The sequence below is a fragment of the Cibotium barometz genome, chromosome 52 (genome assembly GCF_041138505.1).
Source record: "Cibotium barometz isolate CiBa-2024 chromosome 52, ASM4113850v1, whole genome shotgun sequence".
Classification (NCBI taxonomy): Eukaryota; Viridiplantae; Streptophyta; class Polypodiopsida; order Cyatheales; family Cibotiaceae; genus Cibotium; species Cibotium barometz.
In genome coordinates this window covers 38,944,077-39,016,165 of record NC_141097.1, presented here as the reverse complement: position 1 = coordinate 39,016,165, position 72,089 = coordinate 38,944,077, and the positions used below count along the sequence as shown (strand labels likewise).

The window sequence follows — 72,089 nt, the reverse complement described above, 5'->3', positions numbered from 1 at the left end:
GCCAAAGAAAAACCTCTAAGGAATAGGATATTATGAGAGTATATAATCAAGTGGAAATTCTTCCCAATAATATAAGATTCTACCACATGGGAGAAGGAAAATGATTTAGCACAAGATTATCCTTAGTTTGCAATATGATAATATCTTAATTCTTTAAGTGGGGGAGAACGTAAGGTCCCTCCTTCCTTGTATTCTATTAATGCAAAAAATTATTAAACTATGTGTTATTGGGGAGAGAGAGAGAGAGAGAGAGAGAGAGAGAGAGAGAGAGAGAGTGGAAAAATTTATGTGTTTTACGATAATAGAGATGTGAATTCTTATCAAAGCTTTGCAAGTAAAATATTTAGCATATAAAAATTAATTGTAAGTCGGTGCACCAAGATTTGTAATCTCGAAAAATTTAAATGCGGCCTTGCGTGCAACCCAACAATATTAGGTAATAAATTAAAGATGAGGAAAATTTTAGAAATAGATCCCAAAAATGAGTGATACATATTACCCCATAACAAGTGTCCAGCTAATAATGATATGGATATCCCCCCTTAAAAAATAATTGCAATCACCTAGAGTAAGGTGTAGTGCACATAAATAAATTAAATAGGGCAAAGGTTAAATTGATTACGGTAAAACCATGGTATTAGTAAAGCCAAGGTAGAAAATGGGAAGTGGTAAATGCAAAACCTTGGGTTGGAAACAAGGGTGGTAAATAGTAAGTGGTTTATCCAAAGATGGGATGTCATGCATACATGCATTAGTTCACTTTAATGCATGGGGGACTCATGTAATTGTTAAGCTTTAGTCTAGCCCACCATAGCCCAAAATTATCTCATGAGTGAACTCCAACCATGAGGTTAGCCTACTTGAGTTAGCCACCATCAATTACTTAAGTGCATGGTAAGCCATGCCATCCAAGAGCATATCCATACATGTAAAGGGGGGTGACATTCTATAAAAGGACCCCATTAGTTCTCATTTTTCTCATGCCTCCTTCATGTGGGTGTAGATGCTAGTGAATTTCCATTAATACTTCTTATAGTGTGGTAATATAGTCTCTTACATTATCATAATACCCTCCTGTAGTAGCAGTAGAGTGGTGTCATATATGTCATAGGACTTCACCTTGGGTATATTTAGACACGTCTCCCAAGCTAAAAAAATTTGTGGACTTCAAGTGCAAGTGCGAGAGTCCATATCAATCCTATAATACCTCTATACATCAACATCAAGCCCCTACACATTAAACGGAGAAAAAGGACAAAGGGATGTATACCTTAGTCTAATTCTATTAATGTAGCTAGACCAATACCTTTCCATGTTATAATAAATTAAATTACAACAGCCTTAGGATTTTACGATACTGAAGAGCTCATCTATAGTGGTTATGGTTCTATAGCTGTGGTGGCTATGTTGCTAGAGATGATGTGATGAAGTTCATGTAATAGTCAAGATTATAACCAAATTTCATTGTGATTTAAGGGTGGACCTATTTTTGGCTATGATGCTAGAGATGATAATGAAGTTCATGTAATAGTCAGGATTATAGCCCATTCTAGAAAGAAATCTCATTGTGATTTAAGGGTGGACCAGGTTTGTTGGTGTATAACTGTTGTCATCAATAAAGAGGATCACCATTAAAGAAACTGAAATCCATGGTCACTTAAGAGGTTAATTTGGCTTGATTGATGTAGCTCATCTATTTGTGATCGGACTTAACAAGCTTCCAGGGTGACTCTGTTGATGTTTTGAACAAATTTGACTAGTTTTAAAGATTAATCAGGTGCTTTGGAAGCTTCCTTCACCACCTTAGTTAGTCTTCTTTAATTCTCCCAAGTTCTTATAAGAGGCATTGTACTTGGCCCGCAATGGTGTATTAGCTTGATATGGTCATCTTCTTAAGTGCATTAATGCCCCTAACTAGAGTTCCTATACCTCCCTTAATTCTCCCAAGTTCTTATAAGAGGCATTGTACTTGGCCCGCAATGGTGTATTAGCTTGATATGGTCATCTTCTTAAGCGCATTAATGCCCCTAACTAGAGTCCCTATACCTCCCTTAATTCTCCCAAGTTCTTATAAGAGGCATTGTACTTGGCCCGCAATGGTGTATTAGCTTGATATGGTCATCTTCTTAAGCGCATTAATGCCCCTAACTAGAGTCCCTATACCTCCCTTAACTTCTGAAACCCATAGAAGATGATATCTCTAGATGTGTAGATTTGGAATTCTCTTTCTTTGGTAAGATGAACTCTCTCTCTCTCTCTCTCTCTCTCTCTCTCTCTCTCTCTCTCTCTCTCTCTCTCTATATATATATATATATATATATATATATATATATATATATATATATGAAAGGAATCTCTTACTCATAAGAGGTGAATCTCTCTCTCTCAAAATAAACTTTTTTAAAAGTAAAATATTTAAAAAAAATCATGTTGTCTCTAGTCAATGATACTTAATAAAGCAAGATGTGTAAACTTTCGATGAAGATTTTCCAAAATTAGGTGATGTTGTTGAAGAGACTGCCAAGTTTTTGACAAACGTTTGAAGTTCAAATGTTGACGAGGATCTTTGAGGATTCAATGTTGAGCTTTGTGTGGAGGAGTCTCAACGAGGACTCTATTACGCCCATTCAAAATTTCATGTCTCTTCTATCTTAGGAGAGTATCTTGAGCAAGGGATTTACAAGCCGAAAGAGGATAGTTCTAATACATAAAATGAAATATAATGGACATGATAGGTAGATTGCCTATCACTCACAAGGACTTTATTACTCCCATTCAAAATGGTGTCATTACTCAAGTTTAAATAGAATTTGAAGATAAATAAGCAATTGAGAGTCTAGTTTAATCCCAGTTCTACTTTTCTTTCTTTCTCTTCCTTCAATGCTTCACTAGTCACTAGACTTACATAACCACTACTACTACCACGTTCTCATGCTAAATCACTAAATGAAAATCTAATCTACTCAATTAGATTGTGTGAATAAGAAAACTCAACTTCCCACCCCCATGGACACTATTAAGAATGCACACTCTCCAACCAAACTAATGACTTTCTATCAAACGTAACATCACCCCACATATTCGTTGAGCTAAAATAGCAAAACAGGCTTGGGATATTCTAGCTGGTTTGTATGCAGGTCGTAACGAGGCAAAAATCGCTTACCTGCGTAAAGAGCTAGAATTGAAGATTATGCAGGAAGATGATGACATGAATGTTTTTCTTGCTGAGATTAAAGATCTCAAAGAACAGTTGATTTCTGCAGGTGAGATTATTCCTGATCATTCTCTTGTGCAGACTGTTCTTGATGCTTTACTTGAGACATATCAGACTTTTGCTTCCACGTGGAGACTTCTTGCTAAGGACAGACCTGATGCTGTCAAGTATGATACTTTGGTCAACAAGCTCTTGCAAGAAGTGCAATCCATGCAAAACAGGGCTAGGCAGTGTGCAGTTGATCAAGCATTTATTGCTGCCCAACAGAGCAGAGAAGAAGTGGTAAGGCAGCCCCTTCCACTGTTTCTTCTCCTATTAGTAGGTCTGCAACTTCTTCTCCTTCCACAGGTAGCAACAATAAGTCTGAGAAGGCTCTTGATAAAGGCAAGAAAAAGACCAGGTGCAACTATTGTAAGGCAAATGATCATGTCATTAAGAATTGCCCTAAGCTAAAGGCTAAAGAGGCAAAGAAGAAAGAGTCAAATGCAGCCACAATAGCGGATGCTTCTACAAATGCAGATTCTGCAAATGTTGTGCAGGATACAGAATGAGCGTTTAGCGTGCATTTCCAGTATGACCCATCTGTACATGATGCATGTTTGGCAGTTTCTGTTGACTCTCATGTTTGGTATTTTGACAGTGGTGCTACAAAGCACATTACCTCGCATCGTGATATGTTCACTTCTCTTGAGGCTGTCCCTAATGGGAATACTGTCACATGTGCCAATAATGCTTCTTACCCAGTGAAGGGCATTGGTAAAATTATGCTTACTGCTGCAAATGGCAGCACTTTCACACTTTCACATGCTTTGTATGTGCCAGGGATAAAGAAGAATCTATTGTCTGTCTCTGCGCTTTCTAGACTTGGACTTGTAGTCAAATTTGTGGTTGGATGACAGATGTACTGTTCATGATTTTACTTCTGGTGATACGATTGTTGTATCTGGCACCTTGTTTCGTGGGCTGTATAGGCTTAATTCTTATGACAAGTGTGTGGAAGATTCAGCAAATGCAGTTTCTGATGAAAAGGCAGTTTCAGATGCAAAACTATGGCATGCTCGTTTTGGTCATCTGAACTTTGCTAGTTTGCTGCGTTTGCAGAAATTTGATATGGTTGCTTCATTGCCTCCTCTTGAGGCACCATTGAAACATGTTTGTGAAGGCTGTATTTTGGGCAAAATGCAGCGTTCTGCGTTTCCAAAGGATGGTTCTGTGCGGGCCAATCGCAAATTGCAACTTGTACATAGTGATTTATGTGGGCCTATGCAAACTCCGTCATTTGGTAAACACTTGTACTTCGTGACTTTCATTGATGATTACTCAAGGCATGCATGGGTATATCCACTGAAGGCAAAGTCCGAAGTGTTTTTGTGCTTCAAACAGTTTTTGCTTAGGTTGAAAATGTATCCAATTGTAATGTGGGCACCCTCCGTTCTGATCGAGGGGGGGAGTACATGTCTAAAGAGTTTGATGCATTTCTGGCTAGTCGTGGGATAAAAAACCAATGTACAGTGCCATATACCCCTCAGCAAAATGGTGTTGATGAGAGGAAAAACAGGTCACTTATGGAGATGGCACGATGTATGGTCAAGAGCCAAGCTTTGCCACATGTGTTTTGGCTTGAGGCTGTCATGTGTGCTGCATATGTACTCAACAGGTGTCCCACTAAGGCCTTGCAGTCTATTACTCCATATGAAGCTTGGCATGGCAGGAAGCCTTCTATTGGTCACTTGCGTGTCTTTGGTTGCTTGGCCTATGCTTTAGTGCCTATGCAACAACATAGAAAATTGGATGATAAGGCTATCAAATGCATTTTTTTTTGTTACAGTGCTGAGAGCAAGGGTTACAGATTGTATCATCCGCAGGCAAAGCGTATCTTGATTAGTCGAGATGTTGTTTTTGTGGAAGATGCTGTGCAGTCTTTGTTATCATGTACCAAAGAGACAGGTGCTCACGGGATGTATTTGATATGTTGTTGCCTCTATTTACAGGTGGGAATTTAAATGTAAGTCCTAATAAGGCAAATATTCAGCCTATGCAAATTTCAAACGATATCATAGATCAGCCTATTTCTGATGCAGATTTACAGGATATAATTCATGAGGATAGGGCTGAAAATGAGCAGGCTAGAGGTATGCCTAAATGGCTGGTGCAAACCTTGCGTGATAGTAAAATTGATGCACCTATATCTAGTCGTACTCGTTCAGGTTTTCAGCATGCCTCTTATGCATCAGATTGTTATGCTTTGGCTATGTCTAGTATGTGTGAAGAGGAAGAACCTCTTTCATTTGATGAGGCACAAAAATCAAAAAATTGGTTGGCTGCAATGCAAAGTGAATATGATGCTATAATGAAGAATGGTACATGGTCTTTGTGTGATTTGCCTATTGGTAAAAAGGCCATTGGATGTAAGTGGGGTTTTAAGTTGAAACGAAAGCCAGATGGCAGTGTTGATCGCTATAAGGCTAGACTTGTTGCAAAGGGTTATGCTCAAGAAAAGGGCATTGATTTTGATGAGACCTTTGCTCCCACTTGTCGTATGACTACCATTCGTAGCATTTGTGCATTGGCAGCTCATAATGGTTGGAATGTACATCAGTTGGACATAAAGACTGCGTTCTTGAATGGAGATTTGCATGAGGAGGTGTATGTATCGCAGCCTCGTGGTTTTGTTCAAAAAGGGCAGGAAAACAAAGTGTGCAGGTTGAAAAAGGCTTTATATGGTTTAAAGCAAGCTCCACGAGCTTGGTATGAAAAGATACATGCATATTTGACTGCACATGATTTTCAGAATAGTCCAACAGAAAGCACTTTATATGTTAAATGTGTGGATGATGTACATCTAATCATTGCTCTCTATGTCGATGACATGCTGCTCACAGGACCAAATAAGAGTCATATTGCTGATTTTAAGGCTGATTTGAATGCCTCTTTTGAAATGTCAGATTTGAGGCATTTGCATCATTATTTGGGGATACAATTTAAGCAGTGTGATGGAGGTATTGCTTTGTGTCAGACACAGTATATTGAGACATTGTTGCGGAGATTTGGCCTTGAAGACTGCAAGCCTATTGCTACTCCAATGGAGACAGGTTTGAAGTTGAGTCTTCATGATGCTGGAGATCACTTTGATGTCACACTTTATCAGACAGCTGTTGGTTGCCTCATTTATGTATGCATTACGAGGCCGGACATTCAGTTTGCAGTCTCACAGGTGAGTAGGTTTATGCATAGCCCAGGGTCTCAACATTGGAAGGCAGTTAAACGCATCTTTCGCTACTTGAGTGGCACCATACATCTTGGGTTGTTTTATCCCAAGGGGGGATCGTTGCCGCCAGATTTACATGCCTTTTCGGACTCAAATTGGGCTGGTTGCTATGACACAAGAGTGTCCACAAGTGGTTTTTGTTTCATGCTCGGTAGCTCATGCATATCTTGGTTGAGCAAGAAGCAACCTACTGTGGCCACTTCTAGTTGTGAAGCTGAGTACAGGGCAGCTTTCACAGCTACGGTTGAGTGTGTGTGGCTCAGACGGCTTATGGCTGATTTGGGTGTTGGACAGGAGTCTGCCACCTCTATCTACACTGACAGTCAGAGCGCATTGGCAGTTGCGAGAAACCCAGTTTTTCATGCTCGCACAAAGCACATTGAGGTGCATTATCACTATGTCAGGGAGAGACTCTCAGAGCAGGAGAGATCAGCTTGGCCTATGTGCCAACACAGGACAACCTCGCCGATCTTTTCACAAAGGCGCTTCCTCGTGAGAAGTTCGAAGCTTTCTGCAAAGCTTTGGGCTTGCTCCCCTTTGTGGATTGATCTACTTCGGGCATGGCACTCCCCTATACATGAGTGCCAGCTCTCGTTCACACCATCACTCCTAGGGGGGATTTGTTGCCATATACATAGGCAGTGATGTGTGTGAACACACTTAGGACCGCCGGGGCACTTTTTCCCTCTTTAGGAGGTTTTTTCCCCCGGCTTGTATAAACGCCCATCATTCTAGGGCTAACTTATCTTTTGTACATTGACACAATCTAATACACTTTGTGTTGTGTGCATTCTTGCTTCTTCTTCTCCAAGCTTTGTGTGCTTTCCTGCAACCCTAATTCCAACACATTCTTACTAGGTCAAAATTTACAGCGTAGTTTTGAATCAATATGGAGAAATTGCCCAAAAAAGCCACTTCATACCTAATATCACATCAATTCTACCTCAACCCATAATATGAAAACAAACTTTTGTACACAAAGCTTGGCTGCTCGCACAAATCTTTCCCAAATCTCCATATCGGTTCCCTTTGTTGCTAGAACCACTATCAAGTTGAGCTGACCCTTCTTGGCCAATGTCGAATACATCATTTAAACCAAAATTTCATACAAGAGAAGCTCACACACACAACGATAATCCAAAGAGATAGTGCTTATTTTATATTTATTGTAGTGGATCACTACAAACTTTGAGGAGGTGACTATCTTCATTGATTTATTCATTTGCATTTTAAACAATTTGCATACTTGCACATGCCCTAGTTCATGGCACCCAAAGCAAAAACCATCACTTGTTGAGGTTTTCCCAAGTGATGATCTCTTCCTTCTTCTTTACTATTTAAATGGTATGAGTTGTATTGCTTGTGGTAGTCAATAATGCCTTAGCTTGCTTGTGGCACAAATTTTTTGTGAGGCTAGGTGCACTTTTTTTGTTGGCGTAATGGAGTAGCAACTTTAATAGTTAGCTTAGGTTTATGGTCATAGGGCTCAAGTATAAAAGGGGCTCATGGACCCTCATTTGTATCTTTTGATCATATGACTTTTGAATGAACCTTGGAGCCTTGAGCTACCATACTTTGGCTTATGGAAGGCTATTTCCATCCTTTGGTGAAAGGTTACATCATTTAGGCATTATTTGTGATTCTTTTGCTACTTGCATGTTAATCAACATAATGATTTGTCTCGATCTCAGCTTATGGTTTCAATTGGTATCAAAGCCTTGATTTTGATTTTCAAGAGCTTTCTTACGCATTTGGGCAAGACATTTACAAGAAAATTTATTGATTTCAGCAAACTTTATTTTTTGTTTTTTCTTGACGTTGATGAGGGAGATGGTGGGACTGTAATTTTTAGCTTCATTTGACCATTTCTTTAAGGTTTTTGAGAAAATTTTGAGTATGGACATCAAATTTGGTCCAACTTTGAGTTGTGGACCAAATTTCAGACCAATTTTGGGGCAGTTTCGGGCAAAAATGTGCAGCTCACAAATCAGGCTTTTCCCTCTTCTCAGAGAAGCTTTCCATACTCATAGCTCACTCTATACACCTCATATGTTTGCCCAAGCTTAGGGTTTTGATCCCCAAGCTCCATGGCTTCAGGAAGAATAGCTATTTCCATGAAGAAATGGTGAAAACTATACTTACAACCTGCCTGGGCCTTCATGGCGACCTTCCATGGCTTTAGAGAGAGAAAGAAAGAGAGGGTTGTATATTAAGGCTAATGCAAACATGGAGCAAGTGTTTTCCTTCAACAAGGATGCCATTCAAGCTTCTAATGGTGAGATTTAGGCCTCTTTCTTGAGATTTCATCCATAGCAAAATGTTTGAAAATTTTTACAATTTCTTGAAGAATCATGCTCTTCTCACTTCCCTCTACCCATTCATACCTTCAATGCTTGTTCTAACCAAGATTTAGGGTTTCTTGGCCCTCTTGAATGATTCAGGGGTTCTTTTGAAAATTAGGGTTTTCACTTAAACGTTTTGGATCCAGTCATTCTCTTCATCAAGCCTTCCTCTATCCATTCATACCACTCTTGCATCATAATGAATACGGGATTACGGTTTCTTGAATGGATTAGGGTTTTGGGGCTTTCTTGCTCAAATTAGGGATTTCTATGGGCATTTTACAAAATTTTGAAGCTTAGTTGAACCCCGTATTCTCCTTTTTGATATGCATAATGATCCTTTCAACTTTAAATATCATTTGGAGGGATTTTTATTATCAATAATTTCATCAACACATGTATTCTTGGAGAAAGTTAACCTTGCTTGAGATTCCACCATGCATACTCTTGATAAGTATCGATCCTTGCATTGGCTTGTCAAGATTAGGAATAAACTTTATGGATCCTTTATCCTCTACAAGCCTCTGCACATGCTTCTTCAAGAAAAAGAGGTGTTGTGAAAATTGGAAGAGGATTAAAGTCACTCTTGAAGCAATTGATTGGAGAGCTAAAGCTTAACCATTTGAAGCCATGGAATCAACATTCCCTTATCTCTTTATCAACATGAATTCTTAAGTTGAGATACCTCTTCATCAAAATTAAACTCTTGTGTTGAGCTTGGATGAGAATTGTAATTGGTATGAGTCATGCATAGTGGTGAGTTCTCTATCTTTCTCTTTGATTCCCAAGCCAACTAGAATCTAGTTGAATATGTAAGAGGTACCTTGGCACTTTTGAGGAGAGGCTGAGGGGAGAGCTTACTTGAACCTTCCTTGCCATGAGTGCTATGGTAAAGTGGTAAGGAAGGAGATTAGGTACATGATGGTGTGAAGACATGGCCCCAACCCTTGCCATCAAAAATTAAACCTTCGTAAGGGGGTGGGAAGGCTTGGCCGGGAGATCAGCAAAATGTCTACACTGACTTCCCTCAATCCAATCAAGTGGCTGTGATTCCTCCTAAATACAAGTGGCAATGAGTTCAAGGGCACTTGGCAATCAATGGTTCACAATGTGGTTATGTAAGGATGCATAGTTGATCTTATTGGTTGTACTGGTTTGGGTTTGCATTTGGTTAAGATCCGCTTGCAAATGCAACAAAGTTATGAAAATATTTTGTCAAAAGTGAGTCAACATGCATTGAAAGGATGCTAATTGGATGCCACGTGATACTTTGGGTATGCCGGAATGCATTTATGCAAGGGTGTGCAACAGGGATGATTGCGGTTGACATTTGGGCATAGTCTACAGATTTTTCAAAAGTTCAATTTAGTCCGAGGGGTTTTGGGCTGACCCAAATTGGACACCTACACTTCATTCCCCATCCCAACACCTTCTAAAAACAAGCTAAATGGCATACCATTTGGAGCTATTACTGAGTGGTTACACCCGTTTTCATGGGATAGCCCTGTTTTGGTAGTTTGTATACCAAAATTGATTTTATGGATTGAACTTGATGGGTACATAATACTCCTCAAAAGGATTCTAACAAGCTAAATATTACCCGAATTGGACTCTTAAAAAGGGTGTGCGGCTCATTTTTGGTGAAGCCCGTTTTATAAAAGCCCAAAACAAAGAGTATTAGGGCCCGAATTGAGCTTAAACTAATCACATAGGCTTATTCCTCATCTCATTACCTTTACATAGAGCCTTAGTTTGTTTAAATCAGATAACCCTAGCTCCACTTATTGGTAATTTTCTCAAAATAGTCCATTATGGTGGCCGGCAAGCCGAAAGTCAGCCCCCCGGAAGCTATCATTGGTCACATAAGACATTAAAAGGGAGGAGTTAACGGAGCATGGTAACATGGATACAATGAAGGAGTTGGAAGAGCAATTGATTGTGACAAGCACTCACAAAAGCACTTCTCCATCAATTGGGAAAGCTTCAAGGGAAGTTGAAGACGAGCAAGTATGGGAAGTGGTCATAAGCACACGTCTCAAGGTGCACAAGCCATTTCAAACAATACCCTCTTACAATTGCTTGTGGAAAGACTCGATTTAGAGCCACTTATGGAGAGATTGGATGTGATCAACCATACCTTGAATACGAGGTTTGAATTCATGACTACCAAGATTGGGGCTATTGAAGACCAATTGGAGCAACACCATGAAGATGTTGTTGATGGTAGAATTGGTGGTATGCATGGGAGCAAGCAACCTTTGCATGAAGCTTCTCATGGCGATCATAAGGAAGGTAAGCAAACTATGCAAGAGGCTTCATTGAAAACCTCTTCATTTGGATTTATGAGTGATGCTAGGAGAACCCTCGTCAAGTACTTGAGCCCTCTTCATTTCAACCCGGTACCTCTCAATTGTATGCATTCAAGCCTATGGATACATATCATGGAGAGGCCAAGAAGGTACCATTATACCCAAAAGCAAATCAGCCCATGGAGGTGGAACAGGAGATGCATTGGGATGAGCAAGGGGTCAAGGATGATTGGGAGCACACATCTTTTGCACAAAGACAAGTGGTGGCTCATGATAGTTAAATGGAGTTAGCCTCTTTTATAAAAAAGGAGTACAAGTACTTCGCCCAATTTGCCAACTTTTATACACAATCAAGGACAAAGTGTCCCTCTCCAAGTTCAAGGGTGATGGTTCTGCTTTACAAATATATCAAGGACAAAGTGTCCCTCTCCAAGTTCAAGGGTGATGGTTCTGCTTTGCATGAGTTGGAGGAGTGGATCACCAAGCTAGACACTTATTTTTAGCTCTACCTCAAGAGTGAGCAAGGTAAAGTGTAATTTGCTTCCCTACACTTGGAAAATTATATAAGCTCACCAATGGTGGAGACACATGGTTAGACTTGGGAATATACCACACTCATGGAAGGATTTGAAAAGGGAGATGAACTTGACTTTCATCTCACCCTTGGTGCTTGGTAGATAACATCAGCAATGGTATGAGCTCACTCAAAAGGGCATGGCAATTCAGAAGTACATAAAGAGTTTCATGAAGTTATCCATGTATGTGGAAGGGCTAAGTGAGGAAATGAAGGTGAAGAAGTTTGTGCAATGGTTGGATTCTTCCATTAAGGCGGATGTGTTGGCTCAAAGACCACCTACCCTTAAAGAGGCTATGAGGTTGGTGGAGCTTTATGAGCCCAAGTATAGAAAATCACAGCCCACTTTACTCATGAGAATGACTCATCTAAGCCACCCATTATTTCTCCTAATATTGGTATGTGCTCTCTTCCTGTGCCGACCCCTTCCATTCCTAGATTTCCTACCATTTGTGGGGGTGGACAGCCCAAGAGTGAAGCTCATTTTTGATGCAAAGAAAGGGAATACTTTCACCAAGAAGTCTCCTCAAACCTTCAACAAGACTCAAAGGATGGATGACCCAAAGATTGATGAGTTAAGAAGCAAAGGTTTATGCTTCAAGTGCAAAGAGACATGGTCACCCGAGCATGTATGTAAAGCTAAGACGGTTGTAGCCACCATGATTCTCATGGATGGAGGAGAGGATGCCAAGGAGTCTCACGAAGTTGAAGAGTTTAAGGAGTGCCATGAAGGAACACAAGTTGAAGAGACACATGAGGATCACTCTTTCATAAAAGAGTGATGCATTTCCATTTGACCCGGATGGTTGGAATAATGGACACATTGTGGATGACACGACATTTCAAAAGGATACATTTCCATTTGACCCGGTGGTGGGATTCAGCTATGGGAGAGTTGTTCACGTTTTAGTGGATTTACCTATGGATATGGCAACCACTTTCTTATGTGCAACAACAAGGTCTATTATTCGAGGATGTAGTTTGACCATTTGGCATGCATTGTACGGGCTTTTATGACTCCTACAATGGAAGATGTGCATTTAAGAAATTTCTGGATAGATTTGATAGAGGCACTTTTGAGAGTTTTTTGGTAGAGGCACTTTTGGGAGTTTTTTGGTGATTTTAATGAGCTCTAATGGTTACTATGATGGTAGTTTATGATATGTAGATGCTTTGGCATCATGCACATGTCATTTGGGGCTCATTTTGAAGTGTTTTCATGAGAGATTTGCAAGTGGTTTCGACATCGACATGGCCTATCATAACATTCCACTATGCTTTAAGAGCACTTCTTTCACGATTGGAGGGTCTAGTTCTACATTGCTCATGTTATGGATTCATGGAATCTATTTAGGGTTCATACTACTTTGACATGGCTACTTTTGAAGACCCTACCATTGTCTTGTACATATGATGGGACCCTCTCTTCTCATTGATGTATATGGGAGATATGACAATGGTACACATGATAGATTTTGAGGACAAAATCTTTGGGGAAGGGATGGTTTGTAATGGAGTAGCAACTTTAACAATTAGCTTAGGTTTATGGTTATATAGCTTAGGGCTTAAGTATAAAACTCATGGACCCTCATTTGTATCTTTTGATCATATAACTCTTGAATGAACCTTGGAGCCTTGAGCTACCATACTTTAGCTTATGGAAGGCTATTTCCATCCTTTGGTGAAACGTTAAATCACTTAGGCATTATGTGTGATTCTTGCTAATTACATGTTAATCAACATAACGATTTGTCCTAAATCTCAGCTTATGGTTACTTCATTTCAGTTGGACCAATTGTGGAATCATAGCTCTTGGTATATTTGATTACGCCCTTTAGAGTTCTCATAACTTTTATGACCCTTGTTTTAACAATCCACACATAAACCAAGGATTTTAGAAGTACATTACAAGCAATTTCATGCAACATGCCAATTGACTTTTTTATAATTGGTCAAAGTAAGTGGGTGTAATCATCGAGTGGCCATATTTCTTCCATCTTGCACTCAAGGAATTGTTTGTAGTTCACATTTGCTTTAATGAAGTTTTTGTAAAGAGAACTTGGAACCTCATTCCAAGTAACCGTTTTGACACTTGACTTCTTTGCCATGTATGCGTGGTTGTGACAAATAAGTTAGCAAGTTCAATCTTGTGCAATACACTCATGTTTGTGTGAGAGAGAGGTAATCTTCCCACAAAGATCCAATCATCAAGTATGGTCACCATCAAATGTGAAGAATTTGAGTTGAAACTACTTGTTTTTTTTAGATACTATCCTTTGCTTGAAGCTTGAGCTTGTGATTGGCAATTTTATTATTTTGGTGTGGTCAATCTTTTTTTAAAGTAAAGTTTGGTAATGTTATGATGTGAGGATTGTGATTGTTTATCCCCTTGAGCCATTCTTGGACATATGTGAGAGAGAGAGAGAGGAGTTTGGGAGTTTGGCAAATTAAGAGAGGTAGATAACGGTGGAAGGTGGAGGTAGAGATTGTTATGAGGAGCTAATTAAAAAGGTTTTGTGCGAATAGTCAATATAGAAATTATTACAGTTAATTATAGAAGGAGGCTATGGAGGAGTGGACCCCCAAGGGCTTTACCACTGAGCTTGTGTTGGTAGCTAGTTTGTAGCTGGGATACCATATTAGATGGGATGAGTCATCTTTTATGTGGGAGGATGAGAGGCAGGACCAGATTTGTGGGCTGCTAAATAATGAAGAGCTCTACTAGTGCTGTGGGTTGGGGGGAATATGGATGAAGAGTATGGGAGGTTCCCCCTTTTTTTTGTTGAGAACTTAACTATTCCTTTAAAAGGATGACTCTCGTACACGTGGATAGATAGCATACTAATATAAATAAATAAATATATATTAAAAAAGAGAGAAATTATTGCAGTTAAAAAAGAGAGAGAGAAGAGAAAAGCTATCCACCTAAACAAGTATAGACAAATATAGATAGTGGCCAAAACTCCTTACCTTAGGAAAGAAATCTCTTAAAAATATGATAGTTGAGAGTACTCAAAAGCATAGTCTAATTCCAATGACCATTAATAATAATAATAATAATAAATAATAGTACTCAAATCTCTTTAACCTAGCTGGCTGGTGCGGCTTTTTCACCTTTGCCTTTCCTCCTTTTGCTCAGAGAGAGTAGAGTGGCTCCCACTATGCCCCATCACCACCCCCACCACCACCACCACCACCCCCACCACCCACGCCAGCTTTTTCTCACCTAACAAGTTTGCTGCGCCCTTCTCCCTCTTGCTGCTGTTCTCTCTCTCTCTCTCTCTCCCCCTGCCCCCTTTTCTCTCTCGCCTTACTGACCTGCCGTTGCGGGAGGGGGAGGAACCTGACCTGCCCTTGCGGCCATCGCCAGCCCGTCTTGTGCCGTTTTCAGCATCAGCCCAGCCTGGCGATCCCACACTCCCGGCGTAAGAATCTTTCTCCTCACCGAATTCGCAGAGAAGGTCAATCGGCAGTGGAAGAGCCCCTCCCTTCTGTAGGAGGCTCTGATCAAGGGACAGAAAGATCCTATAGTACATATTCTGGAGACTACTCTCAACGTAGTGGATCCTTTTTAACAAACAGCGACTTGGGCTCCGGAGAAAAGTTGAAATGCAAATGCAAGTGCGGATAGGACGAGGAGATACCTTATTCGGGGCAGATCTGAGCACGTGGCCGCTGCGCTGCGCTTTGCAGATTAGAGCTTGTGGCTCTGCATAAAGAAAGGTAGGGAGCACCAACATATTTTGCCTCTCTTGTTTTTCTTGTCTGTCTGCGCAAGGTTGTTCTTCTGATTTAGGCGTTGCGTTATTTCTGTGAAGGCATTTTGGCCTTCTCTTGAACGACGTCCCCGCCTCATTAATAGACGAGGCGGCGGGTCTCACAGCGTGTGTTCCTTACATTGTTATGGCAAGCAGTCCTTCCGGCGGGCGGACCCTGTACGCGAACAGAGACTATCCGGGCTGCATGGGGGGGCTTATGCATTTGTTCGACTTCAACCAGGCGTTGGCTGGGAGGAAATTGCTCACCGACAAGAAATTGGGAGCAGGTAAGGCTCTTTACTTCTTTTGGCTTGGAGCGTTTCATTTCAAAGACGCTGAAATGAGTGGAGACAAGAATTGGGTGAGGCGGGAGAGTTGAGGTAAATATTGCACTATCGTACCTAAAGGAGAGAGAGCTCGACCTGAGGCAACCTCACATTACCACTTAAGTACATGTGATACACCTCATTGAGTTAAACTTTGGGCACTGCTGGTGAGCTTTGGTTTAAAAGCAAAGGCAACAGCTACCTTCCTCTTTTTTCTGTGCACGGTGCCTGGGATATATGCCTGGCATTCACACTAGTCATTAAACTATGGTGTGAATAGACAACAAGAAAAGCAATCTGCCGGTCTTGTCTATGTTTGGTAGCTTCTTTCAATTCTCATACTTCTGCTACATACCGGCTGGGCCCATTCAAACTGCTCACACACATCAATTATTGTTACTACACTTTTTGAAGTTTGAATGCATAGATTGTGCTCTTGATTACCTACATAAGTTTGATTTACACATTTTCCTCCATTGGTGTATGTTAAGTGCAATTGCACATTTTTACTCATTATTTTGGTTTGAGTATTTTTCAGGACTTGAAGCCCCGAGAAACAGTCTTGATGTTGGAGGTAGCATCCCAGAAGTACCTAAATCAAATGCGGGAAGGAATGACGAAGTTCCGGTGGGTTCAGGCTCTTCGGAATTTCATGCTTCTGTTGAGCATGTGATAAAATGGATTTTGCTAACAAGGTTGCCTTGCCACTTGCGCAGTATGGATTTGAATTGCACAAGGCATTGGCTCCAAAAAAGTCAAATGGAATGCCCATCAAAGCTTTAATTGCCCAAGAGCTGTCAAAGGACTCCGATCCCAAGAATCGAGCTCCTAGTGTGGTAGCAAGGTTGATGGGACTAGATGCACTGCCTACAGATTCTAAGATTTTTCAGAAACCCCCAGCAGGAAGCATAGTAGGCAATGTAGATGAGAAGTGCACACACAAGTCCTTACTAGAAAGGCGGCGGCGTGAGGATAAATTGTCTCACAATGTCAGGCTGTACGCTAAAAAGGGTAAGGCATCTGTTGCTTCAGGTCCATCCACTTGCAAGAGCTTTCATCCTCAACGAAGGGATTGTGAAGACGACAAACCAGGCTTGCAATCTCTGCCCTTGCGAAATCATCCACAAGAGCAGCAGCTTCAAGATTTCAAAAAGGAGTTCGAGGCATGGCAAAGTCAAAAGTTACGGGGTCATCCAAAAAGATCAGCTGGACCTGATGATTTAGATTTACAACTGTCTGGTAAACAGACACTTTATTGTGACAAACTGCATGAAGAAAAGCTAGCTCTGTTTCAGGAAAAATGTTCCAGTTCAAAGATGAATGCTCCACAGGAAAGGCTTCACGAATCAAAAGAGTTTCTAGATGCTATGGACTTTTTGCAGTCCAATAAAGAATTCTTCATGAGATTCCTTCAAGAACCAAACTCTCTCTTTGCAAGACAGCTACATGACAATGAACTTGGCAGCTTTTTGCCACCACAGCTACCACAAGCTGTGAAACACAGTCGATCACATCAAGCACTGGATGCAAGTGAAGAGTACAGACCTCAATCTTGGACAAAGGAATCTTTTGTTCCAAGGCGAAACCATAAAAGTGATAATGCAAAGAACTCTGGAGCAGATGAAATGGTAGAAAGAAATGTTTTGAGCGCATCAAAATCACCATCCTCATCCTTTGGCAATGAAGAATCTTTTGGACTACAAGACCAGCACAGGCATGCATTTTCTCCTATGACATCCGAGAACAGGCTGCACAATGCTGACTGTCATATCCCCACTAGGATAGTGGTTTTGAAGCCAAGCCCTGGGAGAGTGCGAAAGTTGAAATCGTTATCCCCTATTTACTCTAGGTCTCCAAAAGATCGTGTTGTTGCAAAGGAGGTTATCAGGGAGGAAAGTACAGATGGTGCTCTTGAAAAGCTTCGGGAAAAGCTTAGGAAAGACAACAATGGAGAGTACAAACTTGATAGGAGAAATATGCGACCTAATGCCAGTGATTATTACAGAGATCCCTCAAAAGATCCCAGAGAGATTGCTCGAGAAATTGCAAGGCAGGTAAGGGAAAACGTCACTAGAGATCTGATGGTTGACCCTAACTGTTTCAGAAACGTGCACTCTACTGCCAGAGACATGAACTTAGGGAGAAGGACCAGGCAAGCAAGTGAATCAGGAGACACCGCCGGCAGCAGTGATGGAGAAGCTTGTGCACCCACCAGTGGGCTTTATTGGGACAGCTACCATGGATCAGGTTCTGTGTCCTTGCATCAAGACAAGAACTTTGACATGAAAGTCGTGCATGGAAGCAAGGAAGGAAAGAAAAAGGTTTCCGAGCACTTCAGAACAAAGAGTACAAGAGGGTCAGAGGACTTGCTGTCACAGGTGCATGATGTGGTAATGAGAAAGGGGGGTTACTTTGAAGACAACAGCCACCAAACTTCTCCAGGCCCCAAAACTTCAGAAAGTCCAAGAGGGTCTGGGAGGTACAGTGTGGATGGTTCTCAAAATTATCGGCGTTCTCTCTTTTACACACACACAGATAAGGTTGAGGACCATATGAGAACTGATCCTGATCTTGAGTTGGAGATTTCTCATGATAAGTGTGGAGAGGAAAGCAAAGCTAGATCCCCGAGAACATTACTTAGATCACGATCTGTTCCCATGGCTTCCACTTCTGTTGATCGAAGTCAGGACAAGCTTCAAATGTATGAAGGAGGAGCTCATCTGAGAGAACTTCCCGAATTATGTTTGAAAAAGGTTGCTCACACGACAGTTGTGGAGTTGATCAGGCCAATCGATGTGGTTATACATCCAATTGATTCAGCCACAAAATCTGGTTTCAGTATAAAAGATTTGAAAGGGAGTTTAGCTCTTGGCTGGAAACGAGCTGCCAGTGCAGAAGAAGTGAAGCAGACATTTTTTGCAAGTGAAGAGTCTACTGAACAGGAGGCAAGTAAAGGCATGCCTGTTGCAGGTCAAAAAGAACCGTGCCATATTGAAGACAATGGACCAGTTCCAGACAATGATTCTTCTGTGTCTTCCTTCGACACTTGTGTCTCTCTTGGAGCTGTTCTAACTGTGGAATGCCCTACAGATGCTGATGATCTAACAACCCATCAGCTTGGAACAGTATTACCGGCAGCTGATACTAGTTTGGAAGTTATATTGGAACCTGAAGGTCTAGAGACTGAATTCAATCGTGAGTCCAAATCCATTGAGGTTGTCAGTTCCCACAATGACTCCCATGTAAGTGTCGCGACTATGTGAATAGGATCTGTGATGCAATATTATTATCACACGTGTGATGAAATGGTGGCTTGGTGGTAGCTTTTTGCTTGTATTGCGCATGAAATAGAAAGAACCTGAAGCTCGTGTCTTTTGGGTTGATATTTAAATCCCAAAGTCACAAGCTTGTGTCTTTTGACATTTTTGTTATTGTCTTTTGAGCTTCAGGAACTTTGTCTTTTGTGCATCTATTTTAAGCTGCATGTTCTACCAGTTTAAAGAGCCAGCCAATAACGAAAATGTGACGTGCATCATTGTTTGTTGCAGATTTCCCCATGTAATATATCAGCAAGTTCTCAATCATTGTCATGCCCTGCAAACGATGTGTCTACAAGTGCCAACCCTGAGCCTGTCAAAGAACAGTCTGAACAACCCAGTCCTGTCTCTGTCTTGGACCTGCCCTTTCAAGAGGAGACATCAATTTCCATGGGATTCAAGGAGATTAACTCTGACCTACAAGGTGATATATGCTTTGACAATTCTATAAGGGGTTTTATAGTGCTTTACTATGTTGTTGATGTCAAGCTTGCAGCTAGGTGCTCTTAAACAGACTCTCTCACCTAACCTAAGGTAGCTGAAAATTAGCAAACCAACAAGTTGTGAACTGCTGCTACCCTGCAAGTGGCCCCTCCCTTCCTTGCTTCTGTGCACTAGCCCCCTTGGCCTCCTTCCCTTGCCAGCATCCCCCGGCTCCTGCACCTTTACTTCAACCCCCCCCTCCTGAAAGATATGAAAGTGTAAAAAACAAATTGATGGAATGTATTGAATGAAATAAGCACATGGATTGATTAGGTTGAGCAAGACTCACTAACAAAAGTGGACAAAATAGTACTATGAGCTGAGTACAACAAAATATGACTAGCCAACTAATCAGCCTACGTAATTTGCCTAGATATAATGCTAAGACAAGGCTTGGTACCAACCTATGAGGTGAGTTGGTACGAGAATATCTCCTACTTGATTACCTGCTAACTAAGGTGGTCACTAATCATGGAGTTGATTATAGTCCACACAACCACATTTATGTAGGAGACAAAGGTAGCAAGTAAGCAGAGATTCAGAGAAGCACAACACTCAAAATAGAATGAGTGAAGTACAAGTGAAGTGACATGATAAGGTCACTTGCACACTCACTCATAAGAGTGTACACAGGCTTAGGAAAAAAACCTCCTAAGGAGGAAAAAGGTGTCCTGGCATTTATTAGCCTACATCCACACATCACTTCCATATAAATGGCTACAAATCCCTCCTGTAGTGATGATGTGAATGTGTATAGGGATCATGTGGTTGATCAATCTCCGAATGGCAATAAGCCCAAAGCTCTGCAAAAAGCTTCTAACTTCTCTGGTGTGAGAGAGCTTTGTGAACATATCTGTCACATTATCGTGTGTAAAGACATAAGCCAAGCTAATATCTCCTGCAATGAGCCTCTCCTTGACATAATGATAATGCATCTCAATGTGCTTTGTACGCTTGGTTCCTTGCAATTGCCAATGCACTCTGGTTGTCAGTGAAGATGGAGGTGGGGAACCACTGTTCAACACCAAGATTTGCCAAAAAGCGTTTAAGCCATACGTACTCGACAGTTGCTGTGAAAGCTATATTGTACTCAACTTCATAGCTCGAAGTGGCCACTGTCGAACTGCTTTTGCTGAGCCATGATACACATGAAACACTTAGATGAAAGCAAAAGCCACTAGTGGACACTTGTGTGTCATATTATCCGGCCCAATTAGTCACTGAAAGCATGCAGCTGAATATCAGTCTCCTAAGCATAGAATAGCCTAAGGGACTGAGTGGCTTGTAAGTATCGGAATATTCGCTTGGCAATGTGTCAATGCTTAACCATAGATTTGGCATTTTCGTCTTCTGCCATTGGGATTGTTGTTTTAGGTGCAACTTGAGGTGTCTCCACTCTCGGGATTGTGCATAAACTTGCTTAACAGGGAGACCCCAAACTAAATGTTTGGCCTCGTATGGCATAGATAAGTGAGGCACCCAATAGCGTGCTAATAAAGTGATGCATCAAATGGTTCACTTGCATCCTGGAGAGTGAGCCTAGCACGTGTCTTTATTGGTGTAGCAACATGCTTATAGTCTTTAAGACTAACCGTGTAAGTAATCTTTGTATGTACTTTGATTGCATCATCACAATATCATCATCACACTGGACAAATTGCGTGCCCAAATAATAATGCAATGAGTCCAAGTCTGTGTTGTCGGCAGCAAGAGTAAAAAGAATGTTCCTCAGAAGCAAAAGAGCTCATGCAACTTTGAACCAAATTTCAAGCGTAAGCGAAAGTTTAGGTTTGTGGAGGCTTCCACGACTCAGAATTTACGGAGACTTTGGGTCAACCCAATTCCAAGAAGACTCAGAAGACCTAGCAGAGGCTAGAACCTCCAGATCATTTGGAAGGGTTGGTGCTTTAGTTGGGCCATTGGAAAGAGAGCTGTCCTCAAGCGTTGAAAAAGTAGAAGCCTAAGGGACCTCACTTGATCGAGATTACAGATAACCCTAAGATTTATACCATAGTTCTTGATCATAGTTCTTGCATGGATTGTAACTTTAGCATGGCAGTTTTCAGATCCAGTGATCTAATATGTATGGATCATTGTTGTGGAAAATTGTATGCATCCTAGTTGATCCAGGTAGCACTCACACTTTTATTAATGCCAAATTGGTGGAGAAATTGGGAGTGGAGACTCGGCCAAGTGATCATGGCTACTGTGTGAACCTGGCAGCGGGACATGGATGGATCTGGATAGATGTGTGACCCAGTTGCCTATATCTATCCAGAGTTATTCAGATAGTCTAGATTTTTGTTGTTGATGAATCTAGATGGGGTATACATTATTGTAGGTAAAGAATGGTTTCATAATCATGATGTTCGTGTAAACTTGAAGGATCATACATTGTTCTGTTATAGGGAGATGCTCCAGTTTGTCTCAAGGGTGATTTTGGAGTCCCACCCTCTACTCTTGTAAACTTTGCAAAACTTCATAATATAATATAGAGTTCGTGTTTAGATTATGAAGTGTTTCAATGTTTTCTTGATCCTCTTTCATCTGATGTTACTTGTGATTTTAAATCTAGTAAGTTAGATTTTTGGGAGACACATTAGTTAGAAAACATCAAGGTAGAGCTCGTTGATGTTTTCCTCGCAGAGTTACCTCATGGTTTATTGCCCAGTCGATCGGTTGACCATAGGTTTAATTTGATTCTAGGGTCTTAGCCTGTGAGTATTACACCTTACAGGATGAGCTAGCTCGAAGAGGATGAGATTACCCGACAATTGTCGGATATCTTAGGATGGAACAGATTTGAGAGAGTAAATCTCCTTGGGGAGTGGCAGTGCTTTTGAATCATAAAAAATACGAAACTTGGAGGGATGTGTGCCAACTATAAAAAGTTGAATAAAGCTACAATCAAGAATAGATATTCCCTTCCTAGAGTGGACGATCTGATAGATAGACTCCATTGCCAAGTATTTTATGAAGATTGATCTTTGTAATGGTTATCATCAGTTCAGGATAGATGAGGAAGATGTCTTTCAGACGAGTTTCTCATATTACCTTCTGGGCCCATGAATTGAAACACACCTAAGCAAGAATCCACTTACTTGTGTGCTTGCACATGATTGACACTCACTAATTAATATCCAAGAAGTTCGTCCATAACTCTGCAACACTGCATGCCATTATATTCACAAAATAACAAAGGGAATATGTAAGGGTTTGCTAGTACTTGCCATCCAACCATAGACTCCAAACCACATGTAGTGGTAAGCCACCCACCGAGCTAGATACCCACACAACCCTAGCAAGCACATGTCCACTAAGCATGCACGTCCCATACCACGCACCCCTAGCCATCACGGCTGTCATTGGCACTGCTCACCAATAGGCTAACCACTAGTTGGTACCCTTGGGATCCCCCTATCCCAAGGTTGAGCTTTACAACTGGAACTACCCACAAATGAGCCATGATTCCAACTATATAGCCACTTGATGAGTTTACTCTGCTATAAGAGCTGTTCGGTCGGTCTCTTAATACTAGCCACGTTATTTCCACACAACACGTATCATTCTCCCCCTTCTAACGAGAGAAAGACTGAGAGACAAAGTCTAGGTATCGATGCCGACGTGAAGCACCATTCTCCCAAGTGTTGTCTTCATCAGTAAGATCCCTCCATTTGGTTGATCCTTAAGCTATCTCTCTCTTTGCCTTGGAAAAAGGGTTTGGCCTTGTTGATCGACTCAACTTGAGTTTCAACTGCTCGGTGGTAGTGGCGGCTGCGATTAGTTGTTGTAAGGTGTGACCAAGATACATTTGTAGTCCCGCTTTGTACACGGTTTGTAATCTTGATTGAAACCTTCTCTTCCTTTCCGCCTCTGGAACATGCATAAATGGAGACACCTTCAAAAGCACTTTCCAAAACTTGTGCACATATGCATTCACCGTTTCCCCTTTATTTTGCTTCATTCAATCCCACTTCATTGTTATTTCATTTAATGCATTGGGAGGTAAGAACTCGGCATAAAACCTTTGCTTGAATTCATAGTTGTCAGGTACGATACCGTACGATTCATAGGATATGATACCGTACGGCGTACGGGAAAATACGGTATGATATAATTTTATTTCTTATCGTAAAATAAAATATGATGTTTAAAAAATTACTTATAAACTTAGATACTTTCAATTTCGAGATATGGAGTATTTTAAAAAGGAGGGAAGCATCATAGTACAGAGGAAGCTTAAACAGCCATAGACAAGCAAAAACAAGACCATTACTTCCAAAAAAAATTATATTTTCAAATTTTTTTTCCTCGAAAAAACTCGTATGAGTCTGTACGGTATCGTACCATACGATATTCCGTACGATATGACGTCGTAGATCGTACGGAAACAACTATGCTTGAACACTTTCCATGATCTAACAGGATTTCGAAAGCTCTCAGTTTGCCACCAACGACGAGCAGTACATATGCTTACATGCTGGATCATGGGTTTCTGAGTGAAATCCTCATTCCTAAAAGCAATATCAAACTGGGCAATAAAAGCAAGTGCCTTTGACGCATCATATTCCTCATGATATGTATCAAACTTCACAGATTTGTCTTCGGCTTTGAAGTCACGAGACTTTGATGCATTAGCTTGCATCTCAATATGTTTTACTGTATGCATGTCCATTGGGACAGTCCTTGTGAACTGGCATCATTTTTGGAACAAAAGGTGATGCATTGGGCATAGAAAGTGCCCTGCAAGCATGAGGCATGGCTGGCCCCTCAACATACATTGGTGCATTCTCATCCATAACTTCTCCCTCATATGAGCACACTCAAGGATACGTGTAGCGTGAGAGATACGCCGAATACTTGCACCAACATAAAATTGCAGCCCGTGTTGCATGTGTTGTGCATGCACATTTTCCGTCGGCAATGGCATTTGACATACATTTTGATCACTTTCATAAACATTTCATCCTTTATGGGTTACATAAGGTACACCTCCATGGCGTGAAGTCGTCGATAGTTCCTTTCGAATTGCATGAGGGTTCATCCTCTTAGACATGTGCTCTTGTTCAATCACCTATGGGGATACCAAGACATGTGGGATGGTTGCCTTTTCTCCATAGGCATCCTCGGAACGAGCCAAGTATGCATGTGCTGCATCCCTTGGTTGCATGTGCAACTCTTGAGCTATCACTGCCATGGCATGATCCATAAATAATTCAGCTTTCTTGGCCTTCAAATGATCATGTACCAATGGATCCTGGCGGTAGAGCTTCAATTCTTCTTCTTGTGCATAAAGAAGAGCCTGCATACAGTAAGTTTAGCTCTTAAGGCTATGGACTCTCTTTAGCGGTGCATTTTTCCTATCAACTACTTATTTGCGGTACTAATTCTTTCTATTTGCTACTTCGCTTAGTGCTAGGCTTTATTATTACTGAGTTTGCCTTGCATCTCCGGAGGTTTGTCAGAAACTCAGTACAAAGGGCTTTGTGTGAATATATGCTCTTATGTGTGTGTGTGTGTGTGTGGAGTGCGTGCGTGAGAGCATATGTTGATACAGAGTTCTACACCCACTATTGGGCAGTGATGACGTTAGTGGAGATGTCGTAGTATCTAGTCCATACTATGCATAATGGAGTTGATAGTTATATAGTCTTGTGGGTTGAATATCTTGAGTATATAACATGCACGTTCCTAAAAGGTGAATTTGGGCATGTTCTTGGATTCATCTAGGTATATATGTATGGACTCTCCTTCTTGAATTTTCTCTTTACCACGGGACGACTGCCCACATGTTCTTGTTCCTTGGTATGCACCACATGAGTTTGTTCTTCTTGTAAAGCTTAAGAAGCATGCATCATTGTCCCGGCCTCTTGTGCAGGCATCTTCGGTCTCACCATTTGGTCCCTTCACTAGTCTTGATTAGTGTTTTGGGGCAAGTCCATATAGCAGAGCCAAGGCGTGACGAGGAATTTTCCACAAAAGAAAGCTATAGCATTTACCGGCAAAATTTGGCCTGAAAGATGGCCACAGAGCATGAGCAACATGGGATTTTATTCATCAAAGTGACTTATAATGTTTATAAGTCAGTGTGTTCACGCATCATTAATGACGGGCTGGACATATTATTATTTTGGGCATGAACAGGTGGACAGGAGGCGCCTAGAGCAAACTTGGGCTACAAGGTGAGAAAGCATAAAAGCTGATATTTTGGGTTAACCCAGCTACTTTTGGCAGAAAGGAAAAAGCACAAGCCAGGCATCAATCCTCGGCTGCATGCCAATCCTTGGCATATGCAGCTGGCATGGGTGCCTGAAACCGGCCTTCAGAAATTTGACGGGTGGTGAAACAAACACTCGCACACAAAACACTTCATCACCCATGGGGACCTGGAAAAGGAAACAAATAGGGGGGAGGTAGAGTGCTCTTGCAAATAGTACAAGGATACCGATTGGCCCCAAAACGCAGTGGCGCCCCTTGCGGTATTTCTTTACTTGATCAAAATTTGAGTACAAAGTACAACTCGTAGAATCCTCTACCAATAGGATCCCTCGAAGCTTTCACCCAAGACTTCCAAATAAGAACTCTCGTTATCACAGCAAAGCATTCCATAGAGAAGGCACACCTGTACAACACCTCCCTGCTTGAAAAGGTCTTCTCCATCGCTACCATGGATCCCTCAAACCCTTTTCCAAACAGCAGTAGGGCTATACCAAACCATATGTCCTTCCCTATAGTCACAGCTTGCATGTAACCCCGAGAAAATTAGAACTTGTTCACATGAATCCAAAGACATGCTTTCCACATGAAACCAAAGACCTGTATCCGATAAACCATAGACCTGTATCCATAAACCATAGGCCTGTTTCCTCAATACCAAAGTCCTTTTTCCTCTCGAAAAAACCAATGTGCTGTTTTCCATGACAGATATACCATCAAATCACGGTTGCCAAATCCTAGAGAGAGAAAGATAGAGGATGTGTCAAGCAATCCTTGAATACACATAAGTTCAAGACGAAGAGTAACAACACATCTCTTCCAAGAACATCATCTGTGCATCTTAGCTTGATCCTGTGTATCCCAATCAGAGCCTGCAATTCATGATGAGAGAGAGAGAGAGAGAGAGAGAGAGAGAGAGAAAGCCTATCTCTATTCTCCTGTACCAAAAAGGTTTGGGGAATAAGGCCACCACCACTGCCGCCCCCCCCCCCCCCCCCCCCCCCCCCCCCCCCCCCCGGTTTGAAACAATAGCACTGTCGAACAGCACAACAGGAGCATCAATACTCCACACAGCCTCTCCACAACAGCTGTCGAGAGCAGCAGCGCCTCCTCCAACAGCCCACGCGAATGTGAAAAGGGGGAGCGAAGGTGATGATGACGATGCTGGCTTGTTCCACACTGCAGAAAAACTGCCCGCCTGGCTGCTTCCACACATGCAGCCGCCACCAACACGTGGCTTGCTCCATGCCGGCTAGCACCCGGCTGGTTTTCAGCTGTGCGCCCATCCCCTTCACCGCCTACACCAAACCTGTGGGCATCGCCCCGCCTGGCTGCTTCCACACATGTAGCCTGCCTGGTGCCCGCACGTGGCCTGCTCCATGTTGTAGAGAGTCTCCCGCTTGACTGCTTCCACACACGTAGCGCGCCTGGCTGTTGCGCTTCTTAACATGTAGTCCTGCAAGTCGCCTGAGAGGGAGATCGCCAAGATGATGCGCCACCGCACGACACCACCATGCTTCTGTAGCCAGCCCACGTGAGAGAGTACAGTCAAGCCGCGATCGCCAAGATGATGCACTACCACACGACACTACGCTTTAGAATCCTCCACCCTTTCCTTTATAAAGAGGCGCCTCCACTTGCTTTTCTCCAAAAAGGGTTTCCTTTTCATATCCAAACTGATGCCGATCACACTGTCCATCCCGTGCCTATAGGCTATGCCCATGCCCACTTGCTTGTTTATCCTGAGAAAAACACAGGGTCGTAACATATCCCCCTCTTGAAAAATAGCAAGCGTCCTCGATTGCACTCAATAATACAACAAGGCATCGAATGAGCAAAGACTCTCCATATGACAAAAGCAATGCCCCTCCAGTGTATCTAGGTGATGAAACAATCATCCTGGACAATAAGGCCACACCGTCACGTCAAAGCGACAAACAACTCTTGCTTGTTCCTTCGGATGCTGCAGCAAAAGTCTAAAACCAAGTGGAAACACGTAATCTGTGTCAGCCAAAAACAAAACCATGCATCATTCTACGTATGACAAACATATGCATGACACATATATGCATTCACAAACAATATGCTCCTCAAGATGCTCTACCTACTCCAAAATAATAGTCTAAGGGTTGCTCGCAAGCCTTACACCCATGAATATCCCGCAGGACCCACGATTGATGGTACATCATGAGCATATGAAAGCACTCAATGCATCTAACCTATACATCCACGAAGTACTTCCCACATATGTCGCATGGCTATCCCGCAGGAGTCACACTCAATGATGCATCCATGAACATAATAAAGTACTTGATGTATCATACCAATATACATGCATCACACGACACAATTGTATTACCCATGTATTCTCAAGGGTACCAGGATCCAATGGCACCATAATACAATAATACCGCAGAAAGTGTATGCATACATGCACAAATAGAGTTCGATCCATATATCCATGAACCAAACCAACTCTAGGACTGCTCGCAAGACTTATGCCCTTCATAGAGTCTCGAAGTGTTAGCTCAGGTTGCTGTAGACTTTGAGCTCAACCAAACCATGCGATTCCAAAGGAGACCAACTCCACAAATAGCATCATCTCAATTTCCAATTGACCAATTCTGTGGTCAAGAACAGCCAGAACCATATGACAAAGATCGATGTCCCAATCTTCCTCAGTCATACCTTAGTTCCAAAGGCAAAAACCATCCATAGTTGCAGTTATAGTTCAAGGTGCGGCCGATTGTGAACCATACCCAACTTTACCATCTCATGTGACTAGTACACAATATCATAGAAGTCCCATAAGAAGATGTACTGTCAGCCTCAGTACCTTCGGATGAATACAAAGATGTCACCAAGCGACTCCTAGATGAAAACTGAGCCTGTCTATAACAAGGGAGCGGAGGTGCTACCCCCCTCTTGAGCATCAGGCAATACTCCAGACCCATGCTCTGCTAAACTTGAATGAGCCATAACGAGAGTTTGCCCCAACTCAAAAGCATCAAGATAAAGCTGCAATACCTAAGGTGAATCTGCTAAGTCACCCTCATCCATCCACTTCGCATCCATCGGTGAACAGTTCTTAAACTTCACAAGATAGCGACGGGAAACTTTACCTTGTATCTTTCTTTCCTTATGTGCCAGTATATACTCGGGAATAAGAACCTCATCAAGTTCATCCGCTTCCGTCTGAGCTTCATCTGATACATCCTCAGGCACCCAAAACCTGCTGGCACTTCACCCAAGTGGTAACAAGTCCCTGATGAAGCATAGTAGACCACCACTACTAAACATAGAAAGAAGTTGCCTTCCGAACCCCATGAAGCCTCCGTGAAGATACCACTGGTGACAAAATGTCGAAAGCCATAGCCTTTAACCCATCTTTTGCACCATAACACTTCAATTGCTTTTTGTTCTTGGCCACTATTTCCTATCCTTGGTGTCTTTTCTCCTCAGCTTCATCTTTAGCTTTTTCTCTTCACCTCATATAGGCAAAGACATATAATCCTGCACTGTCTCTTGTAATTCCTTTTCACTTTCCACAAGTTGAAGCTTTTGATGTGACAAACACAGGCTTGCCTCCTTGAGAAAGTCGACGATATCCTGGCAATGGAACCATGAAACTGGCCTTCAGAAATCTGACGGGCGGTGAAACAAACACTCGCACACAAAACACTTCATCACCCATGGGGACCTGGAAAAGGAAACAAACAGGGGGGAGCTAGAGTGCTCTTGCAAATAGTACAAGGACACCGATTGGCCCCAAAACGCAATGGCGCTGTAATATGCGGAAGCTTCGGAGAAGAATCGGTAACTTCAATACTCAGAATTCAGCACTCTTTTTGCGACGGAAATTAACGCACAAACTGAAAGTATATGTGCAAAAAATAGAGAGAGAGAGGGAGAGATGGAGAGGACACAGTATTGGGTCCCAATTACCCTCTGTAGGGCCCCCACCACGGATGGTGTATTTGCTTTATTAGAATGATGAGAAATCTGAAAGAAAAATATAGCAATCTTGGACCTTTTCTTGGTTGGGAATACCCTGCCCTTGACCTGAATCCTTCACCCCTTTGCTTAGCACCCTCTTGGCTTTGTCTAGCCTCTTATGCTTGAGCTCTTGGTGGAGAATCAGATGAATGAATGGGATTGTGGGCTCTCCCTTATATAGTACTCCTACAGCAGCAGTCGGCCAGCACAAAGCCAAGCGGCCAGCATTTAATGTTCCACGATTGTGAATATTCAGCAATAAATGCTGAATAAAATCCCATAAAATGCTGCATTTTTCCCTATCAAGTTGAAAGGTGATGCGCCTGCTTCCAGAGGGCTGGGCACAGCTTTTGCCCACAATCCAAGGGCTGGGCAGCCTGTATGGGCTGCCCCATACTTGCCCTACAGCCATGTAAAGGCTGTAATCTCCTGGAATCTGCCTTATTCTTGCCCTAGGGCTGTCCTACAGTCCCTCCATGGCTGGTGGGTTCAGCTTGGGCCTTCTTGGCCCTCATGGGGGTGGTTCTACACCATTCCCATGCCCACACTAAGATCCGGGGTAGCCCTATGGGCTGGCCCCTTGTCCTAAACACTAAGTACTCAGTGATCTGGCATCCGGTACCATACCAGATACACAGAATCACTGACATCAATCTAGAGGGAGACTCACAGCGCGGACTGGCACTGTTTCATGTGCAGGACAGTGCACACTTGACCTTAGACTCATGTGCAGGACAATGCACACCTGACCTCGGACGACTGAGATGGATCCCTGGGGCTGACTCGTCCCGGACTGGGCTCACATGGGACCAGTTCACCATCCCAGGTCCTGTACCTTCTGTACATAAATGTCTACGTGGCATCCAAGTGCGGGATGCATGTGACATCCCCTTCTGCTTAACTTGACGGAAGCTGCATAGCCTCCAAATAATCCGTCAATAACGCCGGATGGTCTTCGAGAAACTCTTGTCGAGCCATACCGCTTCATGAGTTCCTTTGTCTTGAAACTTCGTGAGGAACTGTCGTAGTCTTCGGCCTGAGCCATGCTTGAAACGGTGCAGAAGGATCTGCTCTGGAACCATAACTTCTACTTTATCAACAATGTCTGGTTCCGCTTCATCTTTGACCTCTGAAGGGGTTGGACTTGCATATGGCTTTAACCAACTGACATGAAATACATCGTGCATAGTCCAACTCGGAGGTAGCTTTAACTGCATAGACACCTCATTAATCTTTTTCCGGATGTGGGAAAAGGTCCGAAGCTCCTGAAAGACAACTTTGGGCATCGCTTGTCCACCTGTTTCAGTCTTTGCTTCATAATCCGAAGATTAACCCAATCTCCTTTCGAAAACTTCAGATCCCTTTAGTCTTTATTGGCCTGTCGAGTGTAGGCCTCTTGCACATGGGACCAGTTCACCATCCTAGGTCCTGCACCTTCTGTACAGAAATGTCTACGTAGCATCCAAGTGCGGGATGCATGTGACATCCCCTTCTGCTTAACTTGACGGAAGTTGCATAGCCTCCAAATAATCCGTCAATAACGCCGGATAGTCTTCGAAAAACTCTTTGTCGAGCCATACCGCTTCATGAGTTCCCTGAAACTTCGTGAGGAACTGTCGTAGTCTTCAGCCTGAGCCATGCTTGAAACGGTGCAGAAGGATCTACTCTGGAACCATAACTTCTGCTTCATCAACAATGTCTAGTTCTGCTTCATCTTTGACCTCTGAAGGGGTTGGACCTGCATAGTTGTGGTATTCTTGGATGATATTTTGAAATATAGCCGTTCTTTCGAGGAGCACGCAAAGCACCTCCGATATGCGATTTATTTACAAAAGAATTTACACTTAGAGATTTTTGCATAGAGCTTGACCAAATCCAGAAGGTTTTAGATTGGCTGGTACCTTGGACTGTGAGCCAAGTTCGTTTGTTTTTAGGATTCACTGTCTTTCTTAAGAAGCCAGCAAGGAGTATTCTAATGCAACCGTTTTCCTTTCTAACCTTCTCAAAGGACGTGGACAAAAGTCCAACGCTCCTATTACCTAGAATGAGAGGCTTGATTAGGCTTTTTAATAGGGTCAAGTTTATGGTGAGAGGTGCACCAACTTTGGCCATATTGTATCTTGGCAAACCATTCATGGTTGAGACTGATGATGCGAGTGATTTTGTGATAGGGACTACCTTGTTCCAGGAGGGCCGACCTGTGGCTTTTGAAAGCAAGAGCTTGATGATACGCAGGTCAGATGGCATACTCAAGAGAAAAAAGAGTTATATGTGGTTATCCACGCATTGGAAATTTGGATACATTACTTATATGGATCCAAATTTGTTGTTTTGACCAACCATGAGTCGATTAAGTATTTTTGCAGAAAACCTGAGTAGAGGGGGAAGAAAGCGTGGTGGACAGAGTTGATGCAAGATCTTGACATGGAGATTTGGTATCGGAAGGGTTGCTTGAATAGGATTGCAGATGCATTGAGTTGGATTGGGGAGGTGAATCTTTTAAGTTTCATTGAGATTGAGGTTGGCTTTTATGATTCCCTAAGAGGGCTATGTGAGACTGATAGATATTTTGTTCCGTTTTGGCAACATATCTAGATAGGGAGCTCCGTTATTAACCAGAGCTCAGGGATCATTCCACCATCAAGGTGGTTGGAGGTCAATATCTTATTCAGAATGGATTGTTGCTCGGAAATGATAGGGTTTGCATGGGGTACAACAAACCTATGATTTGGTAAAATGTATGTTTTACTAGACCAAAATGAGGGCAAAAATCTAGGACTATGTGGTTAAGTGTCGTCAGTGTCAAGTGAATAACGCTGAGTGTCTTACCGTTGGAGGACTGTTACATCGTCTGGAGATCCCTTATATTAAATGGGAGAGTATTTCCATGGACTTTATCACCGGTTTATCATGCACTCGCAAAGGGCATGATGCCATTTGGGTGGTGGTAGACATGTTGACAAAGATGGCAAGATTTTTACCTACAAGGAAAACAGTAATGGCTCCTAAATTGGCACGACAATTTGTTGAGTAGCTTTTTAGGTTACATGGTTTACCTTGTGACATAGTGAGTGATGGGGACTTGAAGTTTGTTGGACACTTCTTGCTGCTAGTTTTCTAGAAATTGGAGACCAAGCTGAGTTTGAGTTGATCACCCTCAGTCCAACAATTAGATGGAGAGGGTGAATCAGGTTTTGGAGGATATTCTTCATGCATACGTTAGACCATCAAACTGGGGGAGGTACATTCTGATGGTTGAGTTTGCCCATAATAGTGCTAAGCATGTAGCCATTGGTTACATCTTGTTTATGCTGATGTATGGATACCAACCTAGATCTCAGTAGCTATGGGACTTATGGGTATCTGCTTTGACTTGGTGCCTAGTTGAGGCTTTTAAGTGGGTTCCCTAGGCACTTCCATAGGTGGGCATTGACATCTCTCTGGTTTACTTTTCGAAGATAAGGGTTTAGTCAAAGTTGGAGAAATACTCCTCCTGATTGTTGAATACAAGCACATAATCTTCATAGGCTGTTTTAGATTATATATTTTAGGATTCATGTTGTGATAAAACTGTTGGTTTTTAAAGCTTAGATGTGATAAATTTAGATCAAGGCTTATTGGAAGATGTAATGGAGGTAGTTTTCAATGCCCATTGGAGGCACACTAGTAGACAAATTTTCTCATTTCTAAACAGTGAAACAAGTCTACTATAAATGAAGGTTGAAGGTTTTTTAATGAACTTTAGTTAAGTGGGCACCTCCAACTTGTTGTAAATCCTGAGTCTTTCCTAATTTTGTGATTATTGATCTGGTTCTGTGCAGAGTTGCGAACACGTCTTCGCCTCCTTAAATTTGATGACCATGATCAAGAAGTAGACACACATCAAGAGGAAGCTTGCCTTGCTGGAGAGGAAATCAAGTGTGAAGATTATGACGTTCATCCACAGACTGATGACGACGATGATGCTTTGATTGGCTCCTTGAATGATCTTGAACATTTCGCTTGTGTAATGGAGGAAATGAGTTGTCCAAGTGGAAAGGAGTGGGAAATGTTTTATGTTAAGGATGTACTTGTTGCATCTGGGTTCATTGGGGACAGTGCTGCTATTTTGACTCAGTGGTATGCACCAAGTAAGCCTCTCAATCCTTGTCTGTTTCAGAAAATAGAAAGCAGCTACTTTGGCAAGGAAAGTGAGATCCAGGAGCACAGTCGAGTTGTCTTGGAAATCTGCAAACAGGGAGGAGGAATCTTAAATTCTTCACTAAGACACCTTCTTTTTGATACTGTCAATGAAGTTCTTTTTGATGTCTTTGGGCCTCATCTCAACCGCCGTCTATGGTTACGCTCATCTAAACTGACAGTTTTTCCCATGCCCTCTGGGAAGGACCTTGTAAAGCACATCTGGTCACAAGTTTGTTGCCTTTCACACTCCCAATCTGAAGCTCAGGATACCCTAGAGAATCTGGTCACAAAGGATCTGGCCAAAAGAGGCCGATGGCTTGATGTTGGCATTGAAATTGAAGCAGTTGGGCTTGATGTGGAAAGAGCCATCCTTGATGATTTGATTGAGGAGACATTGCTGGTCTTTTAGGCTGCAACCAGTTAGAGTTACTGTGAGTTTCTGCGTGCAGGCATTGTTATGATTTGTGAGATGTTTTGTTGGAATATGGCCTTCATTCAAAACATCTGAAGCTCATGCACATCTCTGAGCATCACCAACATATCTGGGGGCATTGAGTTCTTCATGTTTTGTATAATTTTGGTGATGTGTGGTGGGGATTGTAACATAGCTTGTTGCTCTTCTTGTAAAGGTGATACTAAGATTCTCCCGCTTCAACAGTTTTGTACTCTTTACAGGTAAAATTACAAAGAGAATGTTGTCAAGATAAACCACAACCTGCAACGAGTGAAATAACTGTACTTCCCTCATTTCAAGAAAATATGTTTCACGAAATAAAAAGAGCAATGTTTTGTTAAAACAGGGGTTCTTATTCTTATGACTGTACTTAGCGGTTGCCTTTCCAGGGTGGCTTTGTTGTACAGGTCTTGTATCTGCTCCCTAAAGGTATATATACCTTCAAAGTACTGTACCCTTTGGCTCGCACTTGTAAGTTGTTCTATGTGACAGGTGTGGGTGGACATGTCTTCGGATAAATTATGACTTGATGATAATCGATGCAGAAGGTTTTTCAGATGCATTCTCTTATTCCTTATCCATGCTCCTTATCCATGCAGTGATACTACTTGCAGAGACATCCTCTTGTTAAGAAAACGGCAGTGTCACCTTCTCCCATTAAACTGTAGTACTATCTGAGATGGGTCAGCCTTTAGCATACTTGGAGGTGTGGCAGAGCACTGCCAATGAATTCTCAACTCCCAACTTGGTGTTCAGAGAATTGGTGTAGAGATTGCTGTCAGCTTGAAAAAACTTAAAGCCTACTCATGCTTCTCCTCTAGGTGAACTTGACATCCAACTTCCCAAAGGGCACTACATGCCAAGTAGCAGTCCTTTGTTGACACAGCCACACTTATAGGGGTTATGGCAAACCTTGGATCTCTATACCTTTGGAGATTTTGTAGAATGACTATGTTAAATGCTTCATTTAATCCAGGAAAATGGAGAAAACATCAGTGTAGAAATTCAATGATCATGAACATTTGGAAGGTGTGCTTGGTGCTTCACAGACCCAAAGGCATAACGCTGTTTTCCCCTTTGGTGGTAAGGTAATTATTTCCCTTTGATCTTTAAAAATGGCTCTCATTGTCATTTGGTGATAAGGTAAATATTTCCCTTCAATCTTAAGAAATGGCTATAGCTCTCATTTTACCTTCATACCTATCCACGAAAGAGTATATACTTTTATGCTTTGGCTATTTCAATCTACATGGTGGCAATGAAAATGGGTCTTTGATTATTTATGTGTATAGCTTCTTGTATTTCACCCACAAACAAAGAAATTTGGATGATAATGAGTGCCTTTCTTGTTTAATACTAGTCAATTATTATAAGCAAGTTAATCATTAAAATTCTAGAAAATGTAATACTTAAAGAAGACATAGAAATACTCATGATAGGAAATACGTGAACTCCATAGCTATGACATAAGCATTCAATCAACATGAATATGATGGAAACAAGTGAAATGAGTCAAAGCCATACTCAAAGAAGCCATGTGATATTCCACACATGAAAGATCATGAGCTAGCTCCCATGAAAGAAAGCCCAAATGGTAGTGTACCAATGTACTCCAAGTAGTGACTGTAGTTCATTCAAAATACAAATGATCCAAAGGTTCTCTTAGGTGAGCTCCTAATTATCTATTATCTATTCAATAAACATGAATATGATGGAAACAAGTGAAATGAGTCAAAGCCATACTCAAAGAAGCCATGTGATATTCCACACATGAAAGATCACGAGCTAGCTCCCATGAAAGAAAGCCCAAATGGTAGTGTACCAATGTACTCCAAGTAGTGACCGTAGTTCAGTCAAAATACAAATGATCCAAAGGTTCTCTTAGGTGAGCTCCTAATTATCTATTAATTTAATTTTTACAACATTTGTGTTAAAATAACCCTTCATTTTAAACCATCTCTTTCCACAAAGATTTTGTCTCCAAAATCACCATATATGCTATCACTGAAGTACTATAATCATATTCCAAGTGCCATGATAGTTAGTAGAAGTTAACCACTTTACTTCAAAATTCATGATCATACCTTTCCAAGCTTCGTATGTAACCGTATGAACATATAGAACATCCCACCATGATAAGCATCCCAAATATGAGGGAGAGCCACTAAAAAGTGGAATTTCAAAAAATCCACACCTTAGTAAATGCCCAAAAATTATCCAATGTCATCAAGAATAAGCCCATACTCTTGTAAATAAGTTAAAGACTTTCATGTAGACTTGTCTTCTCTTTCCACTTAATGAGGAATTTCTCAATTGTGCGGTTCCTCAAAACCTTATGTCTGCTTCCCACTACTTTTTTTGTGTGTATTCGATCTCTCCCTCCTCATCAATGTGAAGCAACTTGGCCACCACTTCAAGATCTTGTTCCACATATCTTTTGAGATTACATATAAGAAACAGATTATGTATTCTTATCTGAGTGTTGGGCAATTACATCAATAGCTTTGGCAACATCGTTATCATTGACATTGATTTCTACATTCTTCCTAGTGACATTTCTACACTCTACACTGCCATTTCTCATACACTTTGCAAGTTTCCTTTGTCATCATCAATGATCTATTGGTAGCAGCCATCTCGGTTGCATTCAAAGAGGCATTGATAGAGCCTACAGGTAGTCGGGATATTTGCATTCTTTGCCAGAAATAAGTTATCTGCTAACTGAAATGGTAGGCAGTGATGTATTTGGGATGCTTTTCACTGAGGATAAGCTTAACGAGACCAAATGCACCATGTACTAGCTGCCAAAGGGCTTTGGAATGTTGTTATTGGCATTAAGGCACGCCCTATCTAGCCAGCTCAGCGGCATAATACATGTACTTTGGATGGTGATACGAGTTTTGATGTAACTGTGACATCTGCCTCCGCACATCCCAAGCTAAGTGGGATGGTAGGGATGCACATGCATATATGCATTAGTGGTACTTTTAGTGAAAAGGAGCATTATTTCTTCTATTCGCTTATATAAAACTGTGAAGCATATTTGGGATACTCTTGTTGCGCATTACCAGGTGCATAACCAGGCATGAGTGGCCTACTTGCACAAGCAGTTAGAGTCTGAGCATATGAATGAGGGAGATTTAATGGATGAGTTTCTCATAAGGATTAAAGATCTAAGGGAGCAGCTTGTATTTATAGCTTGTATGTATTGATGAGGCCTATTTAGACAGTTCTTTGCTGTCTTACAACTCTATTGGATTCATACCAGGGTTTTGCATCTACACTTCGGCTCATGAGATGAAGGGTAACCCCAATGCCCTTACTTTTGATAAGTTGGTGCGGTGCTCTTGTAAGAAGAGTGATCTTGACAAAACCAAACTAAAATACATGTGGGAGATCAAGTGTTTGGTTCTAGTTAAAAAGATAAAGGCAAAGTCTTTTCTCAGGGTAGTTATAAGATAAAGGAAGAATCAGCCCAGTCTTCTAGAAAGGATGCCTACTAGAAGGGGGGTGATAAGCCTAAGAAGAAAGGAAAATGCAGCTACTCTCAGAAGCTAGGCCATTGTATCAATGAATATAGAAAATGCTAGAGAAGGAGAATAAGAAAGAGCCAGGCATGGCTGTGGGTGGCTGATGCATCATCACCAAGTGCACGAGTCAACGAACTATGCATAAGATGATTGGTCATTCATTGCATACTGTAGTTATGATCCTTTTATCCATGGTGTATGCATGTCAGTGAACAGATCAACATGTTTGGTACTTTGATAGTGGTGCTAGCAAGCACATTGCTACTCAGTGTGATTTTCTTGAGTTTGTTCCTTAAGGAGGCATAGTGGTGCTAGCAAGCACATTGGTACTTTGATAGTGGTGCTAGCAAGCACATTGCTACTGAGCGTGATTTATTTTCCTCCCTTGAGTTTGCTCGAGGCATAGTCTCACAGGTGCAAACATCTTCTCATATCCAATGAAAGTAGTTGGTAAGGTTGTGCTCACTGTGTTGCAAATGGTGGAACAACAACTCTCTTTGAAGTCTTGTTTGTTCCAGGCATACAAAAGAACTTGCTGTTAGTTTTTGACATTACTAGGGAGGCGTATTGTGGTTAGATTTGTTGATAAAAGATGTACAGTTCATGATGGAAACATCACAATGGTATTTAATACTCTAAGCCATGGGCTTTACATGTTGGACATGTATCAGATATTGACACATAATATGAATGATGCGGAACTATGGCATGCAAGCTTTAGTCACTTGAATTTTGGCAATTGTTGCACCTTAAAGGGAAAGAGATAGTGTTATAGTTGCCAAATCTTGAGGCCACATGTATATGAGGGGTGCATTTTGGGCAAGATACAATGTGTCTGAAAGATGGATCAGTAAGGGTTGTCCAAAAATTACATCTTATACATAGTGATGTATGTTATCCTATTAGAACACCATCGATCGGGGGATATCTCTACTTTGTGACCTTTATTGATGACTACTCTAGGCACACCTGGGTATATTCGTTGAAGGCAAAGTCAGAGGTTTTTATATGCTTTAGACACTTTGTTTCTATGGCTAAAAATGTGTCTACATGTAAAGTCAGTACCCTTCATATAGATCGAGAGGGGGAGTACATGTCAAAGGAATTTCATGTATATATGGTTGAAAGAGGTATAACCTCTATGGCTCATTTTTGTGTTTTTGCTTGTCTTGCTAATGCTCTTTTACTTGAGCAACAATGCATTAAATTGGATAATAAGGTAGTAAAATGCATTTTTATGGGATACAACTTAGAAAGTAAGCTCAAAGAAAGCAAAGGGTATTTACTCTACCATGTGGCCACAAAGTAGAATTTTGTATAATGGTATAAAACCATATGTGGAGCAAATGAATGCTCAAAAAGGTGATGCAAATCATCCCATACTAGTTGAAAATCCCACATATTAGCCTATTGATGAGGCAATTGTGGATGAGGAAAGAGCAGCTATACACGTGTCTCCAAGAGTATGCCAAAATGGCTGGTGTAGACATTGCGGGACATCAAATTATCTACTCATTTACCTAACAGGACACACGCAAGTTCTCTTTGCATCTTATTCTTTTGTGGATTATGATGTAGTATAGCAATGAAGAGGAATCTATTTCCTTTGAGGAAGTATATGAAAATGATCATTGGATGCATGCCATGCAGGATGAATACGACTCAATCCTAAAAAATGGAACTTGGTATTTAGCAGATTTGCCTTATGGTAAAAAGGCCATTAGTAAGAAATGGGTTTATAAGCTTAATTAAGCATAAAGCTCACGGTAGCATTGAGCACTACAAGGCAAGGCTTGTTGCAAAGGGTTATGCTCAAGAGAAGGGCATAGATTATGATGAGACCTTTGCACCCACATCTCGTATGACTACAATTACGTGTGTTATTGCAATGGCAACAGTGCTGCATCATGGTTGGAATGTACATCCGTTGGATATCAAGACTGCCTTCTTGAATGGTGATTTGCATGAGGAGGTCTTTGTATCTCAGCGTCGTGGTTTTGTTGAGAAGGGACATGAATCTAAAGTATGTAGGTTAAGATAAGCTTTATATGGCCTTAAGTAGGCTCTCATCATACATCGTATGACTACAATTACGTGTGTTATTGCAATGGCAACAGTGCATCATGGTTGGAATGTACATCCGTTGGATATCAAGACTGCCTTCTTGAATGGTGATTTACATGAGGAGGTCTTTGTATCTTAGCGTCGTGGTTTTGTTGAGAAGGGACATGAATCTAAAGTATGTAGGTTAAGATAAGATTTATATGGCCTTAAGTAGGCTCTCATCATACATGGTATGAGAAGATAAATGCATACTTGGTGCAGATGGTTTTCGGTGAACCATTTGATGCATCCCTTCATCAATGAGTGTCTCATCTTTCTATTATGTAGCATGAAGCCACACATTTAGTTTTGGGTATCCTAGTGGAGAAAGTTTATGCATAGTCCCGAAAGTAAGCATTGCCAAGGGCACTCATTCCCTTGGCTTATTCTATGCTAAAGGGGGGTGATATTCAATTGCATGCTTTTAGTGGTTCCGATTGGGTTGGATGTTATGACATGCAAGTGTCCACCTTGGTGATTTATGTATATTGTGGCTTAACAAGAAGCAGACATGGGCCACTTCAAACTATGAAGTTGAGTATAGGATAGCTTTTACATTGACTGTGAAGTGTATATGGCTCAGACGCCTATTGGAAGATCTTGAACGAGCATCACAAAAGAATGCCTTGTAATCCAAATCAATGCCTGAATAAAAAACTGATGTATCACCATGGCATGCCTTATCATGTAGCCCAAACTGATCTACATAACATCCATGCCATGATCAACATCATAATGAGAACATCTATGGGCAACATCAAAGAAGAATGCCTCATAACAATCTGAATCATGCCAACCCATGGGTAAATCCATGCCATCAACACATGAACCATCCTGCAACTCAATCAAAGCATGGTCCACATAAACATGATCCATAGCATGCATATCCATAAAAGAATAATTTATAACATTAATCACATGCATACTAACATCACTAATGTCATCTCCAATATAAGCAGCATGTGTGTTGTCCTCAACATGTATACGATCATAGACCACATCATCAAATACATCCCTGATAAATCACTATGGACATAGGTAGATGTGATATCATCCTCATGAGATGAGTACACTTGCCTCTCGAATGACAAGTTCTGACCTTTATGAAATCATCTCTATCCTCCCGCAAGATACCTAGCTACCCGAATACTGTTAAGCTCACCCTAACGTGTCAAGGGAAGTTGCCGATCTGCCAAAATCAAGCTATGCTCAAGAGCTCCACCGTAGCCGCTCGTCACCACCCTCCTCCTGCACTCTTTGTCACATTGAGGCAGTTGCACGGGTGGTGTAATCTCTCTCGCGAAGATCGTGTGGGATCTTCACGGAAGACGATTGCATTGGTAGCCTAATCACTCAAGCAAGAGGGAGAGAAGAAGCAAGAGAGAACAAGTGATTAACACTAATCACTCCCAAACCCTAACCCTAAGCACTCCACACATGTTAGATCAGAGTTACAAGAGAGAGGGAGAGAGAACACTCCACTTCTATTGCACAAATGGGAGAATGAGTTATAAACAAGAGAAATTGAATTTTATAGTTCCAAGCCTTTTCCTACTAGGCCGCCCGGGAGTAAGTGACCCGAGGCACCCAAAACATAGTTATACGGCTTTTCTCTATGGTTTGGCCAACTGACCAAGATCCTAAACCATCTTCGTCGATTGGACTGGTACTGGCTCGGTTGGTGTGGTTTGGGCAAACTGCTGAGGGGTATGCCGTGGTGGGAGCCAAATGATGGAGTTGCCATCATTGAAGCCTTTGGCATCTAAGAGACGTTTGGGCACCCATCATTGCCATTGGCTGATGAAAGCCCATGGTTGATGAGGCTTGTGGGGTTTTTGTTGACGAGGCTTTGAGCAAGGAGTAGGTGGTTATAGTGAGGACAAGCTCTTGATTGGGGCTTTGGGAGCCACATGTGTGTGTTGTCTTCATGGAAGTCTTGAGCTTTAAGCACATTGGCAGGCACCCAGCATTGTTGTTTGTGCTGTGCTTGGGGTTTCTTACCTTTCGGCCATGGGGCCTTTCATCACAGCTTCTCGAGGAGTTTTTGCGGCGGGGATGAGCACAGGCGGCATGCTTGGGTAGCTAGAGGTGAGTGTTGCCTTCATAGTAGCCTTGTGCTCGTAATAATAGGCAGTCGACGCGACTAGCCAATGTTGGAGCTTTGGCTTGGGGTTGGTTTTTGTTGGCTTAGTTGGCTTCTTGCACTTGGGTGGCAGAGATGGCCGTTTGGGGATCCATAGTTATGTGTAGCCATGGTAGAAACCTTGAGCTGAAGAAGATTCTTGGGCACCCACCATTGATTGTCATGATAAAGGTAAGAGGTCAGGGTGCTTGCGGTGTGGGTGGTCGAGGATGTAGAGTTGAGGGGGATTATTGATGATGAGGCATGATTGTCATTGGTGGAGGGTGTCAACAGTGCCTTGACCGGCTTTGGTGAGGCATGAGGTGTGGTAAAAGGGGAGACTTCCGGTGATGAGGATGGGACATTGAAGGGGAAGGGCAGTCGAGGGTGAGGGTGTGTATAGGATTTCCTCTTGAGGACACAAGAGGACCGTGGCATTTTTTCCATGGTGGCTGTTTCTTCTCGAGAATTGATTTGGCAATGAGTGGCATCAATCCACTCTTTTCCAATGATAATTCGGCCTTGGAGTGCTCCTGCATCTATGACTGAAATCTGCACTCCAACTGGTTATTTCCAATAGAAAGTTTAGGAATGAAATACCCAACACTCATTAAATGTATTTCATGTGAAATTTTAATGTGAGTGTTTTCTTGTGTAAGTGGTGTGGGTTTTCTAAGGGTTTAACATGCCTCCAAGAATATGAGATTGGTGTGGACCATAGGGTAGATGTGGGCTAGCCACCGTTGTAGAAGATCATTCTCAGCGGGAGTCCAATCCATATTCTTGGTGGGTTTAGTTTTGGTGTAAGTCCAGGGGCAGTGGAAGACTTACCGGTTATTGTTGGGGGTGAGAGAGTACCCTTTGTGGAAGTAGTCAGTGTGGGCAGAGGATCAGATTCGATGCACTCCCTGTCCTAGAGGATCATCGTTACTTTGCCCTGGGGTGGGGAAGCTTGAGGGTAGCCGTGCTGTTAGTGGAGTTGATTGTACTTGTAGTGTTCTGGACCTAGCTTCTCCAAGGATGACTGCTTCATGTGTCGCACCTGTGGGAACCACATAAAACTTACAAGCCAATGGGATAGAGACAGCATGTGCAGTTTGTGTAAAAGATCCAAGGCTTTGTATATGTTGTCCACTAGGCAATTGAATTTTGGCATGGGCAGTGTTAAGAGATGGTTTGTCTAGGAGACCCATGTTTCCCATGGAAAAAGATCATGGTGGCTGGCTGTTGGTGACAACAAGGCACATTTTCTTTGCATATTTTTGCCAAAGGGGAAATCTAGCCATACTGAAAGAGTGGTCGTTTTGTGTTAGGGAGCTACGCTTACACTCATAGTGTTAAGCGAGGCAAGGGCCTTGTAGGGTTCATGAAAGGACTAGCCATTGGGGAGGGGAGCACAAACTATGTGCTGAGTTTGTGATATGGGAGGGTATTAAGTGTAGCAAGGATTTTAAGTGAGTCGTGGGTCGTCGACTTCGTCTCACTATTGATAGAAGCGATTGTGTATGGCACCCGTGCGTCATCAAGGGCTTGATGAAAAGCATCGCAAACAAAGAGATCGTTGATACTGGTGGTGGTCATAGAGTCTTTGACAAAGGGACCTCTGGCCATGGGATGTGAGTGCCAGGTATATAAATTTACTTTGAGCATTTGAGTCTCTTTGTAGCGGTAGACATGATGTGTGTCCTAATCATGGATCAGTTGTGTTTGTCACATGAAGGGTTTGCCCAAGATGTTGTCATAGGTGACGTTACGAAAGTTCATGACTACAAATGTGAAGTTGAAGGTTATGTCACAGACTTTTACCTTGAGGTCATGCGATAGGCTCAGGGGTTGTGCAGATTTCCTGTCCGTAAGCTTTATCACCAATGTGGTGGGATCAAGGCTTGTTTGGTCCCATTTTTCCTAGCATGTTCGTGTGAGGACGCTTATGCCAACACCGCCATCTAGGATGCCTTTGACCACATGTCCGTAATAGGAAATGGGCAGGGCTGCATTTGTGTCATCACCTTCAAAGTAGTGGCCCAACACATTTACTTGAATTGTTGGTGCACCTTTGTGTTGTGGGTGGTGGTGTTGGAGTAGTTCAAGATGATGGGGCTTCTTCCGAGGAATCTGAGTTAGCTCTCTCCCTCCATTAAGCCTGTAGTTTTCGTTCCATCCAATCGCTAAGGTCATTCCATGAATTTGGATTACCTTGTAACAAGGTTCCAATGGGCATTTGGATATGGGAGGAAAGGAAGGCTAGGAGGCCAGCCAAGTTGTGTTGATGTGAGGAGCTTCTGCAGGTGCAGGTCCTTGATCATAAGGTGGATCGATAATGGTATATGGAAGTTCAATGTGGTCCTTATTTGAGACGGGGGTGGAGGTCGAGATTTGGGTGCCGTAGGAGGGTAAAATACCTCTGAAAATTTTGTGTGGGCACCTTGTGAGTCACTGTCGGACTTTGTGTCATTGTTCACATCAAGCTGTTCGATGTGAATGTGGGAGTTAGGCTTAGCCGCCTGTGGAATAGGCACTGTAAGATTAGGAGGCGCATGTGGGGAAAGATCTTCATTTGTTAATGTCATGCTGGTGAACGGATCTTCCTTGGCCTCTTGAGTGTAAGCGGGGCTCCTGCCTGACCTAGTGTGGAAGTTCAAGTTCTTGACCTAGACATTGAGTAGGTATAGGGGGCGGCGCGCACTCAGGTATTGGGTAAAGGTCACAAAAACGGGCAGTGGTTCAAGTTGAGCCTGGTAGTGCTCTACCAGTGCTTGGGCCTCCTGAAGACGTTGCTTCTTGAGGATGGCATTGGGATATGTGGCCAGCCGTTTTTGTCATTTGGTAAGTTTTTGGGGGATTGCATAGGGGAGTGGCATTTTGGCATGATCATTGCTCTCGGCGGAGGAGGAGGATGTGGTCTTTGTGGAGTCAGGTGCGGATGCTAACCCGATCGTCACCTTGGCCAATGTGCTTAGAGCATTGTTTCTTTTTAGATGTGGCCTTCTTGAGTTTGGCTTGCAACCGTGTGATGACATTCAATGGCATGCCTTCAATTGTGGAGTGAGAAACTAATTGCAAAGGGAAATCCTTGAAGTAATGGTCGATTTCACAGCCATGACATTGTGGTGTCACTGGCAGGCTTTTCTTTTAAGGGCATTCAACCACTCTATGGGGTCCTTGTGGGTGACAGAGGAAACACAGAAGAGGTGGTTTCCCTGTGGATGCACCGATGCTATGCACAATTGGTTTAGGGTCCATGGGAGGCATCGACAAAGGGAGATAATGTATTATGGACATCGGGGTGGCGAAGTAGATGGGCTCCAAGGGTCTAACAATGGACCTGGTGTAAATCTATCCATGATCAATGGGTTTAACTGGAGAGGCAATGGTTGGAATGGAAAGATGGGCACTGGAGAAGGTCGCGGTGGCGTTATGTGTGAGTAGTTAGTTGGGGGTGGTACCACAAGTAAGGCTTGATGCTCGGGAGGAGAGGAAGGTAATATTACAAATGAGCTTTGGGTGGTACCACAAGTAAGGCTTGATGCTCGGGAGGAGAGGAAGGTAATGTTACAAATGAGCTTTGGGTGGTACCACAACTAAGGCTTGATGCTCGGAGGAGGAGAGGAAGGTAATGTTACAAATGAGCTTTGGGTTGGCATTGGCATGGTGGCGAATTGCGTGGAATAGCTTTCTCGCATGTTATCATGGAGAAAGATTGCCCATTTGCAGGCTTGATCAAAGGTGGAGGGGCGCGTGATGCACCCACCCTTAAGGTGAAAAATGGTCTTTTGAGGGGTTTTGTGTGTGTAAAAATGACTTTAGTGGGTCAGGTAGGTAGAGCATAAGCACCTTTAAAGATATAGAAATTTTAAATTTTTTGATTTTTTTCGGGTTTTTTTTTGGGGGAAGGTACGTATGACGCTTATGAGTGTACGCCCGTGGCTTTATGAAGGTATGGCCGTGGCATTAGGATGGTACGGTTGTGGCAAGTTTTCTTTTGAATTTTTTTTTGAAGGTATGTCCGTACGCTTTATGAGCGTGCACCCGTGGGGTGGCTTTATGAACGTACGACCGTGGCTTTAGAATTGTACGGCCGTGGCATGTTTTTTTTGAAAAAATGTTTTTTTTGGGAAGGTACTTTTTTTTGTTTATAAGCGTATGCTCATGGCTTTATGAAGGTACAGCCGTGGCTTTAGTATGGTATGAGCGTGGTTTTTTTTAGATTTTTTTAAGAAATTTTTTTTGGGGGATGGTATGTTCGTAGGCTTATGAGCGTACACCCGTTGCTTTATGAAGCTACAGCCGTGGCTTTAGGATGGTACGATTGGCAAGTTTTTTTTTGAAATTTAACGAAAAAAAGTTTTTTTTTGGGGGGGGGGGACGATACGTTAGTATGCTTATGAGCGTACGTTTGTGGCTTTATGAAGGTACGATCGTGGCTTTAGGACGGTACGACTGTGGTAAAGTTTTTTTTGGGAGGACGGTACATTTGTATGCTACTTGAATTTGAATTTGGGGGAAAGGTGGTTGTTGAGTGGGAGACAACAACAAAGATCCCCTCATTAATGCAAGGTAGGTGGAAAAATGCTAAAGTTAGAGACAAACTCTGAATTTGTGGTTTTCAACTAATTTAGAGGCGAGTACCCTAACTTAACTAAAGATTAATCCTTCTTAATTCCACTCGTAATCACTTTTTAACCCTCTTCTTTGCTCTCTAATTACTCCCTAATGGTGAGGAGTTTAGGAATGGGGATTTGATAAGTGGATTAGCAATTTTCAGGCTAACCCAATGATGTTATCACCCCTAATTAATCTCTCTAATTAGGTCTCTAATTAACCCACTCAAAAGAGAGAAAATTAGACAAATGAGACCTTATTAATGCTAATTCTCACTAATTTTGAGCTAATGGGAGTGGACTAAGCATGGAATTAGGTCAAGGCAAGTGTTTAGAACAGGCACTCCAATTACTCCAATTGCAAGCAATTAGGCTCAACTTTTGCTCTCTTTAAGTTCACTAGTCACACTAACCAGTAGATTAGTGATAATTAGTGAAAATTAGGAGATTGTTTATGATTTTTTTGGGGGATTTTTTGGTGGATTATTAGGGTTCTATTTTACATTCCTAAGCGACCTGTGTGAACTAGTCTAAACATAAAACATGTTTAGAAGCAAAAAAATTAGCAAAAGACACTCTAAGTTTAAACAAAAACCGTCTTCTTTGAGCTTTGTAATCACTCAAATCTCTAGTTTTTTTTCCTAAACACTTGCTAATCCTACTCCCAAAAACAAGCTATGCACAAAATCAAAACAAAAACAACAAGAAAATTAAAAAAACAAATCCAACAACCAAAAATCGAATGCCATAGCTACTTTGGCACTAGGCTATGGAGACTCTGTCGGATTCGAATCAAAGAAGGCTTTGACAAGTAGTGGATTGGCTCTCCCCGACAACAACACCAAAGATGTTAAGCTCACCCTAAAGTATCGTGGGAATTTGCGATCCGCCCGAGCTACACTCAAGAGCTCCACCGTAGCCGCTCGTCATTACCCTCCTCCCGCACTTGTCACACCAAGGTGGTTGCTCTAATCCAAAGGGTGGTGTAACCTCTCTCGCGAAGATCATGTGGGATCGACCTCCCAGAAGACAATCGTGTTGGTAGCCTAATCACTCAAGCAAGAGGGAGAGAAGAAGCAAGAGAGAACAAGTGATTAGCACTAATCACTTCCAAACCCTAACCCTAAGCACTCCACACATGTTAGATTAGAGTTAAAAGGGAGAGGGAGAGAGAACACTCCACTTCTATTGCACAAATGGGAGAATGAGTTACAAACAAGAGAAATTGGCTTTTATAGCTCCAACAAGCCTTTTCCCACTAGGTCGCTCGAGAGTAAGTGACCCAAGGCGCCTAAAACATAATTATAAGGCTTTTCTCTATGGTTTGGCCAACTGAACAGATTCTCTTGCCTATTGCTCGAAGCTCAATACTTGGGAGAATCTTTAGGGCATTTCCCTCATCAAATGATGGGATTTACAATATAATGCGAGCGCCCATCATTACATAAGTGTGCAGACATAATTGTAGTAGGAATGTGTTAACTGATATGTGGTTAACAAATACATTAGTGACACCATGGTGAATACTACCAGGAAACCTGTGATCCCTAGAAGAGTAGCCTAGTATATACAGCATAAGCAACTCTAGCATGTGCTCCTCGTGTGGCTCATATCATCTGGTCAAATACCCATGTGGGCATCTACTAATGCATCCACATAACCCTAGAAAGGTAGGTAGGCATAGGAATATCATCACCCACAATGCTTGGTGTCATCCTTTCCCTCGAGATCATGTCCATATGATCTAACTCACAGACAAATCAATACCACATACATCATCATCCATCATGTGTATGTGTCAATATCAGTCAATATCATTGTGTGCATGTGTATCAATATTAAGCTTTGATACCAATGCAAGATCTAGACCATAAGCATCTTCTTCCACTTGTATGGGCTGATTTGAGCTGACATGCATTGCAACCCTCTTGGCTTTTCACCCAAACCAATGCCCATTGATTCATTAGACGCATTATGTGGGCTCCCCCATACATATGTGAAGGACTAGGTTGAATTGAAACACTCTTTTAAATATCCCCCATAAGACTTTCTTACATCCTCCATAAAGCTTACATGTGGAGTAGCCTTTATGGTATCCTCATGATAAGGCTCTTTCTTGCGTCATCCATAAAGCTTACATGTGGAGTAGCCTTCATGGTAGCCTCATGATAAGGCTCTTTTGTTGGTTACTTTCCATCCCCATGAGTTGATTGGATCCCATTATGTTGAATCATTTTTCTTTCCATAGCATCAAGCTTAGTAGCAATATTAGCACTCATGTCTTGAATGCTTTGATTAAGAGAATCAAACTTATTTCACAAGCATGCGAATAAGCATCTCATAAAAAATGGTTGGAATAGGATTGGCCTCATGAGAAGTAGATTTTTGAGCACTTTCCATATAAGTTTCTTGTTCAAGCTCTCTTGATGCAAGCTTGTCCCAAAGCACCATGCTCTTTGAATGCATACATAGTATCTTCCATAGTGTGATTGGATCTTAAGAGTTCATGCATTCCCTCACCTTCCATATTGTAAGATTCCACCCTAGACTCTCAAGATGTCCAGCATCTTCCCCTGTAATCAAATCCCTCTTTAGAAATATAAAAGATCTTGTTTCTACCGTTTTGGCCTAGAGAGAGAAAATATTTTAGAGAGAGGTTATTCAGATTTTGAATATTTTTGGATGGAAAAATATCTCTTCTTATTAAAATAAGCTCCCCCGAAACAAAAGTTCAAAAAGATTTTCAGAAGGTGCATTAGAAATCAAGTATAATCTGTTCAAGAGAATCTGTTCAAGAGGCCTTATCCTAGGGGTCCAGATTTTTTAAAAATTTTAAATAAAGGTTTTGAGGGACCAATTAGATTCATCCAAATGTGTGGAGAAGATAAATAGAAGAAATAAAGAAAATCCCCCCCAAAAATGAGTCAATACTCACATAAGATGAAGAGTGGAGGACCAAAGGAAATACTAAAAAAATGGAATTTTGACACCTCACAATGGGAATTCCGCCCTCATGAAGGATTTTTGACACCTCACAATGGGAATTCCCCCCTCATGAAGGAGGCACCTATTTCACATGTGTGGTGGAGTTTTAAATTATAAAAAATTGAGATATTTCATCTCTCCTCTCTCCTAGTTCCAAAAAGTAACCTAAACTGACCTAAAATGGTCCAAAAATTGACCAAACTGATCTGGAAAATTCTAGAATCAATTTGCTTGGTTAGGAGCTCACTTTTTTCTATAAATAGAAGCCTCCCTCTTTGTTGAAGCTTAATAGTGTTTTATGCACTGTTACTCTACTCCTCCCAAGAGCCAAGAACTGTGAATTTCTTGATAATTCACTAGTTTTTGACCATTCCCTCTTCTAAAGATTTGGTGGCCACTCTTGTTGCAAACAAGAGTAGATCCCTCAAACCATCAAGCCAAAGGAAAGTTCCCAGAAATCATGTAAGTTAGAAATCTTATATTTTTCTTTACTCTTTTAATGGCTTTCTAATTTTTGTTTTGTTGAAATGATAAATCGATGCTATGCCTTGTTGGAAAGACTTTCCCCATCTCTCATTCTTAAAATCAGCCCCTCTTTATCCTAGTTAAGTGATCTAATAGTTGGAATTAAACTTTTCATATTGTTTCTCTTTTAAAAGTGAAAATTGATTAGTTTAGAGTGCTTAAAACCAATTGGGGTTAATTTTTAAGTAAATTAAAGTAGAAAAAATTAAAAAATGGTCAGCCATACAAAGGAGGTTATGGCAAAATTTTCTAAAATTTTGTGAAATAAATTTCATCTTTTATTATTCTAAAAGAATAATCCTTATCGTTTGTGTATTCTAAAAGTGTCATTTTCATTCTATGCATAGAAAAATGCATAGTAGATATATTTATTCTAAAAGTGTTATTTTCATTAGATTTAAATTTTATGCATAGAAAGATGCATATTGGTTATTTATTTTATTATAAAAGAGTGATTTTCATTAGATATAAATTCTATGCATAGAAAGATGTATATTGGTTATTTTTATTATTATTATAAAAGAGTGATTTTCATTAGATATAAATTCTATGCATAGAAAGATGCATATTGGTTATTTTTTATTATTATAAAAGAGTGATTTTCATTAGATATAAATTCTATGCATAGAAAGATGCATATTGGTTATTTTAAAAGTGTTATTTTTTATTATAAAAGTGTTACTTTCATCAATATTGATTTTTATGCATAAATAGATGCATAAAAGAATATTTTTATTTTATAAAAGTGTTACTTTCATCAATATTGATTTTAATGCATAAATAGATGCATAAAAGAATATTTTTTTACTATAAAAGTGTTACTTTCATCAAAATGGATTTTTATGCATAAATAGATGCATAAAAGAATATTTTTTATTATAAAAGTGTTACTTTCATCAATATTGATTTTTATGCATAAATAGATGCATAAAAGAATATTTTTATTATAAAAGTGTTACTTTCATCAAAATGGATTTTTTTATGCATAAATAGATGCATAAAAGAATATTTTTATTATAAAAGTGTTACTTTCATCAATATTGATTTTTATGCATAAATAGATGCATAAAAGAATATTTTTTATTATAAAAGTGTTACTTTCATCAAAATGAATTTTAATGCATAAATAGATGCATAAAAGAATATTTTTATTATAAAAGTGTTACTTTCATCAATATTGATTTTTATGCATAAATAGATGCATAAAAGAATATTTTTATTATAAAAGTGTTACTTTCATCAATATTAATTTTTATGCATAAATAGATGCATAAAAGAATATTTTTATTTTATAAAAGTGTTACTTTCATCAATATTGATTTTTATGCCCATTATGCATAAAAGAATATTTTTTATTATAAAAGTGTTACTATCATCAAAATGGATTTTTATGTATAAATAGATGCATAAAAGAATATTTTTTATTATAAAAGTGTTACTTTCATGAAAATAGATTTTTATGCATAAATAGATGCATAAAAGAATATTTTTATTATAAAAGTGTTACTTTCATCAATATTGATATTTATGCATAAATAGATGCACAAAAGAATATTTTTTTTATTATAAAAGTGTTACTTTCATCAAAATGGATTTTTAAGCATACATAGATGCATAAAAGAATATTTTTTTAATTATAAAAGTGTTACTTTCATCAATATTGATTTTTATGCATAAATAGATGCATAAAAGAATATTTTTATTATAAAAGTGTTACTTTCATCAAGATTGATTTTTATGCATAAATAGATGCATAAAAGAATATTTTTTTATTAAAAAAGTGTTACTTTCATCAAAATAGATTTTTATGCATAAATAGATGAATAAAAGAATATTTTTCTATTATAAAAGTGTTACTTTCATCAAAATGGAATTTTATGCATAAAATGATGGATAAAAGAAAATTTTTATTGTAAAAGTGTTACTTTCACTAATATTGATTTTTATGCATAAATAGATGCATAAAAGGATTTTTCCATAGAAGTTAGATTTTATGCATAAATAGATTCATAAAGAATTCTTTTTATCAAAACAAGAGTTATCTTTAATCCTTGTTTAAATCCCATGAATATGGGTAAATAAATTAAGTAAATACTCTGTGAAAGAAAATTTTACCGTTTCATATTCTCTAGGATGATAATGAGAAAATTGAAAAAATCTATCGAAGTCGAAATTTTAGTTAAATGATTAATTCATCCCTCATAAGAATTCGTGTGATTAGTTTTGAATTCAGTTAAGCAAATACTCAATGAATGAAATTCAGTAAAGTAGTAATTGAAATATTACCCTTCGATAAAGAGAGTTTAGAGAGAACCTTTCCAGTCTAAAAACCTGAATCAGACTATGACCAAGACATAACTCCTTCGTCAGTTTCAAGAATAGACGATGTGACCAGTTCAGTAATCTACACTCAAATCACCCACCGAATCTGAAACTAAGTTGAGACCTTTGATTTTGATCTGAGGATCAAGATTACAGAAATCGAGGAATTCTGCTTGGGAATCCAGACCTGTGATCTAGAAGTCTTGGGATACGAAATTAAGATATATCCATTGTATTCAAAAGAAAATCAAAACTAAAAACTTGCATAGAAACCTTGTTTTCTTAAAGGACTGTCTTACGCCAAAATGTTTGGAGGGAGCATTTGGTATATGTGTTTTTCTAAGGGAAGTTTGGTTGCAACAGTTGGCGGGGAGTGTTCAAAGGATAGCTCACGCAGCAAAAACCTGCCCAGGTCTTGACCAGCGTGCATATGGTGTAAAATGGTGTGCTTCTGGTACGATGGGCGAGGGCCGAAGCGGTCCCTGAGTGAAGTGCCAGGACACCTAAGGTGGATCCTGGAGGGTTCTGACCAGGCGATGCACGGGCTCGCGGTACTTAGGACACCCATGCGTATGTCGTGGAAGATGTATATATGAATGATGACGATAAAATTATTATAATCTGTTACTGGATACTGTTTTGTGAGAATCAAGGATTGAATGGAAATTTTGAGTTATGACATCTGTAACCTGTAATTGTTTGTCAATGGATTGTTTTTTTAAATTAAAGTTTAAAGAGGAGTGTGTGAGTATCTGTATTCTAAAGCAAAAGTTAAGAAAGGCTTCAATTATGGGTGGGTGAGTACTTGTCTGGTTCTACTATTCCAGTGGTTGGGCGGTTGGGCCGGATGGGGTTAGGCTAGAATCAGTAGAGTTTTAATAATAAAATTGATTAATAGGATTACGCTTAGAACTCGAGTAGTTAATTAAAAGCCTGAAGACTTCTCAAATGAATAGATCAACGGCTGTGACTGATTCAATTAGGAAAGAAGCGTTGATCCCTTCAAGTTAAGTCTGTAATACTTTCCCTTATATCTGGTTTATTCAAATAAAGGTTAGTTCAGTGTCTTGACCTCTTTAAAAGAATTCGTTAAGATAATAAAAATTATGGAATCGTCCCCGCTTTCCTGGCATGGAAAATTTTCCCGGTTTCGGTATTCAGAATGACCACCAGCTTAGTCTCATGCCCGGACATTTGAGGGCGAGACCCCGAGTGAGAAACCCCGCCCCGCGCAAGAGGAAGCTACTTTCGCTGCTGCTACCATCCGAGAATCCACCACCGAGAATCCACCAGTGCGCAGAGGGGGCAGTGGGATCTCACAGTTGGTAATTAGAGCCTTGTTGTAAGTTTACGTAACAGCAATAGAAATTGCTTAAAGATTTTAAAATAAATCTAGGAAATAATGTTTTCGCTTGTTAATATTATGATGAAGGAACTTCAAAAATTAAAAACTCATAAATTGAATTGGAATTTATAGATGGATACCCCGAATCTATCTGGCATTCCTGAACTCTCCTAGAGTTAGGATATGATAGCCTTTGCATTTGAGCACCTCATCAACTCTGCTACGAGACCCGAGTGAGCAGAGTGAGACTTGCGCGTCATTTTGAGAGTCTTTACTTTCTTGATCCTCTTGAGAGCGACGTCGGTATATGTGGTTCTGTGGAGGACGATGTATTAATGTCAGTACTAGTCAGTGTCAGAGGCTTAGGCAAAATATTTCCTTGAGAGCGACGTCGGTATATGTGGTTCTGTGGAGGACGATGTATTAATGTCAGTACTAGTCAGTGTCAGAGGCTTAGGCAAAATATTTCCTTAGCCATGATTCTGATAAGGCTAGGACTTGTTCAGCATGTACAACTCTTTAATCATTCACCCAGGAACTTCAGAACTTCATGCCGAGTTTTTAGGCTTCTTAGCCGCTTTATCCCTAGAGATAGAATTATAGCACCTCTTTTTGTAATGAATCGTGTGTACCATGGCATGTCTCCTTCGCAATTTTGCTTCTTTATGTGTATACGATTGAGACAGTGATTTTGGGGAGCCGTGATGCTCTATGTATATATCAAAAACTTTTGATAATAAATGATGTTTTGCAAAACAATCCAAATTGTTTTGCAAAAAAATCCAAATTGTTTTCATGATTGTGAATATGGTTAATCTTGTTTCATGAAGTATGATAAAATAATTATCTGTTTAAAGAATAAATCGTAAAAATTAAATAATCATAAATCTGTTGTCAAAGTTAAGTTGACAAAAATCTCGTTTTGTCAGAATCATGAGGCGTGCGGCCCGTGCAAGGCAACCGGATCCTCTAACCGATGACAAAGAGTTAGATTCGGATGTTCAAAAAGCCCTGCACAGATCTCCAACCTGGTCCCTTCAAGGGTGAAAAGTAGTGGAAAAGTGGATTGAGGCAATGGAGGAATACTTTGATGTAACTGGCTACAATGAGAGAAGCAAGATGGCTCTTGCCAGGTTAAAGATTGTGGAAACGGCCAGGGTCGCTTGGAGGAACCACAAACTGATCTGGAAAATTCTAGAATCAGTTTTCTTGGTTAGGAGCTCACTTTTTCCTATAAATAGAAAATAGTGTTTTATGCACTGTTACTCTACTCTTCCCAAGAGCCAAGAACTATGAATTTCTTAATAATTCACTAGTTTTTGACAATTCCCTCTTCTAAAGATTTGGTGGCCACTCTTGTTGCAAACAAGAGTAGATCCCTCAAACCATCAAGCCAAAGGAAAGATCTCAGAATTCATGTAAGTTAGAAATCTTATATTTTTCTTTACTCTTTTAATGGTTTTCTAATTTTTGTTTTGTTGAAATGATAAATCGATGCTATGCCTTGTTGTTGGAAAGGCTTTCCCCCTCTCTCATTCTTAAAATCAACCCTTCTTTATCCTAGTAAATTGATCTAATAGTTGGAATTAAACTTTTCATATTGTTTCTCTTTTAAAAGTGAAAATTGATTAGTTTAGAGTGCTTTAAACCAATTGGGGTTAATTATTAAGTAAATTAAAGTAGGAAAAATTAAAAAATGGTCAGCCATACAAAGGAGGTTATGGCAAAATTTTCTAAAATTTTGTGAAATAAGTTTCATCTTTTATTATTCTAAAAGAATAATCCCTATCGTTTGTGTATTCTAAAAGTGTCATTTTCATTCTATGCATAGAAAAATGCATAGTAGATATATTTATTCTAAAAGTGTTATTTCCATTAGATTTAAATTCTATGCATAGAAAGATGCATATTGGTTATTTATTTTATTATAAAAGAGTGATTTTCATTAGATATAAATTCTATGCATAGAAAGATGCATATTGGTTATTTTTATTATTATTATAAAAGAGTGATTTTCATTAGATATAAATTCTATGCATAGAAAGACTGCCCGGCGACTCCTGCCATGTCAAGGGGACAGGGAAGTCAAGGACCGAGAGTGCAGAGACCAGCCCCTTCCTATCAGTCAAATCAAGGTCCATCTCACCCAAATCAGGGAAATCCCAGGAGAACTCTAGCTCAGCCGTCTGCCTCTGTCCAGAGTAGCCTCAGAACTCTTTCCCAGAACTGGGGCAACCAAAGAGAAAGAGTTCCGTCTCAGACTGCAGCAGCCAGAGCAGTCACAATTGCAGAAGTAGTGGAAGAGGAAAGAGGACAGATGTATGATGCAATTGAAAACCAAGGGCCAAATCGCCAATTCTCCATCACTCATACTCCAGCTGAGTATCAGGGTAAGCCTTTTAAGCTTTTGATTGATTCAGGCAGTACTCATTCTATCATTTCCCTTGGATGCTTGCGGAAGCTAGTCTTGCGTAAGCGAGTCTTAGATCAGAAATCAGGGAAACCTATGCAAGTTGAATTGGCAAGTGGAAAGATTCTTTTCACTCACCTTGAGACAGATCGTATTCAGTTCAATCTAGATGGAAATTTAACTGATTGCCAGTTCAGAGTTATACCTTTGGGAGTTTTTGACGGGATCCTTGGAATGGATTGGCTCCATAAAAATCAAGCTGACATTCACTGTCATAATGGAACCATTTCCTTCCATGACCTTCATGGAAATAAAGTTCAAGGAACCGAAATTTCAGGATCCCCAAGTCTGCAGTTAGTAAAAGCTTCTAAGTTACTAAAAGGACTTAGAAAGAAGCAACGCATTTATGTTGTCAAAATGAATCCAGTAGACTCAAAGTTAAAAGCTAAAGAACCCGAATGGTTAAGTGATTATGATGATTTATTCCCTGCAGAGCTAACAGAGATGCCTCCAATTCGGGAAGTAGATCATGTGATAGAATTGACCCCCGGAGCTCAGCCACTAGTAGCCTTGCGCACGTAGTACAAAATGCTAGTTCCTAAAGCTATTAAACTCAAGGAACAGCTTAGACAGATGCTGGAACAAGGGTTTGTAAGACCTAGTGTTTCACCTTGGGGTGCGCTAGTTCTCTTTCATAAAAAGAAAGACGGAACGCTAAGACTCTGTGTGGACTACAGAGGTCTCAATCAGCTGGACAGTTAAGAATAAGTATCCTATCCCCAGAATTGATGAGCTTCTGGACAGGCTAAGTGGAGCCCAGATCTTCATAAAGATAGATCTCAAATCAGGGTATTATCAGATCAGGATTGATGAGCAAAATATCCCGAAGACTGCCATTAATACTCGGTATGGGCGTTATGAATTCACTGTCATGCCGTTTGGATTGACAAATGCCCCAGCTACATTCAATCGCTTAATGCAGGACATTCTCAGAGAATACTTGGATGATTTTGTTCTTGTTTTCTTTGATGATATTCTGATTTACTCAAAGAATGTAGCTGACCATGAAGCTCATGTCAGAAAAGTTCTTGAGATTCTAAGGAAGCACCAACTCTTTGCAAAAAAGAGCAAATGCACTTTCTTTGCCGACCATGTTGAATACTTGGGCTTTTTGGTATCCAAAGATGAAATTTCTCTAGATTCCGCAAAAGTCCAAGCACAGATTGGCTGAACCAAAGACAGTGAAAGAAGTCAGAGGATTCTTGTTGGGTTGACTGGTTGGTATAGAATTTTTATACCAAAGTATGCTCTCATAGCTTCCTCTTTGAGTAATCTACTCATCAAGAAGAATATTCTGTTTCAATGGTTTGCCAGGTGCTAGAGTGCTTTTGATAAGCTGAAGATCCCGCCTTGGTAACCAATCCCGTTTTAAAGCTGCCAGATTTCTCTCTACCCTTTGAGGTAGTAAACTGATGCGAATGGTTTTGCCTTGGGAGGTGCACTTATGCAGGTAGGTCATGCAGTGGCCTATGAATCTCGAAAACTCAGAATGCATGAGAGGAACTGTCCACGACATAGAACTACTTTCAGTAGTATATGCCTTGAAGTTGTGGAGACATTACCTACTAGGTCAAAGATTCACTTTGATTTGATAGATCATTAGAGCTTAAAGTGGATCTTCACTCAGAAAGGATCTCAACATGCACCAAAGAAGGTGGATGCAGACCTTGCAAGAATTTAATTTTGAAATCAAGTACCGCCCAGGCAAAGAAAATGTGGTAGCAGATGCCCTCAGCAGAAAAGCCTCCTTGCTTGCAATTACTGTAGTGTCAAATCCTTTGATTATTGAAGCAAGAGAGAAGATCATGCAAGATAGATTCTTTGGCCCTATTGCTACCCTACTCATGCAAAACTCCACAAGAAAGCAAAACTCCACAGGAGTTGAACCGAGTTCAAGGGTACAGCCTGGATGATGGAATTATGTATTATAATCGTAGGCTATGCATTCCCAATGATGAGAGAACTAAGGGTCAAATTTAGAATGAAGCCCATGACAGTCTTATTGCAGGACATCCAGGTTTCATCAAAACCTACATGTCTGTGAAGAAAAGCCTCTTTTGGCGGCCTAGTCTAAAAAAGGATGTGCTTAATCATCTACGTCAATGTCTGACATGTCAGAAAGTCAAGGCCGAGAGAGTAAAAATGCCTGGGAAGTTACATCCATTAGACATCCATGAAGTGGGAATGCATCAGTATGGATTTTATTACTGGATTACCTTCAGTGCAATCAGGTTACAACTCCATCTTTGTGGTAGTTGTTGATAGACTAACCAAAGTTGCCCATCTGATTCCAGTAAAAGAAACCTACACTGCAGTGGATGTGGCCAGAGTGTTCCTCAAAGAAGTCTTCAGATTGCATGGCCTACCCAGAAGAATAGTAAGTGATCGAGATCCCAAATTCACGTCAAGATTCTGGACTGCAATTTTTGAAGCAGTAGCACAGCTTACCACCCTGAGATCGATGGTGGTCAAAAGGGTAAACCAAGTAATTAAAGGCAGGGAACCCAAGAAGTGGCTAAGCTATCTGCACCTAGTCGAGTTCGCCTCCTACAATGCTTCTTATCCCTGAAGTATTGGGATGAGCCCTTTCAAAGCTCTGTATGGACAAGATTGCTTAACTCCATTAACTTCGTCCGACCCATTGATTAGGGTCGAGATGTTCAGATAGATCCTTGACGACATGGAGGAGCAGCAGATGCAGTCAATTCGCAAAGATATAAAAGCTGCCTAGGATAGACAGAAGCTGTATGCAGATAAGAAGAGGATAGACAGAGAATTCGAAGAAGCAGATATGGTCTTCATTCGAGTACACCCCAAAAGAAGTTCTCTATCTCTTGGGAAGTACAAGAAGTTATCCCCCAGATATTGTGGACCATATCTGATCACAAAGAAAGTAGGTGACTTAGCCTACGAGCTTCTTCTGCCTCCTCATCTCAAAGTACATAATGTATTTCATGTTAGCCTTTTTAAAAAGTATGTACCAACTCAAGCTCGAATCATGTGCTTGATGATGAAATCTTAACTTCTTCAACCCAAGGGCAGATGGAACTCCAACCTGAAGAAATTCTTGATGTTCGAGAAAAGGTTCTCAAGAATAGAATTCTGAGAGAATTATTGGTCAAATGGAAGTTCTATCCTTTTGAAGATGCCACCTGGGAGAAAGAAGCCGAACTGTGCGGGATTACCCTGCCAGTTTGCGAGATGAGGACATCTCGCGTTTTTCAAGTGGGAGAGAATGTAAGATTCCTCCCCAGCCTCTCAAGATGTCCAGCATCTTCCCCTATAATCAAATCCCTCTTCAGAAATATAAAAGATCTTGTTTCCCAGAGAGAGAAAATATTTTAGAGAGAGGTTATTCATATTTTGAATATTTTTGGATGGAAAAATATCTCTTCTTATTAAAATACGTTTCCTCGAAAGAAAAGTTCAAAAAGATTTTCAGAAGGTGCATTAGAAATCAAGTATAATCTGTTCACGAGGCCTTATCGTAGGGGTCCAGATTTTTTGAAAATTTTAAATTAAGGTTTTGAGGGGCCAATCAGATTCATCCAAATGTGTGGAGAAGATAAATAGAAGAAATAAAGAAACCCCCCTCCAAAAAAATGAGTAAATACTCACATAAGATGAAGGGTGGACTAAGGACCAAAGGAAAAACTAAAAAATGGATTTTTGACACCTCACAATGGGAATTCCCCCCTCATGAAGGAGGCGCCTATTTCACATGTGTGGTGGAGTTTTAAATTATCAAAAATTAAGATATTTCATCTCTCCTCTCTCCTAGTTCATGTCTAGTTCCAAAAAGTAAGCTAAACTGACCTAAAAATGGTCAAAAATTGACCAAACTAATCAGGAAAATTCTAAAATCAGTTTGCTTGGTTAGGAGCTCACTTTTTCCTATAAATAGAAGCCTCCCCCTTTGTTGAAGCTTAATAGTGTTTTATGCACTGTTACTCTACTCCTCCCAAGAGCCAAGAACTGTGAATTTCTTAATAATTCACTAGTTTTTGACCATTCCCTCTTCTAAAGATTTGGTGGCCACTCTTATTGCAAACAAGAGTAGATCCCTCAAACCATCAAAAATTGACCAAACTGATCAGGAAAATTCTAAAATCAGTTTGCTTGGTTAGGAGCTCACTTTTTTACTATAAATAGAAGCCTCCCCCTTTGTTGAAGCTTAATAGTGTTTTATGCACTGTTACTCTACTCCTCCCAAGAGCCAAGAACTGTGAATTTCTTAATAATTCACTAGTTTTTGACCATTCCCTCTTCTAAAGATTTGGTGGCCACTCTTATTGCAAACAAGAGTAGATCCCTCAAACCATCAAGCCAAAGGAAAGCTCCCAGAATTCATGTAAGTTAGAAATCTTATATTTTTCTTTACTCTTTTAATGGTTTTCTAATTTTTATTTTGTTGAAATGATAAATTGATGCTATGCCTTGTTGGAAAGGCTTTCCACCTCTCTCATTCTTAAAATCAACCCTTCTTTATCCTAGTTAAGTGATCTAATAGTTGGAATTAAACTTTTCATATTGCTTCTCTTTTAAAAGTGAAAATTGATTAGTTTAGAGTGCTTAAAACCAATTGTGGTTAATTTTTAAGTAAATTGGGGTTAAATTTTAAGTAAATTAAAGTAGGAAAAATTGAAAAATGGTCAGCCATACAAAGGAGGTTATGGCGAAATTTTCTAAAATTTTGTGAAATAAGTTTCATCTTTTATTATTCTAAAAGAATAATCGCTATCGTTTGTGTATTCTAAAAGTGTCATTTTCATTCTATGCATAGTAGAAATATATTTATTCTAAAAGTGTTACTTTCCATTAGATTTAAATTCTATGCATAGAAAGATACATATTGGTTATTTTTTTAATTATAAAAGGGTGATTTTCATTAGATATAAAATCTATGCATAGAAAGATGCATATTGGTTATTTTTATTATTATTATAAAAGAGTGATTTTCATTAGATATAAATTCTATGCATAGAAAGATGCATATTGGTTATTTTTTATTGTTATAAAAGAGTGATTTTCATTAGATATCAATTCTATGCATAGAAAGATGCATATTGGTTATTTTTTATTATTATAAAAGAGTGATTTTCATTAGATATAAATTCTATGCATATAGAAAGATGCATATTGGTTATTTTTATTATTATAAAAGAGTGATTTTCATTAGATATAAATTATTTTCATATAAAGATGCATAGAAAGATGCATCTTGGTTAAATTTTTTTATTTACAAAAGTGTTACTTTGATCAATATTGATTTTAATGCATAAATAGATGCATAAAAGAATATTTTTTATTATAAAAGTGTTACTTTCATTAAAATGGATTTTTCATGCATAAATAGATGCATAAAAGAATATTTTTTATTATAAAAGTGTCACTTTCATCAAAATGGATTTTTATGCATAAATTGATGCATAAAAGAATATTTTTTAATTATAAAAGTGTTACTTCCATCAATATTAAATTTTATGCATAAATAGATGCATAAAAAAGTATTTTTATTATAAAAGTGTTTTTTTCATCGATATTGATTTTCATGCATAAATAGATGCATAAAAGAATATTTTTATTATAAAAGTGTTACTTTCATCAATATTGATTTTTATGCATAAATAGATGCATAAAAGAATATTTTTTTTACTACAAAAGTGTTACTTTCATCAAAACGGATTTTTATGCATAAATAGATGCATAAAAGAAGTTTTATTATAAAAGTGTTACTTTCATCAATATTGATTTTTATGCATAAATAGATGCATAAAAGAATATTTTTTATTATAAAAGTGTTACTTTCATCAATATTGATTTTTATGCATAAATAGATGCATAAAAGAATATTTTTTTATTATTAAAGTGTTACTTTCATCAAAATGGATTTTTTATGCATAAATAGATGCATAAAAGAATATTTTTATTATAAAAGTGTTACTTTCATCAATATTGATTTTTATGCATAATAGATGCATAAAAGAATATTTTTTATTATAAAAGTGTTACTTTCATCAAAATGGATTTTTATGCATAAATAGATGCATAGAAGAATATTTTTTAAAGAAAAGTGTTACTTTCATCAATATTGATTTTTATGTATAAATAGATGCATAAAAGAATATTTTTATTATAAAAGTGTTACTTTCATCAATATTGATTTTTATGCATAAATAGATGCATAAAAGAATATTTTTTTTAAATAAAAGTGTCACTTTCATCAATATTGATTTTTATGCATAAACAGATGCATAAAAGAATATTTTTATTATAAAAGTGTGCATCAAAATGGATTTTTATGCATAAACATATGCATAAAAGAATATGTTTTAGTATAATAGTGTTACTATCATCAAAATGGATTTTTATGCATAAATAGATGCATAAAAGAATATTTTTATTATAAAAGTGTTACTTTCATCAATATTGATTTTTATGTATAAATAGATGCATAAAATAATATTTTTTTATTATAAAAGTGTTACTTTCATCAAAATGGATTTTTATGCATAAAAGAATATTTTTTAATTATAAAAGTGATACTTTCATCAATATTGAATTTATGCGTAAATAGATGCATAAAAGAATATTTTTATTATAAAAGTGTTACTTTCATCAATATTGATTTTTATGCATAAATAGATGCATAAAAGAATATTTTTATTATAAAAGTGTTACTTTCATCAATATTGATTTTTATGCATAAATAGATGCATAAAAGAATATTTTTTTATTATAAAAGTGTTACTTTCATAAAAAATGGATTTTTATGCATAAATAGATGCATAAAAGAATATTTTTTTAATTATAAAAGTGTTACTTTCATCAAAATGGATTTTTATGCATAAAAGAAAAATTTTATTGTAAAAGTGTTACTTTCACTAATATTATTTTTTATGCATAAATAGATGCATAAAAGGATTTTTCTTTTTTATAAAAGTGTTATTTTCATAGAAGTTGGTCTTTATGCATAAATAGATGCATACATAATTTTTATATCAAAACAAGAGTTCTCTTTAATCCTTGTTTAAATCCCATGAATATGGGTAAATGAATTAAGTAAATACTTTAGTGAAAGAAAATTTTACCGTTTCATATTCTCTAGGATGATAATGAGAAAATTCAAAAAATCTATCGAAGTCAGAATTTTAGTTAAATGATTAATTTATCCCTCATAGCAGTTCGTGATTAGTTTTGAATTCAGTTAAGCAAATACTCAATGAATGAAATTCAGTAAAGTAGTAATTGAAATATTACCCTTCGATAAAGAGAGTTCAGAGAGAACCTTTCCAGTCTAAAAACCTGAATCAGACTATGACCAAGACATAACTCCTTCGTCAGTTTCAAGAATAGACAATGTGACCAGTTTAGTAATCTACACTCAAATCACCCACCGAATGTGAAACTAAGTTGAGACCTTTGATCTTGATCTGAGGATCAAGATTACAGAATTCGAGGAATTTTACTTGGGAATCTAGACCTGTGATCTAGAAGTCTTGGGATACGAAATTAAGATATATCCATTGTATTCAAAAGAAAATCAAAACTAAAAACTTGCATAGAAACCCTGTTTTCTTAAAGGACTGTCTTACGCCAGAATGTTGGAGGGAGCATTTGGTATATGTGTTTTTCTAAGGGAAGTTCGGTTGGAAGAGCTGGTGGGGAGTGTTCAAAGGACAGCTCACGGGGCAAAAACCTGCCCAGGTCTTGACCAGCCTGGGTATGGTGTAAAATGGTGTGCTTACAGTACGATGGGCGAGGGCCGACGAAGCGGCCCCTGAGTGAAGTGCCAGGACACCTAAGGAGGATCCTGGAGGGTCGTGGAGGGTTCTGACCAGGCGATGCACGGGCTCGTGGTACTTAGGACACCCATGCGTATGTCGTGGAAGATGTATATATGAATGATGACGAGAAAATTATTGTAATCTATTACTGGATCTCGTTGCTGACCCGCTGGTCTCAACGGAGAGTCCAGAGTGATACTGTTTTGTGAGAATCAAGGATTGAATGGAAATTTTGAGTTATGACATCTGTAACCAGTAATTGTTTGTTAATGGATTGTTTTTTTAAATTAAAGTTTAAAGAGGAGTGTGTGAGTATCTGTATTCTAACGCAAAAGTTAAGAAAGACTTCAATTATGGGTAGGTGAGTACTTGTCTGGTTCTACTATTCCAGTGGTTGGGCGGTGGGTAATCCATGGGCCGTATTGGGTTAGAGGCTAGAATCAGTAGAGTTTTAATAATAAAATTAATTAATAGGATTACACTTAGAACTCGAGTAGTTAATTAAAAGCCTGAAGACTTCTCAAATGAATAGATCAATGGGTGTGCCTGATTCAATTAGGAAAAAAACGTTGATCCCTTCAAGTTAAGTCTGTAATAGTTTCCCTTCTATCTGGTTTATTCAGATAAAGGTTAGTTCAGTATCTTGACCTCGTTAAAAGAATTCGTTAAGAAAATAAAAATGGTGGAATCGTCTCCGCTTTCCGGGCATGGAAAATTTTCTCGAAGACCTAGTGTTTCACCTTGGGGTGCGCCAGTTCTCTTTCAGAAAAAGAAAGATGGAACACTAAGACTCTGTGTGGACTACAGAGGTCTCAATCAGCTAACAGTTAAGAATAAGTATCCTATCCCCAAAATTGATGAGCTTTTGGACAGGCTAAGTGGAGCCCAGATCTTCACAAAGATTGATCTCAAATGAGGGTATTATCAGATCAGGATTAATGAGCAAAATATCCCGAAGACTACCATCAATACTCGGTATGGGCATTATGAATTCACTGTCATGCCGTTTGGATTGACAAATGCCCCAACTACATTCAATCGCTTAATGCAGGACATTCTCAGAGAATACTTGGATGATTTTGTTCTTGTTTTCTTTGATGATATTCTGATTTACTCAAAGAATGCAACTGACCATGAAGCTCATGTCAGAAAAGTTCTTGAGATTCTAAGGAAGCACCAACTCTTTGCAAAAAAGAGCAAATGCACTTTCTCTGCCGACCATGTTGAATACTTGGGCTTTCCAGATTCCGCAAAAGTCCAAGCAGTCATAGATTGGCCTGAACCAAAGACAGTGAAAGAAGTCAGAGGATTCTTGGGATTGACTGGTTGGTATAGAATTTTTATACCAAAGTATGCTCTCATAGCTTCCCCCCTTGACTAATCTTCTCATCAAGAAGAATATTCCATTTCAATGGTCTACTAGGTGCTAGAGTGCTTTTGATAAGCTGAAGACCGCCTTGGTAACCAATCCCGTTCTGAAGCTGCCAGATTTCTCTCTACCCTTTGAGGTAGTAAAAACTGATACCAGTGGTTTTGCCTTGGGAGGTGCACTTTTGCAGGAAGGTCATGCAGTGGCCTATGAATCCCGAAAACTTAAAACGCATGAGAGGAATTATGCTATCCATGACCTGGAACTACTTTCAGTAGTATATTTAGACTGTCACACTTGGCTCACAAACATTTCTCACCCACTTAAACAAGCTAGGACAAGATCTCTATACTTTCAGCTGATGATACTGAAGTTCAGTTGACTCTCAACAACTCCAACCTGAAGAAATCCTTGATGTTCGAGAAAAGGTTCTCAAGAATAGAATTCTGAGAGAATTATTGGTCAAATGGAAGTTCTATCCTTTTGAAGATGCCACCTGGGAGAAAGAAGCCGAACTGTTGTTGCGGGATTACCCCCCCAGTTTATGAGATAAGGACATCTCGCGTTTTTCAAGTGGGAGAGGATGTAAGATTCCTCCCCAGCCTCTCAAGATGTCCAGCATCTTCCCCTGTAATCAAATCCCTCTTCAAAAATATAAAAGATCTTGTTTCTACCTGTGGTCTAGAGAGAGAAAATATTTTAGAGAGAGGTTATTAAAATTTTGAATATTTTTGAATGGAAAAATATCTCTTCTTATTAAAATAAGTTCCCTCGAAACAAAAGTTCAAAAAGATTTTCAGAAGGTGCATTAGAAATCAAGTATAATCTGTTCAAGAGGCATTATCCTAGGGGTCCAGATTTTTTAAAAATTTCAAATTAAGGTTTTGAGGGGCCAATCAGATTCATCCAAATGTGTGGAGAAGATAAATAGAAGAAATAAAGAAAGTCCCCCCAAAAATGAGTAAATACTCACATAAGATGAAGAGTGGACTAAGGACCAAAGGAAAAACTAAAAAATGGATTTTTGACACCTCACAATGGGAATTCCCCCCTCATGAAGGAGGTGCCTATTTCACATGTGTGGTGGAGTTTTAAATTATAAAAAATTGAGATATTTCATCTCTCCTCTCTCCTAATTCATGTCTAGTTCCAAAAAGTAAGCTAAACTGACCTAAAAATGGTCAAAAATTGACCAAACTGATTAAGAAAATTCTAGAATTAGTTTGCTTGGTTAGGAGCTCACTTTTTCCTATAAATAGAAGCCTCCCCCTTTGTTAAAGCATAATAGTGTTTTATGCACTGTTACTCTACTCCTCCCAAGAGCCAAGAACTGTGAATTTCTTAATAATTAACTAGTTTTTGACAATTCCCTCTTCTAAAGATTTGGTGGCCACTCTTGTTGCAAACAAGAGTAGATCCCTCAAACCATCAAGCCAAAGGAAAGCTCCCAGAATTCATGTAAGTTAGAAATCTTATATTTTTCTTTACTCTTTTAATGGTTTTCTAATTTTTATTTTGTTGAAATGATAAATTGATGCTATGCCTTGTTGGAAAGGCTTTCCCCCTCTCTCATTCTTAAAATCAGCCCTTCTTTATCCTAGTTAAGTGATCTAATAGTTGGAATTAAACTTTTCATATTGTTTCTCTTTTAAAAGTAAAAACTGATTAGTTTAGAGTGCCTAAAACCAATTGGAGTTAATTGCTTAAAACCAATTGGAGTTAATTGCTTAAAACCAATTGGAGTTAATTGCTTAAAACCAATTGGAGTTAATTGCTTAAAACCAATTAAGGTTAATTTCTTAAAACCAATTGGGGTTAATTGCTTAAAACCAATTGGGGTTAATTGCTTAAATCAATGCTATGCCTTGCTGGAAAAGGCTTTCCCCCTCTCTCATTCTTAAAATCAGCCCTTCTTTATCCTAGTTAAGTGATCTAATAGTTGGAATTAAACTTTTCATATTATTTCTCTTTTAAAAGTGAAAATCGATTAGTTTAGAGTGCTTAAAACCAATTGGGCCCAATTGGGCTTAAAACCAATTGGGGTTAATTTTTAAGTAAATTAAAGTAGAAAAAAATTAAAAAATGGTCAGCCATACAAAGGAGGTTATGGCAAAATTTTCTAAAATTTTGTGGAATAAGTTTCATCTTTTATTATTCTAAAAGAATAATCCCTATCGTTTCTGTATTCTAAAAGTGTCATTTTCATTCTATGCATAGAAAAATGCATAGTAGAAATATATTTATTCTAAAAGTGTTATTTCCATTAGATTTAAATTCTATGCATAGAAAGATGCATATTGGTTATTTTTTATTATTATAAAAGAGTGATTTTCATTAGATATAAATTCTATGCATAGAAAGATGCATATTGGTTATTTTTATTATTATTATAAAAGAGTAATTTTCATTAGATATAAATTCTATGCATAGAAAGATGCATATTGGTTATTTTTTATTATTATAAAAGAGTGATTTTCATTAGATATAAATTCTATGCATAGAAAGATGCATATTGGTTATTTTTTTTATTATAAAAGATTGATTTTCATTAGATATAAATTCTATGCATAGAAAGATGCATATTGGTTATTTTTATTATTATAAAAGAGTGATTTTCATTAGATATAAATTCTATGCATAGAAAGATGCATATTGGTTAATTTTTTTATTACAAAAAAGTTACTTTGATCAATTTTGATTTTTCTGCATAAATAGATGCATAAAAGAATATTTTTTATTATAAAAGTGTTACTTTCATCAAAATGGATTTTTAAGGCATAAATATATGCATAAAAGAATATTTTTTATTATAAAAGTGTTACTTTTATCAAAATGGATTTTTATGCATAAATAGATGCATAAAAGAATATTTTTTATAATAAAAATATTAATTTTATCAATATTGATTTTTATGCATGAATAGATGCATTAAAGAGTATTTTTATTATAAAAGTGTTACTTTCATCAATATTGATTTTCATGCATAAATAGATGCATAAAAGAATATTTTTATTATAAAAGTGTTACTTTCATCAATATTGATTTTTATGCATAAATAGATGCATAAAAGAATATTGTTTTACTATAAAAGTGTTACTTTCATCAAAATGGATTTTTATGCATAAATAGATGCATAAAAGAATATGTTTTTATTATAAAAGTGTTACTTTCATCAATATTGATTTTTATGCATAAATAGATGCATAAAAGAATATTTTTTGTTATAAAAGTGTTACTTTCATCAAAATGAATTTTTTATGCATAAATAGATGCATAAAAGAATATTTTTATTATAAAAGTGTTACTTTCATCAATATTGATTTTTATGCATAATAGATGCATAAAAGAATATTTTTTATTATAAAAGTGTTACCTTCATCAAAATGGATTTTTATGCATAAATAGATGCATAAAAGAATATTTTTTTAAATAAAAGTGTTACTTTCATCAATATTGATTTTTATGCATAAATAGATGCATACAAGAATATTTTTATTATAAAAGTGTCACTTTCATCAATATTGATTTTTATGCATAAATAGATGCATAAAAGAATATTTTTATTATAAAAGTGCTACTTTCATCAAAATGGATTTTTATGCATAAACAGATGCATAAATGAATATTTTTAATTATAAAAGTGTTACTTTCATCAAAATGGATTTTTATGCATAAATAGATGCATAAAAGAATATTTTTATTATAAAAGTGTTTCTTTCATCAATATTGATTTTTATGCATAAATAGATGCATAAAAGAATATTTTTCTATTATAAAAGTGTTACTTTCATTTAAATGGATTTTTATGCATAAATAGATGCATAAAAGAATATTTTTTAAATTATAAAAGTGTTACTTTCATCAATATTGAATTTTATGCATAAATAGATGCATAAAAGAATATTTTTATTATAAAAGTGTTACTTTCATCAATATTGATTTTTATGCATAAATAGATGCATAAAAGAATATTTTTTATTGTAAAAGTGTTACTTTCATCAAAATGGATTTTTATGCATAAATAGATGCATAAAAGAATATTTTTTTATTATAAAAGTGTTACTCTCATCAAAATGGAGTTTTATGCATAAAATGATGCATAAAAGAAAATTTTTATTGTAAAAGTGTTACTTTCACTAATATTGATTTTTATGCATAAATAGATGCATAAAAGGATTTTTCTTTTATATGAAAGTGTTATTTCCATAGAAGTTGGATTTTATGCATAAATAGATGCATATAGAATTTTTATATCAAAACAAGAGTTCTCTTTAATCCTTGTTTAAATCCCATGAATATGGGTAAATGAATTAAGTAACTCTGTGAAAGAAAATTTTACCGTTTCATATTCTCTAGGATGATAATGAGAAAATTCAGAAAATCTATCGAAGTCGGAATTTTAGTTAAATGATTAATTTATCCCTCATAGGAATTCGTGATTAGTATTGAATTCAGTTAAGCAAATACTCAATGAATGAAATTTAGTAAAGTAGTAATTGAAATATTACCCTTCGATAAAGAGAGTTCAGAGAGAACCTTTCCAGTCTAAAAACCTGAATCAGACTATGACTAAGACAAAACTCCTTCGTTAGTTTTTCAAGAATAGACGATGTGACCAGTTCTGTAATCTACACTCAAATCACCCACCGAATCTGAAACTAAGTTGAGACCTTTGATTTTGATCTGAGGATCAAGATTACAGAATTCGAGGAATTCTGCTTGGGAATCCAGACCTGTGATCTAGAAGTCTTGGGATACGGAATTAAGACATATCCATTGTATTAAAAAGAAAATCAAAACTAAAAACTTACATAGAAACCCTGTTTTCTTAAAGGACTGTCTTACGCCAGAATGCTGGAGGGAACATTTGGTATATGTGTTTTTCTAAGGGAAGTTCGGTTGCAACAGCTGGCGGGGAGTGTTCAAAGGACAGCTCACGCGGCAAAAACTTGCCCAGGTCTTGACCAGCCTGGGTATGGTGTAAAATGGTGTGCTTCCGGTACGATGGGCGAGGGTCGACGAAGCGGTCCCTGAGTGAAGCGCCAAGACACCTAAGGAGGATGCTGGAGGGTTCTGACCAGGCTTTACACGGGCTCGCGGTACTTAGGACACCCATGTGTATGTCGTGGAAGATGTATATATGAATGATGACGAGAAAATTATTGTAATCTGTTATACTGGATCTCGTTGCTAACCCACTGGTCTAGAGTGATACTGTTTTGTGAGAATCAAGGATTGAATGGAAATTTTGAGTTATGACATCTGTAACCAGTAAATGTTTGTTTATGGATTGTTTTTTTAAATTAAAGTTTAAAGAGGAGTGTGTGAGTATCTGTATTCTAAAGCAAAAGTTAAGAAAGGCTTCAATTATGGGTGGGTGAGTACTTGAAAACTTTTAATAATAAATGATGTTTTGCAAAAAAATTCCAAATTGTTTTCATGATTGTGAATATGGTTAATCTTGTTTCATGAAGTATGATGAAATAATTATCTGTTTAAAGAATAAATTGTAAAAATTAAATAATCATAAATCTGTTGTCAAAGTTAAGTTGACAAAAATCTCATTTTGTCAGAATCATGAGGCACGTGGCCCGTGCAAGGCAACCGGATCCTCTAACCGATGAGACAAAGAGTTAGATCCGGATGTTCGAAAAGCCCTGCATAGATCCCCAACCTGGTCCCTTCAAGGGTGAAGGGGAACAGTTAGGTGAAGTAGTGGAAAAGTGGATTGAGGCAATGGAGGAATATTTTGATGTAACTGGCTATAAAGAGAGAAGCAAGATGGCTCTCGCCAGGTTAAAGATTGTGGAAACGGCCAGGGTCACGGCCAAGGTCGCTTGGAGGAACCACTGCGAGACTAACCATCTCGACCGGAATACCCAAACCTGGACTGATCTTAAAGCTTACCTCAAAAAGAGGTCTTGTCCTCCGGGCTTCCTTGAAACTAAAATGAATGAGTTCTTGGAACTAAAGCAGGATAGGCGGACAATTGAAGAGTACCATCAAGATTTTGGCCTTCTCCTCAAATATTTCCCGCAATTGGATGAAGAGCAGCTGATGGGGCCAGGTTCATTCGAGGAATGAACGAGCCATTGGACACCTTAGTGAAGAATGCCAAGCAGTAAGAATGGCAAAGGACTTTGCTAAAGCCTTTGTTGTTAAGGTCCCACCAAAGCCTGCACCACCCTCTAATTTTAAAAGATTCCAAACCCCGGGAAGTACTTCAAACTTTCCTCCCCCAAAGAGGCAGCAAGGCCCAAATCAGAATCAGGATATTGGAAAATTCAGAAGTGAAGGAAGACCCTTCCCACAGAACACTTTCTCAAGAGCCCCACCTCTTTCAAGGATTCTGAGGGATGAGCTCAGAAGCGAGAACCGGTGTTTTGGATGCCAGGGTTTTGGTCACCAGCTAAAAGACTGCCCGCCGGTGACTCCTACCATGTCAAGGGGACAAGGAAGTCAAGGACCGAGAGTGCAGAGACCAGCCCCTT

At 39.1% G+C, this 72,089-nt stretch overlaps 1 protein-coding gene across 2 annotated transcripts; it reads left to right on the top strand.

Annotated features, from left to right (window-relative positions):
* Positions 1–14,913: 14,913 nt before the first annotated feature.
* On the top strand, positions 14,914–34,782 carry LOC147609095 (uncharacterized). Of its 2 annotated transcripts, none has more exons than XM_086788592.1 (6): positions 14,914–15,430; positions 15,622–15,752; positions 16,330–16,418; positions 16,508–19,033; positions 19,340–19,532; positions 33,625–34,782. In XM_086788592.1, the coding sequence occupies exons 2-6, from the start codon at positions 15,671–15,673 to the stop codon at positions 34,392–34,394; spliced, it is 3,660 nt and encodes a 1,219-aa protein (XP_086644718.1). In that variant the 5' UTR covers positions 14,914–15,430; positions 15,622–15,670; the 3' UTR covers positions 34,395–34,782. The 2 variants fall into 2 exon arrangements, with proteins under 2 accessions (XP_086644718.1, XP_086644717.1); XM_086788591.1 differs by having other exon boundaries at positions 14,916–15,430; positions 15,526–15,752.
* The last annotated feature ends 37,307 nt before the right edge of the window (positions 34,783–72,089 follow it).

Coding starts and splice junctions, on each gene's coding strand:
- LOC147609095 (XM_086788591.1), top strand. CDS start 15,611: ATGGCAAGCAGTCCTTCCGGCGGGCGGACCCTGTACGCGAACAGAGAC. Junction 16,419..16,507: donor GAAGGAATGACGAAGTTCCG/GTGGGTTCAGGC, acceptor CCACTTGCGCAG/TATGGATTTGAATTGCACAA. Junction 19,533..33,624: donor GATTAACTCTGACCTACAAG/GTGATATATGCT, acceptor GGTTCTGTGCAG/AGTTGCGAACACGTCTTCGC.